Here is a 72089-nt window from a genome sequence, read left to right as displayed (position 1 = left end):
TAAAAAAATTATAAAGTGAGTAAAGATTAGGCTACAGTTCCATCCTTTACTGCCTGGCTTTCTGAATTAGAACATGTTCCACCATTCAATAAGATCATGGCTGATCAATTACCTCCACTCTACCTTCCTGCACTATCCCCAAATCTCTTAATATCCTCAGTATCCAAAATCTTTTGATTTCTGTCTGGAATATATTCAACAACTGAGCATCATCCAGACCTCTCTGCGGTAGATAATTCCAAAGATTCACAAACACTTACTGAAGAAATTTCTCCTCATCTCAGTCCTAAAATGGTTAACCCCTCAATTCTGAGACTATGGCCCCCTAGCTGTAGACTTCCTAGCCAGGGGAAATATCCTCATAGCATCAAGTCCCATAAGAATTTTATAAAAGCAAAAAGAATTTTATGTGTTTCAATGAGATCACCTCTCATTCTTCTACATTATGAAGAGCATAGGCCTAGTCAACTCAATCTCTCCTCATAGTTCAATCCTTTCATTCCAGTAAGCAATCTAGAGAACCTTTGGGCTGCATATTACGGAGGGCGGACAGCTTGCCTCCTGGAAGCAAAGTTGGTTGGAAGTCGACTTGCTCCATGTCAGCCCTGCGGGCGAGCTAAATTACCTGACAGTGGGATTTCCGCCACTCACTGGGAAGGAAGTCCTGCCTTTGGGAGCTGCCGGCTGATTGGAATAGCTGGCAGCTCCAGCAGTCCTGGCAATGCCAAGATCCCATTAGTGGGCGCTACCGGGACTGCAACCATTTCCAAGAAGGCCCAATGAATCCCAGAGTGAGCTAAATCCGGGGTATTGGACAGGGAGGGTTTGGCCAGCTTAGGGAGGGGGGCCGGGTGGGGTGAGGGTGGTGAGTTTTAGAGAACAGATGGGTAAAGGGGAGGTACTACCTTTGGGGGGCTGCTCCCAGTGTGCAAAGGGCACCCTCTGAACATAGTACCCCACCTTTCTTCCCGCCCTCTTAAAAACTTTTCAATGAAACGGCCAGCCCATTCCCATCCGACTACCCACGCCAACCATATTATGGTGTGGGCAGTGTATTATTGGGATCGATTGGCTTGTTAACAAGTTTAAATAACCATTGATTATTTATTTAAATATGGTTGGCAGGCTGCCAATTTCAGCGCCCACCCACCCTACCATGTTAAGGAGTGGTGGGCTAGAAGATGGTGGAGTGGGCATCTGCCCTATTTTACGTGCCACTCCCTGCAGCACCCCACCCACCCCAACCCCACTGTAAACATGCCCAGGATGATGAGGATATTTCCCCAGCTAGTCATAGTCTCAGAATAAGGAGTTAGCCAATTTAGCACTGAAATGAGGAGAAATTTCCTCAGTGAAATGTTTGTGAATCTTTGTTGCACTCCCTTAAGGCAAGTATAATCTTAAGTAAGAAGACCAAAACTGCATACAGCACCAAGGCGTGGTCTCTCCAAGACCCAATCACTCAACTTGCCTATGTTCCTTTGAAACCTGTTTATGCCCTCCTCACAGCTTACTTTCCGCCTAACTTTGTGTTGTCAACAAACTTGGATACATTACACTTAGTCCCCTCATTTAAGTCATTGATATAAATTGTGAATAGTTGAGGCTCAGAAACACTAATCCTTGGGATAGCCTGCCGGTTCAAAACTACAAAACTAAAAATGAGCTATTAATTCCTACTCTCTGTTTTCTATCCATTAACCAATCTTCAATTCAAGCTAATATGCAACCTCCAATCCCATGAGCCCTAACTTGTATAATAACCTCTTGTGTGGCACCTTATCAAATGTTTTTTGAAAATCCAAATAGACCATATACACTGGCTTTCCCTTATCCACCCCTGCTAGTTAAACCTACAAAAACTCGAACAGATTTGTCAAACATGATTTCCCTTTTGATAAGTTTGTCTTGACTCTGCCTAATTACATTAGAATTTTCTAAGTGCCGTGTTACCAAATCCTTAATAATAATTTTAGCATTTCCCCCGCTCCTGATGTCAGGCTAACTGGCCTATGGTTCCCCATTTTCTTTCTTTCTCCTTTCTTGAATAGTGGGGTTATGTTTTTCTTCAATCCATGGGGACTGTTCTAGAATCTAGGGAATTCTGGAAGATCAAACCCTGTGCATCCAATATCCCTGCAACCACCTCTTTTAAAACCCTAGCATGCAGGCTATCAAGTCCAGGGGATTGTTGGCTTTTAGTCCCATCAATTTCTCCAGTACTACTTCTTTGCTAATACTAATTTCTTTAAGTTTCTCATTCTTGCTAGACCAATGATTCTCCACTATTTCCAGAATGTTTCTGTGTCTTCTGCCAGGGCGGCAGATACAAAGGCTGGAATTTTCTGGCTCTGTCACTGTTGGGTGTCATGGTGGGTGGGGGCAACAATAGGCCGAGAAGGCCAAAAATCGGTTTTACACCATTATGAAACCAGTTTGCAATCATGCGCTCCACCCTTCAATGGCGAGCCGCGTTTCCTGCCGCTGCAAGTCAGGGACGTCATTTTTACACATTTGTATCTAATTATAATCCCTGCTCGCTGGAATCAGACCCCCATGAAATATTTACCACCCACGTCGGCATGACTTCAGAATGGCGTGCTTCACGGCTGCCTTTAAAAGGCACCTGGCAACCTGAACTTCGAGGGGAACTCAGAGAAGAGTGCACACAACCTTACGCAGTGCTCGCGAGCATCGTTCATAGGACATCAAGGAAGAGGCACCGTGCATTCAAAGAGGGCACAAGCAAGTTTTTCTCCTTGCTGGTTTTCAGTGCGGTGCCAAGGCAAGGTGGGGGGATGGCAGGGTGCAAGGCAGCACAGACTGAAGGAAATACTAAAGCACATGCCGGACGGGAGGAAGGGGTTGGGTTGGGGTGGGGGGGCGCGGGTGCTGAACGAAGCAACCATGCACTTGGAAAAGATTGTTAAAAGTGAGCATTCTTCTGCAGCTGAGACTGTTCAGCTGCAGCTCCATTGACATGCTTGGAGTTGGGCCTCTGAAGCTTTTCTGGCCACCCAAGCAATGCAAAAGCATGAAAGTGCCACAAAATGTTCCAGAACTTCTCACCCCTTAGCCACAGGCTGCACATTAATGCATGTTTTAGGGGGCAGCAGAGCAATTGGCTGAATGGGCAAGTTGTTCCCCGTCATGATGCTATTACTGTTTATAATATTATTGGAAATTATTTTTTTTAAATAGAGGTTTAGTCTGTGGATGTGTCTGTGCGTTTTATAATTAGGTTAAAGCCAGCTAGTCTGGGTGCTTTGATGTATAATAGTTTTGAGATAGAAACAGAGGTAAAGGTACATTTGCATTTTGTTGAATAGAGCATTCAAGAATGGGAGTGAAATCTTGCACCTAGCTAGGAGACACCAATCAATATTTATATTACTAATAAAATTGGTACTATGAAAGCGGTTTCATTGTTAGAAGAGGTGGAGTTCAAAGGGCCTGATGATACAATGAAAATTTACATTCAAAGAGAAGTGTTGGGCATAACAGAAAGCAGTTTTATGTCTAGAGGCATGTAACATCAAAGCAGCTGTAAGCCTACAACTGTCTGCAAAGGAACCAAAGTTAGAGGAACCTGATTTTGAATTTGTAAGGTGAAAATGCTTAGCCTGGTGTCTGCTTAAAGTCTATGGGTTGTTGTTGCCTTAGTGAAGATTAGTTTGGGATTTTTTAGAAAGTTATGATAGTAGTAATTTGTAGCCAAGTGTATATGTTTAACTTATGTAAATTAATAAATGTCTCACGTAGTTTGATATAAAAACCTCTCGAGAACAGGTGGTCTTATTCTTGAATTTAGCACTGCAACTCACAACATACCACTTGAAAATATAGGTTATGACAGTTGTTTAAAGTTTCCCTCTGGAATTTTAAATAACAGCCTTTACCAACTGCTGTGTCATAACATTCCCCTTGCAAAGGATGGCCATGACGCAGTCACTGGTGGAGATGCAATGTTTTTATTAAGGTTTGGACCAGTATCCATTATGGTTTAAGTTAACAGAGCAACCTTGCAGTACGGGTTAGGAGAATGCTAGCGCCTGAGCTGGGAGCACAGCATGCAGTCTAGTGGCCGAAGCTGCCACCAATCAGTCAAGTGCAGTGGGGTGGAGGTGCATGGGGTTTTGGACAGTCAATGAGCGCACTACACACTGTCCATTCAAGTGGTGGCCAGCTCTCTCCTGCATGCATGAAGGGGCCTTCAGACTTAACCAAGAGAGGTTCTTAGGACACCTATGCTAACACATACGTCTCTCTCTCTGATCCTGCAGGAGGAGAACATCAGGATCATGGAGCCTGGTGATTTAGCAGTTTGCTTCATGGCTTACAGAGGCCAGAGAAGAAGAAGGGCGCAGCGGAGGTGCTTGGCTCGGCAAAGGGAGGAGCAGTTCCCTCAAGATGAAGGCAATCAGGGCTTGCTGCACAAGCAGCTGAAGATCTACATCACTTGTAGGTGCCTAGCTAGACCCAGGGTCTATAGACAGCGCCTGTCATTCCTGCAGATGACTGAGAACCAGTGTCACTGACGACTGCAGCAGAGCAACGGCATAACAAGGCTCATGCTGCGGCCCGGATTTCAGTGGAGCAAACGATAAGCATCTTGAAAATGAGGTTCAAGTGTCTCGACAGGTTCGGTACAGCACTGCAATACAGTCCCTAGAGGGTGTCACACATCATCGTCACTTGCTGCGTGCTCCACAACCTGCCACTGCAATGGAGGGAGGACTTTGCAGAGGAGGAGATGGAGGACCTGCATGTATCTTCTGATGAGGAGGATGTTAAAGGAGATGACGATAATGAGGTCCTTGAAGGTGAAGAGAGGCCATCACTGGCCAGACAAGGCAGGCATGCTCGGGAGGCCTCATAGCCGCAAGATTCGTGGAGGATGATGACGAGATGCAGTGAGGTCAGTCCTGACATCCTCACTTTGCATCTGTGAATGTTTGACTCCTGTGTGGCTGATGGTAGCGCACATACCCTCAATGCTTAGGCTAATGTCATGGAGACACAACGGAGGCCCTAATAGTTGCTAGATTCCATGAGGATGATGACAACATGCAGTGAGGACATTGCCTCTGTGAATGTCTGACTCTTGCTGGCTGAGAGCAGCTCGGTTGCGCTCTGTGGTCAGGGTCATATCATGGAGATGCAGCCGTGAAACTGTAAACGAACCTGATACTTTGTCAGCCTTAAGCACCTGACCCCTTCAGGAGCACAGCGTCACTGGTCACAGATGCTGAAGAGATGGGGGACCAGCCCCGCCCCAAAGGTGCTGAGAGCACAAGGAGAGAATGACTGAACTCTGTGACACCTGCCCATGACATTCTGGCAGCAATACCATAGAAACATAGAAAATAGGAGCAGGGGTAGGCCATTCGGCCCTTTGAGCCTGCTCCGCCATTCATTATGATCATGACTGATCATCCAACTCAATAGCCTGCTCCCGCTTTCTCCCCATATCCTTTGATCCCATTCCTCCCAAGAGCTATATCTAACTCCTTCTTGAAAACATACAATGTTTTGGTCTCAACTACTTTCTGTGGTAGCGAATTCCACAGGCTCACCACTCTCTGGGTGAAGAAATTTCTCCTCATCTCACTCCTAAATGGTCTACCCCGTATCCTCAGACTGTGACCCCTGGTTCTGGACTCCCCCACTATCGGGAACATCCTTCCTGCATCTACCCTGTCTAGTCCTGTTAGAATTTTATAGGTTTCTATGAGATCCCTCCTCATTCTTCTGAACTCCAGCGAATATAATCCTAACCGACTCAATCCCTCCTCATATGTCAGTCCCGCCATCCCAGGAATCAGTCTTCGCTGCACTCCCTCTATAGCAAGAACATCCTTCCTCAGATAAGGAGACCAAAGCTACACACAATATTCCAGGTGTGGTCTCACTAAGGCCCTGTATAATTGCAGGAAGACATCCCTGCTGCTGTACTTGAATCCTCTCGCTATGAAGGCCAACAAACCATTTGTCTTCTTTACCACCTGTTGCACCTGCATGCTTACCTTCAGCGACTGGTGTACGAGGGCACCCAGGTCTCATTGCACATTCCCCTCTCTCAATTTATAGCCATTCAAATAATAATCTGCCTTCCTGTTTTTGCTACCAAAGTGGATAACCTCACATTTATCCACATTATATTGTATCTGCCATGCATTTACCCACATCACACTGAAGCATCTCTGCATCCTCCTTACAGCTAACCCTCCCACCCAGCTTTGTGTCATCTGCAAATTTGGAGATATTATATTTAGTTCCCTCATCTAAATAATTATATATTGTGAATAGCTGGGGTCCCAGCACCCATCCCTGCGGTACCCCACTAGTCACTGCCTGCCATTCGGAAAAAGACCCGTTTATCCCTACTCTTTGTTTCCTGTCTGCCAGTTTTCTATCCATCTCATTACACTACCCCCAATCCCATGCACTTTAATTTTACACACTAATCTCTTATGTGGGACTTTGTCGAAAGCCTTCTGAACGCCCGAATAAACCACATCCACTGGCTCCCACCTCATCAACTCTACGAGTTACATTCTTGAAAAATTCCAGTAGATTTGTCAAGCATGATTTCCCTTTTGTAAATCCATGCTGACTCTGTCCGATTCTGCCACTGTTTTCCAAGTGCTCAGCTATTAAATCTTTTATAATGGACTCTAGAATTTTCCCCACTACCGATGTCAGGCTGACTGGTCTATAATTCCCTGCTTTCTCTCTACCTCCCTTTTTAAATAGTGGGGTTACATTAGCTACCCACCAATCTGTAGGAACTGTTCCAGAGTCTGTAGAATCTCGGAAGATGACCACCAATGCATCCACTACTTCTAGGGCCACTTCCTTAAGTACTCTGGGATGTAGATTATCAGGCCCTGGGGATTTATCGGCCTTCAATGCCATCAATTTCTCGAGCACCATTTCCTTACTAATACTGATTTCTTTCAGTTCCTCCCTCTCACTAAACCCTGTGTTCCCCAACATTTCTGGTATGTTATTTGTGTCCTCCTTTGTGAAGACAGAACCAAAGTATGTATTTAGTTGGTCAGCCAAGTCTTTGTTCCCCATTATAAATTCCCTTGTTTCTGACTGTAAGGGACCTACCTTTGTCTTCAGCAATCTTTTTCTCCTCACATACCTATAGAAACTTTTACAGTCAGTGTTTATGTTCCCCGCAAGCTTACTCTCGTACTCTATTTTCCCCTTCGTAATCAATCCCTTGGTCCTCCTTTGCTGAATTCTAAACTGCTTCCAATCCTCAGGTCTGTTGTTTTTTCTGGACAATTTGTATGCCTCTTCCTTGGATCTAATGCTGTCTTTAATTTCCCTTGTACGGCATGGTTTGGCCGCCTTTCCTATTTTACTTTTGCGCCAGACAGGAATAAACAATTGTTGCAGCTCACCCATGCGCTTTTTGAACGTTTGCCATTGCCTATCCACTGTCATCCCTTTAAGTAACATTTCCCAATCCATCATAGCCAACTCACACCTCATACCATTGTAGTTTCCTTTATTAAGATTCAGGACCCTAGTCTCAGAGTCAACTACGTCACTCTCCATCTTGATGAAGAATTCTATCATATTATGGTCGCTCATCCCCAAGGGGCCTCGCACAACTAGATTCCCAATTATTCCTTTCTCATTACACAATACCCAGTATAGGATGGCCTGTTCTCTAGTTGGTTCCTCAACGTATTGGTCCAGAAAATCATCCCGTATACACTCCAGGAATTCCTCCTCTATGGTATTGTTACTAATTTGATTTGCCCAATCTATATGCAGATTAAAGTAACCCATAATTACAGCTGTTCCTTTATTGCATGCATCTCTAATTTCCTATTTAATGCCATTCCCAACATCACCACTACAGTTTGGGGGTCTATATACAACCCCCACTAATGTTTTTTGTCCCTTTGTGTTTCTCAGCTCTGCCCATACGGATTCCACATCGTCGGAGCTAATATCTTTCCTCACTATTGCATTAATTTCCTCTTTAACCAGCAATGCAACTCCACCGCGTTTTCCTTTTTGTCTGTCCTCCCTTAATACTGAATACCCCTGGATGTTCAGTTCCCATCCCTGGTCCCCCTGCAGCCATGTTTCCATAATCCCAACTATATCATACCTGTTTACATTATTTGTGCAGTTAATTCATCCACTTTATTGTGAATGCTCCTTGTGTTAAGGCACAAAGCCTTAAGGCTTGTCTTTTTAACATTATTTGTCCCATTCCCACTATTTTTCACTGAGGCCCTGTTTGATTCTTGCCCTTGACTTCTCTGCCTATCACTTCTCTTATTCCCCTTTATGTCTTTTGTTCTTGTCCTTGATTCCCCCTCCCCTGACTCCTTGCATAGGTTCCCATCCCCCTGCCATTTTAGTTTAAACCCTCCCCAACAACTCTAGCAAATATTCCCCTGAGGACATCAGTCCTGGTCCTGCCCAGGTGTAACCCGTTCAACTTGTATTGGTCCCACCTCCCTCAGGACTGGTCCCAATGTCCCAGGAATCTGAAACCCTCCCTCTCACACCATTTCTTCAGCCATGTATTCATCCGATATATCCTGCAATTTCTACTCTGACTAGCACTGGTAGGAATCCTGAGATCGCTACCTTTGAGGTCCTACTTTTCAACTTATTTCCTAACTCCCTATATTCTGCTTTTAGGACCTCATCCCCCTTTTCACCTATGTCGTTTGTACCATATGTACCACGATCACTGACTGTTCATCCTCCCCCTTCAGAATGTCCTGTAGCCGCTCTGAGGCGTCCTTGACCCTAGCACCAGGGAGGCAACATACCATCCTGGAGTCTCATTTGCAGCCACAGAAATGCCTATCTATTCCCCTTACAATTGAATGCCCTATAATGATTGCATTCCCACACTTTTTACTCCTCCCCTGTGCAGCAGAGCCAACCGTGGTGCAACAAGTTTGGCTGTTGCTGCTTTCCCCTGAGAGGCCATTCCCCCCAGTATCAAAAGTGGTATATCTGTTTTGCAGGGGAATAGACACAGGAGATTCCTGCCCTGCCTGCCTAGTCCTCTTGCTCTGCTTGGTGGTCACCCATTCCCTTCCTGCCTGTGGACTCTTAGCCTGTGGTATGACCACCTCTCTATATGTGCTATCCACGATGCTCTCCACCTCGCAGATGCTCCACAGTGTCCCCAGTCACCACTCCAGCTCCGAAACCCAGGCTTCCAGGAGCTGCAGCTGGAGACACTTCCTGCACACATGCTGGCCCCGGGCACTGGAAACATTCCCGGCTTCCCACAAAGAGCAGGAGGAGCACACCATGGCATTGAGCTCTCCTGCCATGACACATCCGTTTAAATTAAATTAAACCTTTTGGAAGATACTTAATGTTAAATAATATCAATTACTCTCGGACCCTTCTTCCCTGCTCCTCGTTGTTACAGAATGTACCCCTTACAAATGATGAACCACAAAATAAGAACTTAAGAACTATAAGTGATAAAAGTAATAAATTCTTACCCGACCATACTCACGGTACTCAAAGGATCACCTCACTCCCTCCTCACTGAACTCCCTTAGTCACCTCTGCTCTCCCAGCTCCTTTTCAACTCCCGACTCCCCTCGCGCTTCTCTTCAACTCCCGGCTCCGCTTGTGCTTCTCTTCAACTCCTGGCTCCTCTCGCACTTCTTTTCAACTCCTGGCTCCTCTCGCGCTTCTCTTCAACTCCCGACTCCTCTCGTGGTCCTCTTCAAGCACCATTGAGGTACAGGCATCACTAATTTGTCCAGTGAGTGTGAAGTCAGACAATCACTTTAGTCTGAATGTTGCACACTTCACAGGGAAGAGGCCCTGGACTGAGATGCCAGCCTTTATCTTGTGCGGGAACCAAGGTTTCACATCTGAGAGCCATGAACACTGCTCATCATGACAAGGAGCCATAGGCAAGAAAACATGCCTGGGAGTCTATTTACAATCCTGAACATTAAGTACAGGTGATTAGCACCCATGCTCGGGCTGTGCAACTACATCTTCTTAACCTTCCTAACCCTGCCATTATGTCTTCGTGCTCCCCCACATCCACAGCGGAGGTGGAGGCAGCCTGCTGACTGCTATGTACAGGCATCTTCTGGAGGGACGAGACCTGGAGGGCCCCAGCCTGCTCTCGGGGTCCTGCTGTGTAGCACCCTCCTGGGAATATGGAGCTGGAGCTGCTGGGGACACAGGAAGAGGGGATTTGGATGGACAAGGCACACCTGGAGTCACCTGGGTGGATGGCCCTGGGGTGTGCACCAGCTGATCCTCCACCCTGTGGTTGCCCGAGGGCTTCTGGCTGACTCCTTGATGTGAGATCGAACTGCCCCACATCCCTCATACCATGACACTGTTGGAGGCCAAATATGGCCTCAGAGGTGGAGTGCAGCCCACGCAGCAGTGCAGGACTGATGTCCTGGACCAAGGTCTCCATGGCGGCCACAATCCTACCAGTGTTGACCTTGGTGCATTGGCATGCTGGCACTATCATCTCAGATTGAAGGCGGACAGACTCCTCCATCGTGCCTTGCAATCTGAGGAGTGCAGCAGACATACCTTCCAGATGTTTCCAAGCTTGCCTTTGCAGCTCCAGCAACTGTGACATGACCAAGTCCAGATGCTCCTCATCTGACTTGGACTCAGCAGATTTCTGGCCTCCAGCAGTCCTCTGAGTGCCAGAAAGCTGGGCAGTCCCTGCCACTGCCGCCTGCTGTGGATCAGACAGTTAGGTACGCTCACCAGATTGTGATCCAGAGGCTACTCTAGAACTAGGTCCCATCAAAGTGTATGCCTCTGCAATAGTAGAGGGTGTGGGTGAGCACTGTGATGGATCTTCAATTAGGGTGTCTTCAGATTCTTATTCCAAGGTGTCTTTGGGCTTGAGTTGAGGGCCTGGCTCGTGGGCACCCTCAGCTGCTTCCCAACTGTACCTGTGAAAGCAAGAAGAAATAATTAGTGCACGGCAGGGGACTGCGGAACAGGGGAATTGACTCACAGCATGGTTGGCTGAAGAATGTTGCACTGCTGGATCCTCACTTGATTGAGCATCGCTGACCTCACGGTCAGCACAGCAACAGTCCAGATTGTTGCCGGCCAGCAGGGTGACTCTATTTTCAAAGTCTGTTAGGACCTTGATGTTGGGCATTCCTCCATCAATTTCCAACTTTTGCCTTTTGTTGTGTGCCAGCTTGTCCTGCATGGAGATAGATGGAGAGAGTGTAAGCAGGACACCTGCCTGGCATGTGTAGGTGGTGAGTGTGCCATTGATGGGCTAAGGACATGATCTGCAAGGCAGATGAAAGTGTGTGTGAGAGTGACAGTGACAGAGTCCCTTGGACTGGCAGTAAGTGAGATCCCTGTGGATGTGTGGTGGGTTTGTGAGTGTGTGAGCTGAGAGTGATAAGAAGTGTGACTTGCCCAGGTGGAACGGAGGAGATCATTCATCCTCGTTCAGCAATGGGTGGCGGTCCTCTTTTGCAGGGTTTTGGCACTGACCACTGCTGCCACTGCCTCCCATGCTGGATTGGTCACTTTGCTTGCTGGTCTTCGCGCGAGTAGAGGACTTCATAGCGAGCCTCCACTGCATCCAGTAATCGCTAAATTTGGGGGCAGCATGTTTCCTCCCTTTGGCAGCCATGACTTTGCAGCATTTTCCAATCCCTTAGAGAGAGCTTCTTTTTCCAGGTGCACTCTTTAAATAGGGCGCCTGAAGACCTGAAGTGATGGTGGGACGGGTGAATCAGACGCTGCCCCGCCAGCCATCTGGCGTGTTTCCCAGAATGCAGTATTAATGAGGCGGGACGCGTGGGAATGGGATGATATGCGCGTAAACCTGCCATAGTGGCCACCAGGTAAAACGTCCTTTTTACTGCCTGCTACTGCACGTTTTGCAAATCTGAGACTATTCTGCCCAAATAGTTTATTTTATATTTCTACCAGTTCCTTATTCTCCATTATAATGTTTCCTGTCTCTATCGCTAATGGACCCACGTTTACGTTTGCTAATCACTTTTTTGTGCATACCTGATAGAAACTTTTACAATCTGTTGTTACATCGCTAGCTAGTTTACTCTACCTTATTTCTGATGTACTCTCATACTCTATTTATCAATGGGCCAAATCTTCCGAGTCGTGGCAATCACCCTTCTTTTAACAGTAAGATGGAGTTCTGCATTTCTGTCCTGAACTTCTGAAATGGGCCTCTTTAGAAACACAGAGCATACTTATTCACAGAGTCCTCCTTCGTAGGACAGGATCATCAGGGGAAGCCAAGTCATGCTCCCTTTTTACAGCTCTAGCTTCATTCACTAACACACTGATAAGCTCTGGGACATTTAAATAGCTTCTCACTGTATTAGTCAATGAGTGTGAGTGAGGCATAGATAAGTGGGTAGAGTGGCAGGGTGGTAGATGATAGGGTGGTCTGGGGGGTAGGTGGCAGGGGGTAGGTGGCGGGGGTTCTTGGCAGGGGATTAGGTGGTGGGTGGAAGGGTTGTAGGTGGCAGGGTGGTAAGCAGCAGGGTGGGTAGAATGGCAGGGTGGGTAGGTGCCAGCTGGGTAGGGTGGCAGGGTGGTAGGATGGCAGGATGGTGAGGTTGGGTCAGGTCAGGTCACTGGGAGTTGGAGGGTCAAGGTGGGAGTTGGAGGGTAGGGGGGAGTCAGAGGGTCGGGGATGAGTCAGTGTGTCAGGGGGTTGGAGGGTTGGGTGTGAGTTGGAACATTGGGGGTGGTTGGATGATCTGAGGGACTCAGAGGATTGGGGAAGTCGGAAGGTCAGGGGATAGTCAAAGGGTCAGGGAGCAGTCACAGAGGCGGGGGGGGTCAGAGGGTCGGGGAGAGTCGGAGGGTGTGAAGGGGTCAGAGGGTCAGGGGGAGTCGGAGGGTCAGGGGCAAGCTGGAGGGTTGGGAAGTCGGAGGCTCAGCGGATCGGGGGGTGTCAGAGAGTCAGAGGTTCGGGGCATCAGGAGGTTCATTGGTGGGATGGAGGGGGTCAGAGCTTCAGGGGGTCAGAGTGGGAGTCACGGGGAAGGGATCAACTGTATAGTTACTCAAGAGTTAGACATGGTTTCTCTTGTCTAATATTTGTCAGGTAACTATCAGGTAATTGAGTCAGAACCCTCCGAAGTCACTAACTTTAACTCAGAGTCAGAGACCTTTTTGGAAGGTTCCGGATGTAGAGGAATTGCCCATCGGAAGTTGAAATTCCAAGGCAATTCCCACGGAGTCCTTGAGTTGGGACTTATGAGGTATCCTGTAGCACATATTCCGGGGTACGTCCAATCTCTGAGCATCCGGAGACTGGAAGATCTGGGCCAATTTCTTGGTTATCCTTTGCTGAACTTAAAATCCTCCTAATCACAGGATTGCTACTCTTTTTTGGCAACATTATTAGCCTCTTGCTTTAATCTAATATCATCTATAATGTCTCTTGTTAGCCACAGTTGGGCCACTTTTCCCATAGGATTTTTATTCCTTAAGGGAATGTATATTTATTGCAAAATATGAATTAATTCTTTAAATGTTTGCCATTGTTTATCTACCATCAGAGACAGGAGAAATTATCTAAATGACGAATTGGCAGAGACATTGAATATATATTTTGTGTCCCACTTCACAGTAGAAGACGCAAGTTACATACCAGAATATAGGGTAGCCTAGGAATTATGAGTGAGGCAATTAAGGAAATTAATATCAACAAAGAAGTAACTTAAGGGACTAAAAAATACTACAAATCTCCAGGACCTGATGAAATACACCAAATCTCCAGGAGTCTAAAAGAAATAGCTGCAGAGGTAGTGAATGCTCTGGCTATGATTTTTCAAAATTCTCTTGATTCTGGAATGGTCCCAGCAGATTGGAAGTTAGCAAATATGACACTGCTATTAAAAAAAGGAAGGAGAGAGAAAAACAGGGAACTACATGCCAGTCATCCTGACATTAGTCATCAGGCAAGTGCTAGAATCTATTATTAAGGAAGTTCTAACGATGCACTTAGCAAATAAGACAAAGTCAGCATGGTTTTATGAGAGGGAAATTGTGTTTGACAAATTCATTATAGTTTTTTGAGGACATAAGGTGGATGTAGTGTACCTGGATCTCCATAAGGCATTCAATAAGGGACCACAAAAAAAGGTTAACAGGCAAGATAAGAGCTCTTGGATTTGGGGGTAATATACTAGCATAGATAGAGAAAGCAAAGAGTAGGCCTAAATGGGACATTCTCAAGTTGGCAGGCTGTAACAAGTGGAGTGCCACAGGATCAATGCTGGGGCCTCAACTATTTACAATCTATATTCATGACTTAGACAAAGAGACAGAGAGTAATGTATCTACGTTTGCTGATGATACAAAGCTAGGAGAAAACGTATTCTGGTTCAGTTACGTTTTCGGTCAATGGTAACCCACAGCTTGATTCTGCTCTTAACTCACATCACCACTACTGGAACACTTAGTTAACCTTTCATTACCTCCAGACATGACATCTCTAATGCCTTCTTAAGTTTCACTCTATATAGCACTACATACAATTACGTAGAATGTATGCCACAGAAAGATTCCATTAGGCCCAACTAGGCTGTGATGTTGTTTATACTCCACCTGAGTCTCCTCCCATTCCATTTGCCTCATCTCAACTTTTCACTGTATTTTCTATTCCTTTTCTCTCATGTTCTCATTTTGTTTTCTTTTGAAATAGTTGAGTTTAATCCGGACAAATGTGAGGTAATGCATTTTGGAAGGTCTAATACAGGCAGGAATTATACAGTAAATGGTAGAACCCTTCAGTGCATTGACGGGCAGAGGGATCTGGGTGTACAGGTCCACAGGCCACTGAAAGTGGCAACGCAGGTGGATAAGGTAGTCAGGAAGGCATATGGCATGCTTGCCTTCATTGGCAGGGGTATTGAGTATAAAAGCTGGGAAGTCATGCTGCAGCTGTATAGAACCTTGGTTAGGCCACACTTGGAATATTGCGTGCAATTCTGGTCGCCACATTACCAGAAGGATATGGAGGCATTGGAGAGGGTGCAGAGGAGGTTTACCAGGATGCTGCCTGGAGTGGATGTTATTAACTATGAGGAGAGGTTGGAGAAACTCGGATTGTTCTCACTAGAGCGACAGAGATTGAGGGGCGACTTGATAGAAGTTTACAAAATTATGAGTGGCATGGACAGTGTAGATAGTCAGAAGCTTTTTCCCAGGGTGTCAATTACTAGGGGACATAGATTTAAGGTGAGAGGAGAAAACTATAGAGGAAATGTGCGGGGCAAGTTTTTTACGCAGGGGTTAGTGAGTGTCTGGAATTCGCTGCCAAAGGAGGTGGTGGAAGCAGGTACGATAGTGGTGTTTAAGAGGCAGCTTAACAAATACATGAATAGGATGGGAATAGAGGGATACGGACCCCGGAAGTGCAAAATGTTTTAGTTGACGGGCAATATGATCGGCGCAGGCTTGGAGGGCTGAAGGGCCTGTTCCTGTGCTGTACTTTTCTTTGTTCTTTGTTCTTGTTCTTGAAAGCATCAGATCTATTTGCCTCAAGTTTGGCATCATCAGCAAATTTTATTATTGAGTTACTTGTTCCTAAGTCCAAATCATTAATCTAAATTATAAATAATAGTGGTCCAGCATCAATTTTTATGGAACACTGCTTTCTACTTCCCTCCAATCTGAATAGTTACCCTTTACCCCTTCTCTCCATGTTCTATTTTTTAGCCAATTTGCTATCTATTCAGCACTTTTTGTCCCATGCCTCCACATGTCCTAACCTTTGTCATGAGTCTATCATGTGGCACCTTACTAAAAAGCTTTTGAAAATCCAAGTGTATGGCATCTACTGCATTACACCAACTTGTCTAAAGCTTTGACATTTGAGTACGGTACTGCATGAAGTACTACTCATCCATCACCTCTGTCCTCACCAACCTTCATGAGATCCAAGCTCCTCTAATGCAATGGATTCAAAATGATTGTCTTTGTTTACAAGTCCCTCCATTGCTTCATCCCACCTTACCCATGCAATCTCTTCCAGTCTTGGACACAATCTGGTTTCCTTTGTAATCTGACTTTTCTTGGAAACAACCGTCTCCATGCTCCACCACTGACAGTAGAACTTCATCCCTCTTTGATCTACTCTCTGAAACTTTCTTTATGAACCTCTTCTGCCTTGTTCTTTAAAAGCCCCTCAAAAATTATCTTTTCAATTATATGCCACCTCCTTTAATCATCTCTCTAGCTACTACTCACCCTCTCCTCTTCAAAGTAACATACTAAATGTGCAACATAACTTCAAGTTGTAATTGTTGATTATGTATTTCTCTCTTGTGGTGTTATGCAAAATGAGAGCATCAGCACCTGAGCATGGCAGAAGTCTCATTAAACTATAATTGATGTATTTTAAATTGTTGCTTAAATGTATAGTATCCAAGACACTTTGAAATCCCTCAAAGGGCTGCTAACACTAAGTTACTGCTAATAGCACTCAGAAAATAAAGGCATTTTGATTAATTGGGTTTAAATATATCTAGTATAGTGATAAGAAAGTTACATATACTAAAATCTTTCATTGGCATCAGTTACAAATTGACCAGGGTATTGCAATAGGTGAGACTGTCCTCACATGTGCAATTAAATGCAAAAATCTAGAAATTGCTGTCAATGAATCCCTGCTTCTCCACAGGGTGTGCTATTGAAGTCCTCGCCAGTGAAAATCAATTAGAACTAACTGAATTCACATGAACTTCTACTTCTTACTCAATTATTCTCACTGTAAAAATCTTTGAATAAGTTATGCCTTGTTGAATGAGGTGTAACTGGGTTTTTAATAATGTACTAAGTTATAATTACTGCTTAAAGACGTCGCTGGTCCTGAAAAGCTGATTTTATCTTTGTGGGATTTCAAATGCCATTCCAAAATAAACAAAAATCAACAGATTTTTAAAATAATAAAAATTATTTCTTTCAAATTTGCTCATGATGCTTCAGTTTCTACCTTAATCTCATCCATATGCTCCAATCTTTATTTCACTTCCTGTAAAATTATAAAAAGTGAAAATTAAAACCGTCTTGTTACTTCCTGGTTTGCTGGCTGTGAGAATTCTTCAATGTGATAGGTTGTTTAGCCTACTTGATGACATCACTGATGCTGGACACCACAGATCCCTTATAGCTGGCGCCAGACTGAAATTAAAATTGGGAACGGAGAAATCCATGACACGAAGCTCATTAAATCTTTTTGGGCAGCTTTTTCAAGGACAGTGGTGAGTGCAACACTTTGCCACAGCCCTCAAAATATGGGCCATTATACTTATAAACACAATCTTTCCTGAACAGCAAGAACCAGGCTTTTGCTGTGGGTTATTTTTATATATTAAAAAAATACATCGATGAACAACAGCATTTTGTCCCTGTCCTTCATTCTATAAATTAACAATGCAATAAACAAAAACAATTACAACAGAGAGAGAGAGAGAAAGAGAAGAAAACTGTCCCATAATAGATTACTTTTTCAACAATAAAACTTGATGAGCCAATAACAATTAAAGCAAATCTGAGCTAAATATTATGATGTTTAAAAGAGTTGCCACAGTTGTTCCAACTGAAGAATTTGGATGTTTTCTTTGATCAATTTTTCAATGAGTGTTGCGAATTTTTGCGAATTTGCGAAATTCGCCGTTTACTGACATTTTAGGAAACAAGTTTCCTCTATGAATTTGCTTTCACACTGATCATTAAGCGAGAAGCTATACCATGCAACAGGTGTCCAAGAGATTTCAATGGAATGAAAACAGTGCAGTGAGAAAATAAAGGAGAACCTGAGAAACAACCTCTTGGAAATTCAACTACAAGAAGCCTTGCAGCTTACTGAGAATCCACTGTTTACAAGACCCTCGCTTCAACTAAAAGCATCAATACATCTAAGAAACTACAGGCCTACCATGAAAGAAAGACTGAGACAATTATACATATTGAATGTATTGTTTTTTTCTTCATCTGTATCTAATCTTTGAGTGATAGCATTTGTGAGTCAAATGAGTAAGACATCTCATTTTTAACCTCCACGGCAAGTGTAGGATAGTAAATAACCTTCTTTATTTTAAAACTCACAAAATGGCTAGCTGCGGATTTTTAAAAATTCATTCATGGGATGTGGGCATCATCGCTGGCTAACCCAGCATTTATTGCCCATCCCTAAGTGCTTTTGAGAAGGTGGTAGTGAGCTGGTTCCTGAACCGCTGCAGCCCATGTAGTGTAGGTACACCCACATTGCTGTTAGGAAGGGAGTTCCAGGATTTTGACCCAGTGACAGTGAAGGAACAGTGATATATTTCCAAATCAGGATGGTGAGTGGCTTGGAGGGGAACTTCCAGATGGCGATGTTCCCATGTGTCTGCTGCCCTTGTCCTTCTAGATGGTAGTGGTCGTGGGATTGGAAGGTGCTGTCTAAGGAGGTTGGGTGAGTTCCTGCAGTGCATCTTGCAGATGATGCACACTGCTGCCACAGTGCATTGGTGATGGAGGAAACGAATGTTTGTGGATGGGGTGCCAATCAAGTGGCTTTGCCTTGGATGGTGTGAAACGTCTTGAATGTTGTGGGAGCTGCACTCATTCAGACAAGTGAGAGTGTTCCATCACACTCCTGAATTATGCCTTGTGGGACAGGCCATGGGGTCAGGAGGGGAGTTACCCGCCGCAGGATTCCTAGCCTCTGACCTGCTCTTGTAGCCACAGTATTTGTATGGTTAGTCCAGTTCAGTTTCTGGTCAATGGTAACCCCCAGGATGTTGATAGCGGGGGATTCAGTGATGGTAATGCCATTGAATGTCAAGGGGAGATGGTTAGATTCTCTCTTATTGAAGATGATCATTGCCTAGGCACTTGTGTGGCATGAATGTTACTTGCCACTTGTCAGCCCAAGCCTGGATATTGTCCAGGTTTTGCTACATTTGGATGTGAACTGTTTCAATATCTGAGGAGTCACAAATGGTGCTGAGCATTCATCAGCAAACATCCTCATTTCTGACCTTACAGTGGAAGGAAGGTCATTGATAAAGCAGCTGAAGATGGTTGGGCCGAGGGCACTACCTTGAGGAACTCCTATAGTGATGTCCTGGAACTGAGATGATTGACCTCCAACAACCACAAGCATCTTCTGTTGTGCTAAGGATGATTCCAACCAATGGAGAATTTTCACCGATTCCCATTGACTCCAGTTTTGCTAGGGCGCTTTGATGCCACACTAGATCAAATGCTGCCTTGATGTGAGGGGCAGTCACTCTCACATCACCTTGGGTGTTCAGCTCTTTTGTCCATGTTTTAACCAAGGCTGTAATGAGGTCAGGAACTGAGTGGCCCTGGCAGAACCCAAACTGAACAACAGTGAGCAGGTTATTGCTAAGCAAGTGCCGCTTGATAGCTCTGTTAATGACCCCCTTCCATTACTTCACTGATGATGGAGCATAAACTAATGGGACAGTAATTGGGTTGGATTTGTCCTGAATTTTGTGTGGAGGGCATACCTGGGCAATTTTCCACATTGCCAGGTAGATGCCAATGTTGTAGCTGTATTGGGACAGCTTGGCTAGGGGCACGCGAGTTCTGGAGCACAAGTCTGCAGTACTATTGCCAGAACTTTATCAGGGCCCATAGCCTTTGCAGTATCCAGTGCCTTCAGCTATTTCTTGATATCACGTGTAGTGAACTGAATTGGCTGAAGACTAGCTGGGGATCCCCAGATAGGCCGAGATGGATCATCCACTCGGCACTTCTGACTGAAGATTGATGGTGGTGTAATGGTAATGTCATTAGACTAATAATCCAGATGCTTAGGCTATTGCTGTGGGGACATGGTTTCAAATCCTGCCATAGCAGCTGGTGGAATTTAAATACAATTAACAAAATCTGAAGTTTAAAGTTAGTCTCAGTAATGGTGACCACGAAACTATCATTCTGATCCAACAGAGGGCGCTGGTGAGAAGTGGATGAAGCATGCTGGGAGAAGTCACCACAGCCACCGCGACTCAGGAGGCAATCGAGGAGAAGGACTCTTGAACTCAAAAGGAGGAAGAGCATCCAACAGAGGGTGCTGGTGAGAAGTGACTGAAGCATTGTGGGAGAAGTCACGTTCTCGGCCTTTTGGCTAAGATCAAGTGTTGCAGGGGCGACACCATGGTCCTGCCAAGGCAAGGTCGGGATGGAAGGGCGATAACCAATCGCAATCCAAATCCATACCGTGGGTTACCTATCACCGTCCGAGTCACGGTGAACCACAGCAAAGGAGGATCACCTATGGATCGGGGCTTCTTCACCAGGAGGATCCTGTTGAAGGCGTGCGGCTTCCAAGCTACGGAGATCTTCACCCTGCATGACTCCCGCAAAGGTGGTTACTTTGACGTGACGTTCAAGCGGGTGGCAGACTGCGTCCGGCTCCTGAGGGTGTTCGAGGAGAAGAGAGACCTGCCGGAGATGAAGATCCTGACGGCGGAGCCGCACTTTTCTCTGCCGTTGCAACGGGAACGTGAGGTGATGGTGCATGTGTACAACCCCTTCGTCCCTGTCGCCGACGTGGTCACCTTCCTCACCAGGTACTTCGATAAGGTGGGGAGCGGCACCGAGATTCGAGACGACTTGGGGATCTGGACAGGCAAACGCCTGTTTAAGGTCACGCTAAAGACCGATGGTAAGGGAGCCATTTTCCACCCTCCCTCCAGTTTCGCTATCGGGGGAAACCGGGGCTACCTGGTCTACGCTGGGCAACCCAAGCATTGTCGCTCATGCGGCAAGGCTGGTCATGTGGCGGCCAACTGCAGCGCCTCCCTCTGCAAGATCTGCAAACAGGAAGGGCACCAGACAAAAGACTGCAAACAGGCCAAGTGCTGCAACCTGTGTGGCGAGGCAAGTCACCTCTACAGGACCTGCCCCAAACGCTGCCGTACTTACGCACAGGCAGCCAAAGCCGACCAGGGGGAAGCAGAAGAAATGTTTCGTGTCACTCCAACCACCAAGGCCCCCAGGGAGCTCAACGGGACAAAGGAGGACACAGAGAGAGACAAGGTGGAGAAAGAGGTTGAGGCAACAGAGAGCCAATCAACAGCACTACCCCCTGAAACTCCCAGTCCTCAGGACAGCGAATCAATGGAGGAGGAGGCAGCAGTGGAAAAGCAGCAGGGGGAGTGGCGGACGGTGAAGAACAAGAAAAGTAAGAGGGAGCGAAGAAGAAGCAGAGGCGTTTCCCAGAGAAGCGGCAAGAGGCGTCTCCCATCCGACACGGATGACAAGGGCAGCAGCTCTTCGGATGATGAAGTGCCAGAGCGGCACCGACAGAAGAGGCGGCAAAGCTCCAGGGCGTTGGAGGACGAGACACCCGAGCTCCAGAAAATTGGAGACAACAAGGAGACCAGCGCACCCCAACTTTGCCTGCAACCTGAGGAGGCCAGTGCACCACAGCCCTTGGAATCTGGGAGCAGGGAGGCAATCATCGCACCCCAGCTCCAGGAAGCCGGGAACAGCAATACCCCAGAGGGGGTGAGTTTTGGAGAAGCTTCTCCAGCAAAGGTCATCTCAAAACCCGCTCTCTACGTGAACATCCAGATGCCACTGGAGCAGAACACGGCCAAGGAGATCTACCTCAGCCCATCCAAAGTGAAGGAATTTGAGCTCACTACGGGTATGAAGGAGCAGACTAAAGGTCTGGGACTCTCAGAGACAGTGGGTTTGGTAGGAGAATAAATGCTTTAAAATGGGTTTAAAGATTGTATCCATAAATGTGCGTAGCATTAAATCTACTACGCGATGTGTTGCGACCTTGGACTACCTAGTCAAGGTCAAAGCTGACCTGTTGTTTCTGCAGGAGTGTGCGATACCGCACCTCAGCTCCTACAGGCAATGGTCACGATGGTGGTCCCACGGGCCATCGATCTGGTCGGGCAGAAACGACTCTCGTTCCTCCGGCCTGGGTATTCTGCTGCGGGGAGGCAACTTCACCGTCTCCGAGGTCAAGGAGGTGGTGGGCGGGCGACTCCTCGTAGCAGACGTAATGTACAAGAACGCTCCACTCCGGTTAATTAACGTGTATGGCCCGGCACAAGGGGCTGAGCGGCTGGAGGTTTTTCAGCAGCTCCCACTGCTGCTGGCGACCTCCAGGCCGGTCATTCTGGGCGGGGACTTCAACTGCATCATCGATGCGGCTGGACGATCCGGCAGGGCCGGAAGCAGATTGGACGCTACGTCCAGATCCCTGATGGAAACAATTAAGGGTGCCAAGCTGCACGACGTCTTCAGCAACCCTGCAGACGGAGCGCAGCGTAGATACACCTGGTCGCGGCCAGACGGGTCCATTCGTTCCAGGATAGACTTCCTGTTTGTGTCCCGTGCATTCACAGTCAGATCCACCGAGGTCAAGCCGGTGTTCTTCTCTGACCACTGCCTCCTACTGGCGGACTGCCACTTGGAGAAGGACCTGAGGGTGGGCAGGGGGGCATGGAAGCTAAATGTGCAACTGCTGACCCCAGAGAACATTGAGGAGCTCAAGAGGGATTACAAAGGTTGGAGAACCGTGAAACCCCTCTTTGAGTCCCTGACACACTGGTGGGAAGTGATCAAGGGAAGCATCAAGAGGTTTTTCATCCGCAAAGGCACCCAGAAAGCTAGAAAGGAACAGAGGGAAATGTCCCGACTCCAGAAAAAGATGCAGAATCTGCTCCGGCTGCAGTCGATGGGGGTCGATGTCAAGGAGGAGCTCCAAGAGGTGAAGGGCCAGCAAGCCTCGCACTTTGCCTCGGAGGCCTCCAAGATCATCTTCCGTTCCAGGGTCCGCTCCGTGGAGCAGGATGAGACGTGCTCACGTTTCTTCTTCCAAAAGGTACACAGAGAGCGCTCTGTGATCAGCAGCCTGAAGGAAGAAGACGGCTCAGTAAAGTCATCACGGTCCGACATTCTGAGGATCAGCAAATCCTTTTATGCCGGACTGTATGACGTGAAGCCCACGGACAGCACGGCCTCCCAGTCCTTCCTGTCCTCTATCACGGAGGTCTTAGACCACAGTACGCGGGAGAGCCTAGACAAACCGCTAACTCCTGATGAACTGACTAAGGCCCTTGAGTCCTTCGAGAAGAGTAAAACCCCCGGAAGCGACGGCTTGCCGGCGGAGTTGTATTCGGCTCTGTGGGACTTGATCGGCCCAGACCTGCTAGGGGTGTACGAGAGTATGCTCCTGGCCGGTAGTATGTCAGAATCCATGAGGAAAGGCATCATCACCCTCATCTACAAGCACAAGGGGGAAAGGGAGGAAATTAGAAATTGGCGACCCATTTCACTGTTGAATATGGACTATAAGATTCTGTCCAAGGTCATCGCCAATCGGGTCAAATCAGCTCTGGAATTGGTGATTCACCCTGACCAGACCTGCTCTGTGCCAGGCAGGAAGATCTCTGACAGCCTGGCGCTGCTCAGGGATACGATTGCCTATGTACAGGACAGGGGTGTGGATACCTGCCTCATCAGCTTGGATCAGGAGAAGGCCTTTGACAGAATATCGCACACCTACATGGGGGATGTGCTCTCCAAAATGGGCTTTGGGGAGGGAATTCGAAATTGGATCCAACTGCTCTACACTAACATCAGTAGCGCAGTCTCAATCAATGGGTGGGAAACAGATAGCTTTCCGATTAAATCTGGAGTCAGGCAGGGCTGTCCTCTCTCGCCTGTCCTTTTCGTGTGCTGCATAGAACCCTTTGCCGAGTCCATCAGGAAGGATCCGGGCATAAGAGGAGTGACGATCCCAGGCAGTGGAGGCACTCAGGTAAAAGCCTCCCTGTACATGGACGACGTCGCCGTCTTCTGCTCGGATCCGCTGTCGGTGCGCAGACTGATGCACATCTGCGACCAGTTCGAACTGGCCTCGGGAGCCAAGGTAAATCGTGGGAAGAGCGAGGCCATGTTCTTTGGGAACTGGGCTGACCGATCCTTTGTCCCCTTCACTGTCAGGGCTGACGGCCTGAAGGTGCTGGGGATATGGTTCGGAGGGACCGGGGCACGCGTTAGAAACTGGAAGGAGCGAGTGGCTATGGTGAAAAGGAAACTGGGCATGTGGGAGCGACGCTCCCTCTCCATTGCGGGTAAGAACCTGGTCATCAGGTGTGAGGTACTCTCGCTGTTGCTGTACGTGGCGCAGGTCTGGCCCATTCCAGACTCCTGCGCGATGGCGATCACTCGAGCCATCTTCCGCTTTATCTGGAGGTCGAAAATGGATCGTGTCCGCAGGGACGCGATGTACAAGCCTCTAGATAAAGGGGGAAAAAACGTGCCCAACATCGCCCTCATACTGATGGCCACCTTTGTGTGTGGCTGCATCAAGCGGTGCGTAGACCCTCAGTACGCAAACACCAAGTGTCACTACGTGCTGAGGTTCTACCTGTCCCCGGTGTTGCGAAGGATGGGTCTGGCCACGCTGCCGCGGAACGCTCCAAGTAGTTGGACCGTGCCGTACCACCTGTCCCTGGTGGAAAAATTTATGCAGAAAAACACCTTTGACCACAAGTCCATCAGGCAGTGGTCAGCACGTAACGTCCTAGAGGCCCTGAGGGATAAGGAGAGGGTGGACCCTGTGGGATGGTTCCCCGAGCAGACTGTCAAAGTCATTTGGCAGAATGCCTCATCGCCAGAACTTTCCAACAAGCACCAAGACGTAGCTTGGCTGGTGGTGAGAAAGGCCCTCCCCGTCAGATTCTTCCTACACGCCAGGAAGCTCACCCCCTCTGCACGTTGCCCTCGAGGTGGCTGCGGTGGGGAAGAGACCGTTGTTCACCTCCTTGTGGATTGTGCCTTTGCAAAGAAAGTCTGGAGAGAGATGCAGTGGTTGCTGTCGAGGTTCATCCCGAGCAGTTCTGTGACACAGGACTCTGTGCTCTACGGGCTGTTCCCAGGGACACACACCGAGACAAACATCAACTGCAGCTGGAGGATCATCAACTCGGTGAAAGAGGCGCTTTGGTCTGCCCGAAACTTGTTGGTCTTCCAGCACAAAGAGTTGTCCCCGACCGATTGTTGCGGACTGGCACAATCCAAAGTCCAGGACTACGTGCTGAGGGACGCACTAAAGCTTGGGGCAGCTGCCGCAAAAGCGCAATGGGGAAGGGTCGCTGTCTAAGACCTTTCTACCACAGCGCACCGAGAGACTGGGAACTGTTTAGAGCCCCTCGGGCTGTACAGATCAAAATGAAAGGCTGTAAATGACTGTAATATTGTTTGTACTGATGCACCTGGTGATACATTTTGTAAAAGTTTAACCTGGATTGTACCCTTGTAATGTTGTTTTTGAAATGGTTTTGAATGTGATGGAAGATAATTTATGAATAAAGTATATTTTTACAAAAAAAAAAAAAAAATTGTGGGAGAAGTCACCACAGCCCCGCGACTCAGGAGGGAATCGAGGAGAAGGACTCTTGCACTCAACAGGAGGAAGAGCATCCAACAGAGGGCGCTGGTGAGAAGTGGCTGAAGCATTGTGGGAGAAGTGGGCCCAGGCAGTGGAGGCACTCAGGTCAAAGCCTCCCTGTACATGGACGATGTCGCCGTCTTCTGCTTGGATCCACTGTTGGTGTGCAGACTGATCCACATCTGCAACCAGTTCGAACTGGCCTCGGGAGCCAAGGTAAATCGTGGGAAGAGCGAGGCCATGTTCTTTGGGAACTGGGCTGACCGATCCTTTGTCCCCTTCACCGTCAGGGTGGATGGCCAGAAGGTGCTGGGCATATGGTTCAGAGGGACCGGGGCATGTGTTAGAAACTGGAAGGAGCGAGTGTCTATGGTGAAAAGAAAACTCTCCATTGCGGGTAAGAACCTGGTCATCAGGTGTGAGGCTCTCTCGCTGTTGCTGTACGTGGCGCAGGTCTGGCCCATTCCAGACTCCTGCGCGATGGCGATCACTCGCGCCATCTTTCGCTTTATCTGGAGGTCGAAAATGGATCGTGTCCACAGGGACGCGATGTACAAGCCTCTAGATAAAGGAGGAAAAACGTGCCCAACATCGCCCTCATACTGATGGCCACCTTTGTGTGTGGCTGCATCAAGCTGTGTGTAGACCCTCGGTACACAAACACCAAGTGTCACTACGTACTGAGGTTCTACCTGTCCCCAGTGTTGTGAAGGATGGGTCTGGCCACGCTGCTGTGGAACGCTCCAAGTAGTTGGACCGTGCCGTACCACCTGTCCCTCGTGGAAAAATTTATGCAGAGAAACACCTTTGACCACAAGTCCATCTGGCAGTGGTCAGCATGTAATGTCTTAGAGGCCCTGCGGGAAAAGAAGAGGGTGGATCCTGTGGGATGGTTCCCCGAGCAGACTGTCAAAGTCATTTGGCAGAATGCCTCTTCGCCAGAACTTTCCAACAAGCACCAAGACGTGGCTTGGCTGGTGGTGAGAAAGGCCCTCCCCGTCAGATCCTCCAACACGCCAGGAGTCTCACCCCCTCTGCACATTGCCCTCGAGGTGGCTGTGGTGGGGATGAGACCGTTGTTCACCTCCTTGTGGATTGTGCCTTTGTAAAGAAGGTCTGGAGAGAGATGCAGTGGTTTCTGTCGAGGTTCATCCCAAGCAGTTCTGTGACACAGGACTCTGTGCTCTACGGGCTGTTCCCAGGGACACACACCGAGACAAACATCAACTGCAGCTGGAGGACCATTAACTCTGTGAAAGACGCTCTTTGGTCTGCCCGAAACTTGTTGGTCTTCCAGCGCAAAGAGTTGTCCCTGACCGCGTGTTGCAGATTGGCACATTCCAAAGTCCAGGACTACGTGCTGAGGGACGCACTAAAGCATGGAGCAGCCACCGCAAAGGCGCAATGGGGAAAGGTCACTGTCTAAGACCTTTCTGCCACAATGCACCGAGAGGCTGGGAACTGTTGAGAGCCCCTCGGGCTGTACAGCTCAAAATGAATGTATGCATTGAATACTAATTGTATTATAATTGCATTGAAGCACCTCAGAGTGCTTTGTGTTGATAACTCCAATCCCATTGTCTGATTGTCTGCATTGACCATATTGAAATGATTGTAATAGTCATTGATTGTATTGATGCACCTGGTGATCCATGTGTAAAAGTTGAATCTGATTGTACTTTTGTGATAGTGATTTTGAAATGTTTTGGAATGTTCTTCCAGATATTTTATGAATAAAGTATATTTTTCAAAAAAAAATTCTGGGAGAAGTCACCACAGCCACCGCGACTCAGGAGGGAATCAAGGAGAAGGACTCTTGCACTCAACTGGAGGAAGAGCATCCAACAGAGGACGCTGGTGAGAAGTGACTGAAGCATTCTGGGAGAAGTCACCACAGACACCGCGACTCAGGAGGGAATTGAGGAGGACCCACTGGCAAAGAATGGAGGGAGGAGCACCGGAACGGTGAGTATAAATCTAGCCTATCTCGGGGATTCGTGGCCTTGTCTCCAGGGAGCAGACTCAGAAGGAGGAGCACCGGAGTGGTGACCTCGGGGCACAGAGTAACTGAAGCCAAAACTGAAAAAGTGACATTACAGGAAAGCTGTGACTTGATTGATTGGTACGAAATCTGCACCAAAATTGAAAAAAAAACTGCAACGCTAATTAATAAATTAATTATCTAAGTCAAGATGGCTGGGCAGGTGATGTGCTGTAGCTGTATGATGTGGGAGCTGGCAGATCCCATTGTGAGCCGCAGTGACCACATCTGCAGCAAGGGTTGGTTGCTGGAGGAACTCTGGCTCAGAATTGATGAGCTGGAGTCCGAGCTCCAGACGCTGTGGCACATCCGTTAGGAGGAGAGTTACCTGGATGCTTTGTATCAGGAGGCAGTCACACCCGGTAGATTAAGTACCTCAAGTCCGGTCAGTGGTCAGGGTCAGCAGGGTATGACTGCCAGTGAGGCAGGTAGAGGGATCCTGTGTTCAGGAACGGAGGAGCCTCAGCTCTTGACCTTGTCCAACAGGTACGAGGTACTTGCTCCCTGTGTGGATGAGGAACAGGGCTGTAGGGAGGATGAGCCAGCTGACAACAGCACCGTGGCACAGGAGGCCATTCAAGAGGGGGGAGCAAAAAGACAAGTGGTAGTTGTAGGAGATTCTACAATTAGGGGAATTGATAGCTTCCTTTGTAAGCAAGATCGAGAGTCCCGCATGGTATGTTGCCTGCCCGGTGCCAGGGTGAGGGACATCTCTGACCGGCTTGAAAGGATATTGGAGAGGGAGGGGGAGGATCCAGTTGCTGTGGTCCACGTCGGGACAAATAACATAGGTAAGACTAGGAAAGAGGACCTGTTTGGGGATAATCAGGAACTAGGATCTAAATTAAAGAACAGGTCCTCAAGGGTTATAATCTCCGGATTACTACCTGAGCCACGTGCAAATTGGCATAGGGACGTGAGAATAAGGGAAGTAAACACGTGGCTAAAGGAGTGGTGCGGGAAAGAGGGGTTCCATTTCGTGGGGCACTGGCATCAGTATTGGAACAGGAGGGATCTGTACCATTGGGACGGTCTCCACCTGAACCGATCTGGGACCAATGTTCTAGCGAAAAGGGTAAAAAGGGTGGTCAACAGGACTTTAAACTAGAAAGTGGGTGGGGAGGGAAGGATAAAACTCCTAGAAGTATGACTAATGGGAAACAAAGCAGCAGGTTAGCATGTGGGGGGGTGGATTCAACTTCATGGAAAATTATGAAAAAACTGAAAAGGAGAGCCCAGGAGAGGCTATTAAAGTCCCCAGAACACAAAATAGGGCACAGTGTTTGGAAAGGGCTAGGAATCTAACTTCAAGCACATCAGATAAAGGGACGACAATGAGAAAGGGGACTGATGGTGTTGTATCTGAAAGCACGCACTATATGAAATAAGGTAAATGAGCTTGTGGCGCAGATTGAAATTGGCAGGTATGATGTGGTGGGCATTACGGAGACATGGCTGCAAGGGGATCAGGACTGGGAGCTAAATATCCAAGGATATACATCCTATCGAAAAGATAGGCAGGTTGGCAGAGGGGGTGGGGTTGCTTTGTTAGTAAGAAATGAAATTAAATCGATAGCAAGAAATGATGTAGGGTCAGATGATGTAGAATCTGTGTGGGTAGAGTTGAGGAACCGCAAAGGTAAAAAAACCATAATGGGAGTTATGTACAGGCCTCCGAACAGTAGTCAGGATGTGGGGCACAAGATACACCAGGAGATAAAAAAGGTGTGTAAGAAAGGCAAGGTTACAGTGATCATGGGGGATTTCAATATGCAGGTAGACTGGGAAAATCAAGTTGGTAGTGGATCCCAAGAAAAGGAATTTGTGGAATGTCTACGAGATGGCTTTTTGGAGCAGCTTGTGGTAGAGCCCACGAGGGAACAGGCAATTCTAGATTTAGTGATGTGTAATGAGGCAGATTTCATAAGGGAGCTTAAGGTGAAGGAACCCTTAGGAGGAAGTGACCATAATATGATAGAATTTACCCTCCAATTTGAGAGGAAAAAGCTGGAATCAGATGTAACGGTATTACAGTTGAATAAAGGCAACTACAGAGGCATGAGGGAGGAGCTGGCCAGAATTGACTGGGAGATGAGCCTAGCGGGAAAGACAGTGGAACAGCAATGGCAGGAGTTTCTGGGAGTAATTTGGGAGACATGGCAAAAATTCATCCCTAGGAAGAAGAAGCATACTAAAGGGAGGACGAGGCAACCATGGCTAACAAGGGAAGTCAGGGACAGCATAAAAGCTAAAGAGAAAGCATACAATGCGGCGAAGAGCAGTTGGAAACCAGGGGATTGGGAAGCCTACAAAGACCAACAGAGGACAACTAAAAAAGAACTAAGGAGGGAGAAGATTAAATATGAGGGTAAACTAGCCAGTAATATAAAAGAAGACTGCAAGAGTTTTTTTAGATATATAAAGGGTAAGAGAGAGGCAAAAGTGGACATTGGGCCGCTGGAAAATGACGCTCGAGAAGTAGTAGTGGGGAACAAAGAAATAGCGGAGGAACTGAATAGGTACTTTGCGTCAGTCTTCACAGTGGAAGACACAAGTGACATCCCCAAAGTTCAAGAGAGTCGGGGGGCAGAGGTGAGTATGGTGGCCATTACCAAGGAGAAGGTGCTAGGAAAACTGAAAGGTCTAAAGGTGGATAAATCACCTGGACCAGATGGATTACACCCCAGAGTTCTGAAGGAGATAGCTGAAGAGATAATGGAGCCGTTAGTGGTGTTCTTTCAGGAATCATTCGAGTCAGGGAGGGTCCCAGAGAACTGGAAAATCGCTAATGTAACCCCCCCTGTTTAAGAAGGAAGTGAGGCAAAAGACGAAAATTACAGGCCAATTAGCCTGACCTCGGTGGTTGGTAAGATTTTAGAGTATCATTATTAAGTATGAGATTTCAGAATACTTGGAAGTGCATGGTAAAATCGGGCAAAGTCAGCATGGTTTCATCAATGGGAGGTCATGCCTGACAAATCTGTTAGAATTCTTTGAGGAGGTAACGAGTAGGTTAGACATAGGAGAGCCAATGGACATTATCTACTTGGACTTCCAGAAGGCCTTTGACAAGGTGCCGCACAGGAGGCTGCTCAGTAAGATAAGAGCCCATGGTGTTGGAGGCAAGGTACTAGCATGGATAGAAGATTGGCTGTCTGGCAGGAGGCAGAGAGTGGGGATAAGGGGGTCCTTCTCAGGATGACGGCCGGTGACTAGTGGAGTTCTGCAGGCGTCAGTGTTGGGACCACAACTTTTCACTTTATACATTAATGATCTAGATGAAGGAACTGAGGGCATCCTGGTGAAGTTTGCAGGTGATACAAAGATAGGTGGAGGGACAGGTAGTATTGAGGAAGCGGGGAGGCTGCAGAAGGATTTGGACAGCTTAGGAGAATGGGCAAAGAAGTGGCAGATGGAATACAATGTGGGGAAGTGTGAGGTCATGCACTTTGGTAGGAAGAATAGAGGCATAGGCTATTTTCTAAATGGGAAGAGAATTCAGAAATCTGGAGTGCAAAGGGACTTGGGGGTCCAAGTCCAGGATTCTCTTAAGGTTAACTTGCAGGTTGAGTAGGTAGTTAGGAAGGCAAATGCATTGTTGGCATTTATTTTGAGAGGACTAGAATATAAAAGCAGGGATGTGATGCTGAGGCTTTATAAGGCTCTGGTCAGACCGCACTTAGAATATTGTGAGCAATTTTGGGCCCCGTATCTCAGGAAGGATGTTCTGGCCCTGGAGAGGGTCCAGAGGAGGTTCACGAGAATGATCCCAGGAATGAAAGGCTTAACATATAAGGAACGTTTGAGGACTCTGGGTCTATACTCCATGGAGATTAGAAGGATGAGGGGGGATCTGATTGAAACTTACAGAATACTGAAAGGCCTGGATAGAGTGGACGTGAGGAAGATGTTTTCATTAGTAGGAGAGACTAGGACCTGAGGGCACAGCCTCAGAGTAAAAGGAAGACCTTTTAGAACAGAGATGAGGAGAAACTTCTTTAGCCAGAGAGTGGTGAATCTATGGAATTCATTGCCACAGAAGGCTGTGGAGGCCAGGTCATTGAGTGTATTTAAGACCGAGATAGATAGGTTCTTGATTGGTATGGGGATCAAAGGTTATGGGGAGAAGGCGGGAGAATGGGGTTGAGAAACTTATCAACCATGATTGAATGGCGGAGCAGACTCAATGGGCCGAATGGCCTAATTTCTGCTCCTATATCTTATGGTCTTATGGTCATTTGATGGCACTTCCACGCCTCTGTGTTGCTTGAGTGGGCAGATAAGCGAGAGGCCCGACACCAAGAATGTCAAAGTGGCTGTACCTAAACTGTCTCAGGTTTGGAAGAATGCTCCCTTGATACAAGGTTTCCCTCATGCGTGGCCGCTTCCCTCACCACCCCCCCACATGTGCTTCTGCACTACCTTCAGACCGTGCTGCCTTGCTCCTCATCCACCTCGTCCCAGCCGCAGTGTGCCCTTGCCTGGGAGCGCACTGTCAGCTAACCTGGAAAAAGCGACTTGCCTGTGCCCTCGCCTGAATGCGCAGTGCCTCTTTCTTGATGTTGAACGGGGGACCCTCGCGAGGACTGCGCAACATTGGTGTCCACTCACCTCCGAGTTCCCCTCAAAGTTCAGCTAGCCAGGTGCATGCCTTTTAAATGCTGTTGTGAATCACGTTGTTCTGAAGTCACGTTGATGTGGGAGGTAAATTTGACACGAGGGGATGATTCCGGTGGGCATGCAAGATGATGCCATGCAAGTGCACTGAAATTACGTTCCCGATGTTGGACAGCGGGAAAGGTGGCCCGCCATTGGCGGGTGGAACGGATGATGGCCAACTGATTTCACGACGATGTGAAATCGATTTTTTGGCCTTCCTGCCATACTTTCCCCTCCTGCCCGCCATGATGCCTGCCACCACAGGGGTGGAAAATTCCGGCCAATACCTTTTAAGACAAATTGCACTTGTGAAAGGCACAAGGGAAAAAAGTGCAGCTAATATAGAATTCTCCACAAAACTATCACAGGATCAGGTTCAAAACTTCAATCTGCCTGAACCCCTCTGTTTGATTTCCAAGGCCACTGGTGATAAGATGCAGGGGGAGAACTCAAACACCTCACTGGAGTCTAAAAATAATACACCCCACATATTACCCTAGAAAAATGAATCCCCAGTGGACCAGAGTCTAAATTATGAGACTTCTAGGCTGTGGAAACAGCCATGAAAGAGTTAAGAGCTTTGCAGTCATCACAACAAAGCAGTAAGGATAATTTGCATATTATAAGCTTCCAAACAAAATCCAGCTGGTTGAAACCTGACCCCTCCCTAGGAGCCAACATGGAGTCCGAACTTTCCTCACCTGCTAACTACATTGAGAATAATATGTCTAGTAGGGTCATCATTCCAAAAATTTTGTTTACCGATATTAATAAATAATCTCCACATAAAATGTAACTGGTATTTGTAAGAGGGAACGCAACTGAGAAACTGTAGCAGTCCCAGATTCAAACTCTCAGAACGGCTTGCTGCTGGGATTGTTTAGAGTGGGACAACGACTCTGAGGATATAAATACACACATCTCAGATACAAAATCATATTGATCATGGACAATAAGAAAACACATAAATTTTGTGCATGACATCAGACACAGTTAAATGAAGTCAGTATTGTTTGCAGGGAATACGCTGTGTGCTTGCCTTCTGCTGTAGGCATGTAACACCAGTATCAAATGTGTTTGGAAATATTACAACTAATTCAACCACACTCATTTATAATTTACTCAATCGCCCATATTTGGCTTGCGTAGTCAACTCTAGAAAAAGTACACAAGTCCAGTCTTCTGGTAATGCACTCAGTCTTATAAGAATTCTGCAACACCATCTATTTCTTCTTTTGAAATCTATTTGTCTTGGCCTTTATTGCAAGGAGGTTGGAGAAGAAAAGTAGGGAAGCCTTGTTACAATTGTACAGAGTATTAGTGCATCTAGAATACAGTACGGCACATGATTTTGGTCTCCTTACTTGAGGATGGATATACTTGAAGTGGAGGCAGTTGACAGAACTTTCACTGGATTGATTCCTGGGATGAAGAGGTTGCCTTATGATGAAAGATTGAGCAGGTTGAGCCTACTGGAGTTTAGAAGAATAAGAGATGATCTTATTGAAATGCATAAGATTCGGAGGGGGCATGGCAAAGTGGATGCTGAGAGGATGAGCAGTATTTAATCCAGTTGACAGGGGTGAGAGCCCAGGATCAACAAGGGATCCAGGCCTCAGGTCACAGGTGAGTGAGGGTGGGATGGGAGTCGCAGGAGGGGTTTGGTAGCAAGGCAGGGGGGTTGGCTCTCAGCAGCCCTTTACTGATCAGGCTCTGAGTGCCTTTGAATGAAGGACACTCCCCCCCACATCCGACACAGGAGCTCACAGGCAAACACGACACAGTTTGCTTTTCATGTCCCCTACATGGCAACTCCATACCCGCTGATGGTTGAATACAGTGGCAGTGGGATGAGGAGTTAGCATTAATTGGCCACTTAAGGACTCAGTTAGTGGCAGGGTGGGAAGGCCATCCATGACCCTTCCTGCCCCAGACTTAATCAAGGCAGAGGCAGAGGCAGAAAGGCAACAGGGTCATTACCTAGCAACCCCCGCCCGATTAAATAAACTCTCCTGCCTCCAAACTCGCCTCAGGCGAGGGCATTAAATTCCACCCATTGTTTTCCCATGTGGGGGAATCTAGAGTTAAGGTACAAAGTTTCAGACTAAGGCATCTCCTCTTTAAGACTGACATCAGGAGGAATTTCTTCTCACAGAGTCATTAATCTTTGGTATTCGCTACCCAGCAAAGCAGTGGAGCCTGGGTCATTGAATATATTCCAGGCTGAGTTGGACAATTTTTTTTTATCAACAAAGTAGTCAAGGGTTATGGTGGCAGGCAGCAAAGTGAAGTTGAGGCCATGATCAGATCAGCCATGATATTATCGAATTGTGGAGTAGGCTCAAAGGGCTGAATGGCCGACTGTTCTTATTTTGTATGACTTTATGTTCTTATATTAGCATTATTCTCTTAGCCCATTTCACTGATGAACTGAGACGGTAGTGCTGTAAGTGTATCATTAAACGTCTATTAAAACAAAGCTGGTACAATGTGTAATTTTATTGAGCAGACTATTTCAAATTACATTAGCTCTTCAGACGAAATGGGGATATCCAGCAGCATTCAAGTAGAATTAATTATAGATACTTCCTTTAGTAGTAGCAGAAAATAAATAAATAAATAAATGCTTTACTTTTGAAAATACTATGGGCAGAACTTTGCTTCTGTCGGGTGGGTGTGGCAGGTGGGCCCAGGAGCAGCCGCCCGTGATCTGGTCCCGACATGGATTTCATGCTGACTGGCCAATTACCGGCCAGCCAGCGTGATCCTTGCGCTATAGTATTCAGCGCTGCCGGGGTGGGGACAGGAGGAGTGCGAGTGCAGAAGTGTGCACGTGCGCGGGGATGCGCACAGTAAGAGCTGCCTCAGGGAGCTGAAGAATTTTGAAAATAAAAAATAAAGAAATTAAAAATGTTAATAACATCCCCTCATGTGACTCATGAGCAGTGACATGTTAGAAATTAGTTTGAAAATTTTCTATCTTTTTTTAATCACTGAAAGAAACCTCATCCCGCCCTTGGATCAGGTTTCGCAAAAAGTCCAAAGGCCACTTGGCCTTTTCGCCTGCCTACCAACCATAAGGCTGGATGGGCAGTGAAAAATGTCATTTAATTAGAACTTTAATGGCCTTAATATAGGCCTGTTAATTGGCGGGCGCGCTGTTGACTCCTGTATGTGCCCGCCAACTAAAATATCGCGCGAGTGCGCGATCGCGTCGGAACGCCCGCCCAAAGTCATTGCGTGTCATTTTACACTCGTTCGGGTTGGGCGCGTGCCCGCCCAGCATGCACAATACTCTGCCCTTTATTTATTTTGCATTTCAATAAATGTTAATTTGTAAATAATGTTCATCCAAATTGGCCCCTAGCAAAGCACAAGCTGCTTTACAAAACAACATGAACCCCATAAATGAATGTTCTGTTATTACTGACAGAGGAAAATATAATCTGATCCATTCACATAAAAAATGAAGTTAAAAATACATTTTTCTGCATCTGATTACCTGTTTTTATTTTGTAGATGACACCAAAGGTTAATTCTGTCAGAATGTGTCCCGAAACAAAATTTTCAAGAGGGTTAGTAAATGTCTTCAGTATTGCCAAGCTTTAACAGTCTATGAAATGCTTGTTGAAAATGTGAGCGAACATGTTCAAAAGAGCTTCAAAGGGAAATGAGAGGATATGCTTTAGGGACTTGATAATGCAAATTAACCATGATTATGCACATAAAACATTGATTTTATTCTATTTTTAAAAATTCCTTTTGGGTATCCTACTTCATGCGTGAGGGATATCAGCATTATGCCTGGAATCACAGAATTGTTACAGCACAGATGGAGGCCATTCGGCCCATCGTGTCTGCACTAGCTCTCTGAATGAGCAATTAACCTAGTGTTATTCCCACGCCTTCTCCCCGTAACTCTGCATATTCTTCCCCTTCAGATGATAATCTAATTCCCTCTTAAATGTCTCAATTGACCCTGCCTCCACCACGCTCTCAGGCTTTGCATTCCAGATCCTAACTACTTGCTGCATGAAAATGTTTCTTCGCATGTCTCCATTGCTTCTTTTACCAATTACCTCAAATCTGTGCCCTCGTTCTCGATTCTTTCACCAATGGAAACAGTTTTTCCCAAAAGCATACATAAAGATGCTTCTGTGCTTGCAGCATCATCTCAGCAAGATTATTTTTGTGGAGCCAGAGAAGCATTCCTGCTCTTACTGGCCACACAAAAATAATTCTAATTGTACCACTCATTAAACTAGCCAACGTAAGCATACCGCACTATACCCAATTGACTTGCAAAATGGCAGTCGAAAACCCATGTATATCATAGGAAACACTAACTGGACCCCAGTGAAATTTGCCTTATAATGGGCAGAAGGGGGCTCTGCACCTTATGAGGCATGCCAAGAAATCCTAGAAATAGCAGAGACCAGCACAGTGCAGTATGGTTCCTGCTCTTTCTCCAGTGGGTTCTGCTTAGGGTTTCCAGTTGTGATTAAATGTATTCTGGAGGTTTCATCCAGAACATGACTTGCCCCGATGCACCAGCCATTAGTCGGCAAACACATCCATTTTTGTGACACACTGTCTTAACATGCCAATCAGAAAGCAATAAGACTCATTACCTAATCGGATGATGTTCAATTGTCATCCAAACCGCCTTTTTTTCTCCTGTTTTCAATATTTTTATATCTGATAAAGAGAAATGCCCTGATGATTTTTCTCCAGGATTGCACACAGCAGTGCCTGGAGATTGATCATCAATTCCTGAAGACTCCTGGGCAATCCTGGAGGTTGACAACCCTGATTCTGCTGGTCACCTGCTTTCAACACCTATAAATTTAAAACTCTGCTAGCCAGAGATAGACAAATAGCTCAGTGTATCCTTGGTATACAAGAGTTAAGCTTCTGAGTAAAGTCATCAAAAGGAGAAAGGAATACTAAAATGGAAGACAGAGTTTAATTTGCATTTCTTTACCTCTCATTGTCCCCGCAACTTGGACTTTTTCATATATCTTTCCCTTCGCTTGCAATTTCCTGCTTGCTTTTAAGCAAGCGTCAGGTCATTCAAATTATTGGGCGGAATTTTCCCAGAATTGCACTAAGTGCGGTAGCAGGTAGGTAAAATGGAGTCCTACCCACCGACGAAAATGGCGGGTTTTAACACCATATATTCCCGAGGCCGCCTCATTATTTATGCACTCCCGGGAAACACGCCATTTCCATGGTGGTCAGGCTCTCATTCGCCTGCTCGCCATCACCCCACTGTTGCATCACACCAGTCGTCATTTTTAAAAGGCAGCCTCCAGCAAAGCACTTATCACCACCAGCTCATCACCACTGTCCGGGAGACATGGCCAGCAAAAACAAAAAGACTGCAGCCCCCTGCTTCAACGATGGGTCCCTCGAATGACCGCTGGATGCCGTGGAGGCCCGATGTGATTTGGTCTACCCCCGCTCTGGCTGCAGGATGGGTAGCAATGTCACCAACCCAGCTTGGGGGGCGGTGGGAGCGGTGGTCAGCGCGAACGCCTTGCAGAGGAGGACAGCCACCCAGTGCCGCAAAAGGATGAATAATCTCCTCTGTTCCGCCGGGGTAAGTCACTCTTTTCATCACTCCCAACTCACATACTCACAAATCCATCACACATTCACAGGGCCCTCACTCACTGCCAGTGCAAAGGACATCATCATTCACTCTTCCACACACACTGTCATTGTCCTCATCCCGTCCATGGGACCACTCATCACCCACACAGGCCGGGCATCCTTATCAACTGGCCTGACAGGCGTCCTGATACACTCTCCCCATCTCTATCCCTGCAGGACAAACTGGCTCACAACAGGAGGGAAAGGTCGCAGACAGGTGAAGGGATGCTGGAAATCAAATTTCTGACAGAATTCGAAAACAGAGCCATCCAGCTGCCCGGAGATGACCGGGACCGGTCCTGTGCTGACGGTGAGGTCGGTGCTGCTCTACCAAGTGAGGATCCAGCAGTGCAACATCCATCAGACAACCATGCAGTGAGTGATGTGTCCTCTTTCACAGGGCACTGCCATGCACTAATTATCTTCCCTTGCTTTCGTAGGCACATCTGCCAAATAGCCGACAGAGTTCATAACCCAGGGCCTCCAATCAAGCTCCGAAGAAACCTCTGAAGAGAAATATGAAGGCACCCTCCCTGAAGTCCCATCACAGCGCTCACCCACACCCTCCAACAGTGCAATGACACACACCTCGGTGGGACCATGCTTTAGAGTAGCCTCGGGATCACAATCTAGTGAGTACATCACACTGTCTGATCCACAGCAGGCAGAGGCAGGGACTTCCCAGAGCCCTGGCACTGGGAGGACTGTTGGGGGCCAGAACTTTGCTGAGTTCGAGTCAGATGATGAGCCTCTGGATTCGGTCATGTCACAGTTGCTGGAGCTGCAAAGGCGAGCTCGGGAACATCAGGAAGGGATGTCCGCTGCACTCCTCAGATTGCAAGGCATGATGGAGGAGTCTGTCCATCTTCAGTCTGAGGTGATAGCACCGGCATTGCAATGTACCGAGGTCAACACTGGCAGGATGGCGGCCGCCATAGGGAGGAGGATCAGCAGGTGCACGTTCCGGGGCCATTCACCCAGGTGACTCTGGGAGTGACCGGCCCATCCGAATCCTATCTTCCTGTGACCTCCGCAGATCCAGCTTCACGGGCCAAGGAGGGTGCCACTGCCACACAACAGGACCCCGAAAGCAGGCTGGGGCCCTTCAAGTCTTGGCCTCCATAGGACGCCCGCCAAAGTCATCACAGACAGGGTGTCACAGGCAGCAGGCTGCCTCCACTTCTGCCGTGGATGTCGGGGAGCACCAAGACGTAGTGGCAGGGTTAGGAAAGTTAGGTAAAAGTAGTTGCACAGCCTGGGCACAGGTGTTGATCACTTGTACATACTGTTCATTATTGTCAATAAGCTCCTAAGAATGTCACCCTGCCTATGGCTCCTTGTTCTGATCAGCAGTGTTCTTGTCACTCAGATGTGAAAACTTTCTGCTCAAGGTAAAAGGCAGGTGTCTCAGTCCAGGGCCTCTTCTCTGTGCTCTGTGCAGCCTTCAGACCACAGTAATGGTCCAGCCTCACACTCTCTGGAAACATTACTGATGCCTGAACCTCGGCGCTGCTGGTCATTGCTGCCAGAATGTAGTGGGCAGATGTCACAGAGTTCTCTCATACTCTCCGTGTGCTCTCAGCACCTTTAAGGTGGGGCTGGCCCCCATCACACCAACATCTGCAACCAGTGATGGTGTGCACCTGCTCCTGAAGGGCTGAGGTGCTGAAGGCAGACACAGCATCAGATGCGTCTAAAGTTTTACGGCTGCGTCTCTGAGGTGGCCCTGATCATGGAGTGCACGCGAGCTGCCCTCGGCCAGACAGGAGTCAGACATTCTCAGAGGCTATGTGAAGATCTATGGAGTGTCCTCACTGTATGTCGTCATCATCCTCCTGCGATCGAGAGACTATTAGGCCTCCACTGCAACTCCATGACAGGAGCATTCTCACAGAGGGTTTTGGCACTGTGATAAGCCAGACCGGAGTCAAGCATTCACAACTGCAATGTGAGGATCTATGGAGGCACCTCACTGCATGTTGTCATCATGCTCCACAAATCTGGCAGCTATGAAGGCCTCCTGAGCATGTCTGCCTTGTCTAGCCAGTGCGAGAGCCTCATCCCCATCGTCGTCACCACTGAGAACCCCCTCACCCTCATCCCCATTGGAGGAGACATGCAGCTCCCCCTTAGCCAGCTCCTCTTCCCGTTGCAGCGCCAAGTTGTAAAGGGTGCAGCAGACGACGACGATGCATGACATCCTCTGCGGACTGTATTGCAGGGCTCCACCAGACCAGTCCAGGCACTAGAACCGCATCTTCAGCATCCTGATGGTCTGCTCCACCAAGTTGCGAGCTGCTACGAGTCTCATTATAGCGTCGCTCTGCTGCAGTCTGAGGCCGCCGCACGGGTGTTATCAGCCACAGCCTCTGCGGGTAGCCCTCGTCCCCAAGAAGCCAACCCTACAGCCGCTGTGGAAGACTGCAGGGATCTGCAAGTGACTCAGAATTCAGGCATTGTGCACATTCCCTGGAAACCGTGAGCATACCTGCAGGATACATTTCTGGTGGTCGCATACCAGCTGCACATTCAGTAAGCTGAAGCCCTTGTGGTTGATCAAGTCCACTGAGTGTAGCAATGGAGATCTGGGTGCCACATGAGTGCAATCGCACCCTGCACCTGTGGGAATCCCGAAATCAGGGCGAATCCAATGGCCCTTGTATCCTGGCTGTCCCGGTCCTGGGCGAAATGCATAAAGTTGTGCGCCATGGGGAAGTTAGCATCCATGACCTCATGGATACATTTGTGGGTGGCAGATTGTGAAATCCTACAGAGGTCACCTGTGGAGCCCTGAAAGGAGCCACTGGCATAGAAATTGAGTGCCGCAGTCACTTTCACATCCACTGGCAGTGGATGCCCTCCATGTCCCCTTGGTGCCAAGTCCTGCCGTAAGTGGCAGATGCGAGCCACCAGGTCCCCAGACATGCGCAGTCATCGGTGACACTGGTTCTCAGCCATCTGCAGGAATGGCATGCGGCATCTATCGACCAGATAGGCGCCAACCAGCTACGGCTCGCTGTCGCTCCTGGGCAGCGTGTGCGGGAGCTCCTGCTGCCCCTTCTTCATGAGGTTGATGCTCCTGCCTTTGCGCGTCCAGGTGCCTCAGTCGCTCTCTCCTCCATTTTCTATGGTCTCTGAAGGCCATCAGGCATACAGCTAGGTCAGCAGAATCCATGATCCTGACGTGGTCCTCCTGCAACATGAAAGAGAGAGAGACATGGTTATCATGACTGTACTTAGCATCTTTCCTGCCCTGTGTGACCACCCTTAATGCTTCCCGGAGAGTGCTGGTCACCCCTTGGATGGCCAAAGATGAGTGCGCTCCATGACTGCCCTGTCAACCTGCGACATGGAGGGCACTGATCCAAACCAGGATGCTGAGATTGCAAGGGGCTGTGAGCGCCTCCAGCAGTGACTGTTACATGGCCAGTGTTGGCGAGGAGATTGTACATGTGTGCAGTCCAACTCCTCCGCGGTCCAATAGTGGTGGCGAGCTCAAAGTCTGTGCCAGGGGTGTGTGTGTTTGGTGGGGGGGGCGGTAAAGGTATGGAGTGCTTGGTGGCCCTTTGGTGACCATGTTGCTAGCATGGGTGGGCAGTCTAGAAGCTTGACCCCATTCATATCACTGTGGTCGTGCCTGATCTGACTTAGGTGCAGAGGGATGGTCAGTTTATACAGGTGTCCCTAATGCGTGACCACTTCCCTCGCTTACCCTGCCCCCCCACCTCGATTGCCTGTGCGCGGGAGGCAGCACCAGGGCAGCACTTCACTGCCCCCTCCCCACCCCCCATCCAGCAGTCACCTCCGAGGCTGGACAACACTTGCCCCTGGACACCATCCCCACATCTCAGCAGTCATCTCCAGGGCCGGCCATCAGTTTGCCCCACCCGCCGGTGCCCGAGGCCTGTAAACAATGGGCGAGTGTGGAGAACGCTGCTGCTCACTCATCTCAGTTCCCCCAAAGTGAAGGCCGCCAAGTGCACATTGCCTGCGTGCTGTTGTGAAACACGTCGGTGCGCTTTCCCGACGTGGATGGATGATACAGCAGGGTTCCAAGAGCCTGGCGGGCTGGCCTTTTAATTATATGCTAATGTATTACAACTAGTTCCCCGCCCACTGTGGCGGGATATGCAGCCCACCATTGGTAGGCTGAGTGGACGATCACGAACTGCCTTCACGCCGTCGTGAAGCAGGTCGCGCCATACTTTTCGTGCGTGCCGCCTATCACGCCTGCCGCCAGCGAGCTCAGAAAATTCCACCCATTAACTTGTTTTTTCGTTACAAATTTGTTTCTTTGCTGTTGTTATCCCTCCTGTTGTTTTCTGGTTCGGCCTAAGGGTTTATCTTTTGATTTTCAATTTCTACTTAAACATTAACTTGTCTTTCTTTTTTATCAGATGCTAACTGACCTGCTGTGTATTTCGAGCACTTCTATTTTTGACCCGTTTGTAATCCTTCTGATCTTTGTGGTCTTTATCATCACTTCTTGGCAAGGTTTAAATTCTACTGAATGTTCAGCAGGGGACTGTGGCGTAAGCATTAGAATGCAGAATATTTGGCCAAAACAAGCTTTGTTTCGTGAAATAATAGATTAATATCTGGTTAGTCTGGCAAACAATAGGGTGCCAAAGGAATTTAATAGAATTAGATAAATTGAGTGTGAAATATTGATGAAAAATGTGTTTTAGGATTAATGTAGACAACCGAGAATAATGAATGCCTGCATCTGGCCTGATATGCAATGTATGCAAAATCAGTTCATGCTGCTGGTAAATAAAGATTTGAAGCAGCCACATGGAAGATTCACTTAGACATCTTCCTCACATTCAGGAAAATAATTTGATGGAAATGTCATTTTCTGAAGTAATTTTTTTACAAATCAAACACTTCATAATATTATTAAATAATTTTACTATTTTATAATTAATCAAATATTTATTAAATGATTGCACTAAGCTTTGGTAGAAAGGTTTTTGTGCATTTTTATGTTAACAGGTTGGGTAATAATTTCATGGCTTACAGCATTACATCAAATGGTCATCTGCAGACTAGATCATAATCAATTTCTGTTTGTTCACAAATTGACTTTTAACCACAGTGTGTTCACTCCTAATGTACAGAATCTGCAAGCAAAACATTCATGGAATGGAAAATGCCTTATTAATAAGGTAAGAATGTTCCTGACCATTTGGTCTACAATGAGAGCCATATCGCCATTAGAAATATCATTGAGCAACAATGTCAGCACATAAATGTGTTCTCATTGAAAACGGCTCTGTATTTTCTGCTTCTTCCAAAGCATTTCTATGATGTAAGCAAAAGTCACCTTAAAAATTGACAAGTTCTTTTGGGACAAACTCCCCTTAAATTGAGCTGAGACCAGTGTTACGGTGTTATGGTGAATTAAATAACTAGGGTGATAGACAGGTCTTTAAACAAAGAAAGGGAGGGAGTGTTCATGTAAGGTTAATCTATAAGTCTGAAGAGAAAGTCAAGTCTGAAGATCAGTATAGTGGTATGGGTAAAATCAAGCAGTATGTCAGAAAAGGAGAGAGCACACAAAATTCAGCTTTGTAATGTCCGTTCTTTCAACACTCTGGATGTCATTATGTCTCCAAAATGCGGTGCATGGTATGTATGCAATCTTCTGGTGCTAGCATCGCTGGATGCCATTTTGGCGATAGTATTAACGTGTGCAAGGAGTGTCCACCAACGCAGATAGATCATGACCTCAGTCAGCATGTAACGCTAATTTGATGCCAGTGTTGTCATTTTGGAGTTAAACATGCCAGCTAACTCCCTCTCATAACCTCACACAGCTGAATATGTGTTCGGCAACAGCAAGGACTACCCACCAGTCCTTTAAAGTGATCATCAACTACTTCCAAGTTAGTTGTGGATTGATTTCTACTGGCTCTTGCTGTAATTCTAGAACTGTTTGGTGGTTTCCAGAGTTGCTCAAAATTACTAAAATCTACAGGGAGCGGTGTGGCTTGTGCTGAAGGACTTGTCCTGACTTCAAGGATTCTGCACAAATCACTTGCTCCCAAATATGAAGTTTTCATCTCCCTTGAATTGTAGCATGTCAAGAAAAATAAGCAGAGATGACACAGAGCAGGATAAGCTGCTGGAAGAGGGAGGAGAAGGAAGGAAATAAGCACTTTCAGCTAGAAGCCGTATCCATTCAAGTGTTCTGGGAGCACTGCTCCTACTTGAACTTTAGCAAGGAACAGTGTGTTAGATGTATCTGCTTCACTAATGAATTCCTCACTGAAATCTGCCACCTACTACAGCTACAACTGCAACCTCAGAGCAGGATGAAGACAACATTGCTAGTTGCTGTGAAGGTGACCATGGCAATTGACTTTATTGCACCTGGCTCCTTCCAGGTGATATTTGCAGCACCTTCCAGTTTGTTGTCCACTATTTCATAAGGCAGGTCACTGAGGCTCTGTACTCCAAGAGAGCTCAATACATATAATTTTTTTCTTGCTAGAGAGAAGCTGGAGTGAGCACGAGGATTTCAGACTTCCTCATGGTGCAGGGTGCCATTGCTTGCACACAGATCATTTTGTGGGCACCACATGAAAGGGATTCTACTTTCTCAGTGGCCAGCTGGTGTGTGGATATAAGAAGCATATGATGCAGGTCAATGCCCAGTATCCAGGTAGCAGTCAATATGCCTTCATTCTGCGACAGACAACTTTGCCATCTGCACTTGAGCTGTGACAAGCCAGATGGTGGCTTCTGGGCAACAAGGGCTATCCTTTGACAATATTGCTCATAACCCCAGTGCACAATCCACACACATGTGGACAGGTTGCAAATAACAAAAGCATGCTGCTACACAAAATATGATAAAGCACCCTCTGGGGTGCTTAAACAACACTTCTGCCTGCAGTCTGGACTGCTCTGAAGGAGACCTACATTATTTTGCATTAGTAGTTGGCAGAGCACATGTCAAGACTTGTGGTAGTCTGCTGCATGCTGCACAACTTCACCATCATGAGGGCATAGCCATCTATGTGGCAAACAGCTGAGGAAGGGGAGGAGGTGGAAGGTAGAAGGCATCCAACACAGCCTCTTTCTGGCCAGGCTGTCCATGATCGACTTATCCAATGGCGATATCAGTAAATACAACAATTCCCCATTCACCAACAATCCCACACACCTTACCTTCCCTCTGTTACTATCCTTCAGTGTCCGCTTAGCCACAATACAAGAATAAAAGGCAGCACATATTAAATATTGCTGAAAAAAGAGAAATGCTGTTGAAGCTTGCACTCATCAGGACGGACACAAGATTACCAATGCCTCTACCAATCAGAGTCCACTTGCCAACCAATTAGCCTGGTTTGAATTTTAAAAACAGCTTGGCAGTTAACTGTTCCCTGGCGCATTCTCCATGGCAACGCTTCTACCAATCAGATTCCACTTACCAACCGATTAGCATTCTCTTCCCATGCAGTATAAATTGTTGTTCCCTTTACAGTTGGTAATCTTGCATCTGTCCTGATGAGTGCAAGGCAAAAAGCTTCAATAGCATGTGTGTTTTTTCAGTAACACTCAGGCTCTGTACTACCAAATGACTACGTAATAAATAATTCCAAACCAAACTTAAAAATAAAACCAAACATCGACTAAGTGCCCTTGTGCATTGCCTTAGTGTCAGTTTTCCACCTGCCTTTTCCTGTTTTAGTGCTCCAGTGCAGTACTACCCCAGTGGCTGCAGCATGGCTGATGGAGGCTGCAAAATTTCAGTGGGGAGACCACAGATGGTTTTACAGGATGATCTTGAATATCTCTAGTCTTAGAAAGCCTAGCTTTAATTGGGATGCACCTTCCTGGTATGAGCAGTAGCGGTTTGGCCATGCTGGCTGACAGGCAACAACAAGGGCACTGGCAGAGTGGCATTGGTGGGAGGATTAATGCTATCATGGACCTTGAACAACAGTCCCTCATATTTGTCTTTGCTGTGAGTGGCCGGTTTGTTAAATTGTGCGTGCATTTAAGATTGGTATGCGGCCCGACATGCTCACATCTTAAAGGAAACATTGATTTAATGTGGCCTGTTTGTTCTCTGCATGGTACGTTCCAGATTGCAATGCAGCCATGCATCTATGCAGCCTGGAGGTAAAGCTGACCCTGAGAAAAGACAGCAGATTTGCACTTGACAGAGGCACTGCCACTAGGTGCACACCTCAGTAACCCTAGCAATCTGTGGCAGGACAGATTGCTAAACTCCTGTGACACCCATGGGCAAGACCCTTTGAATCCTGGTACCCAGAGCTCTGATGGCAGCAGTCTGAGCTTGCATGGTAGAAAGCTGAGATTGCATGACTTCAGTCAGAGGTTTCACTGCAAAACTCAGACATTGGGTGTCTTCAGTTTGTGCTGTAATAGAAGCTGAGACATCGGCAATATTTTTTCTATTATTTCATGGGATGTGAGCATCGCTGGCAAGGCCAACATTTGTTGCCCATCCCCAATTACCTTTGAGTAGGTAGTCGTGAGCCCCCTTTTTGAACAGCTGCAGTCAATCTAGTGCAGGTACACCCAGAGTGCTGTAAGGAAGGGAATTCCAGGTTTTTGATTCAGCGACAGTGTAGATAGGTCAGGATGGTTTGTGGATTGGAGGGGAGACTGCAGGTGGTGGTGTCCCCATGCTGCTCTGTCCTTTTGGGCGGAGGGTGCTGTCGAAGGAGGCTTGGAGAATTGCTGCAGTGCATCTTGTATATGATACACACTGCTGTCACTGTGCACCAGTGATGGAGGAGTGAATATCTATGGTGATGGATGGGGTAGCGGGCAAGCAGTCTGCTCAGTGCTGGATAGTGTTGAGCTTCTTGAGAGCGGTTGTAGTTGTACTCATCCAGGCAAGCGAGAATATTTCATCATATTCCTGACTTGTGCCTTGTGGATGGAGGACAGGTGTAGGGGAGTCAGGAGGCGAGTTACTCATTGCAGAATTCTCAGCTTCTGACATGGTCTTGCAAAGCCATGTGCCAAGGGAACTATATCACCAATCTTTCACTGTCATTGGGTTAAAATCCTGGAACCCCCTACCTAACAGCACTGTGGATGTACCTACACATCAACTGCAGTGGGTCAAGAAGGCAGCCCACCACCACCTTCTCAAGGGCAATTAGGGATGGGCAATAAATGCTGGCCCAGTGAGCGACGCCCATATTCTGTGAATGAATAAATAAAAAGTTGGTGCTAGACTCTTCCATGCAAATTAGCATGCAGAACTAAGTTTGTGTGCTGCCTGAATCGGAAGCAGTGGGCATGGGTTAAATAGGTATTGTGATGCATGCACTCACTTTTGGGCCTGTCCAATTTTGTTGCCAGAGCTTAACAATGGTAATAGGACATTAGCGACTAAGGCCACATCAGGGAAAAACCATAAAAAGTTAAAATTAACAGTGATATATATGAATACATGAAACATTCATAACAAAGTAGATGAATTAATGGCACAAATATAGATTAAGTGGGTTTGATCAATAGCTATGGGGCAGAATTCTCCCCATGCCCCCGTCAGCAGGATCAATGGCGGGCAGGGGGAGGGAGAATTTGGCAGGAGATCCAAAAATTGGTTTTATGCTGGTGGGAAATGACAGCAGGATCTTCCCATGCTGCCCACCATGGTGGATCGGGAATCCCGCTAGAGGCCAGTGTGAAAGCGATTTGCTAATAGGATGCAAATGAAGGCCCGACCAGAATCTTCCCCCCACCATAGCTGATCCTCCACGACGCCAGCAGGAAATACGTCGGTCCAAAACATGTCTGGACCAGCGTGGCGTGCAAAACTTCAATTTACGGATATCTAAGGAGATGATGATGGAGATCTGCAGCTACCGGAACCTGGAGGAACACGTGCATCGCATGGTGGGTGGAGCCTCATCCACATGGCTCCTCTACAAAGCAGCTTTAGGAAGCTGGAGGTCTCCAAGCAGCAGATTCGACTTCGCTGAGGCTTCAGACTTTCAGGGGCTTCGCTAAGGCCTCGGACCATCTTCCAGGGACTTCGACATGGGGGATGGGATTCTCAAGCTGTGGGATGGAAGGCAGCGTGAGGTACTGATGGGTGGCGAAGGATGGGGGTGGGGAGGAATGTCCAGGTCTGAAGTGGGGGAGGGTACTGAATGTCCAGGTGAATGTGCTCATAGGGAGGGGTCGTTGGAGTCAACTGTTGACTCTTGGGGAGTGAACTCAGGGTGGCCTTTATATGAGGGAATGGTTAAGATTACAGGGGCAGAGGGAGCCAATAGGGTGGGAACGTGAGGTTCGACGGTATTAGGTCAATAAGGAGGTGCGAGGGTTGTTAGTGGGGACACAGAGATAGACATGGACACAGGTGTTGGGCAGGAGGAAGTCGGGAAGGTCAATGTAAATGGGGCTGGGGTGCTCTGGAAGGAAGGGAACGTGCACATTCACCTGGGCATTCTGGAAAAGGGTTTGGGCTGCAGGGTGACAGTGGGGAGATCGAAGGTGATGCTATGGGGGTCAATGGAAACAAGTGAAAGGGCCTGGGTGACTTGGGGGGGGGGGGGGGGGAGTGTTGGTGGCGGGGAAATGTTGGGGGAGCTCACGAAGTAAGTGACAATAGCAATGCTGGTCAAATCGAAAGTGAGTAGAGCCTCCTGTTGGACGGCATAAGTGCTGCATGGGAGTTGGGTCAGTGCGTGAACAGAGATGCAGGTCATCTCAGCTGGACAACTGAATGTGAACCACAGCAGGCAGTATTGAATATGCTAGAGACCAGTGAGATGAGTTTGGCAGATGAAGGCTAAGCATGCGCAGGAGAGTGCTTGCATAAAGCTCTGAAATGCTTTGCCACAGAACCTTCTCCCTGCCGATTCACTTGTGGGGTTGGCTACGTGCAGGAGAACTGCTTGGGTGGGGGCTCACAAAGCCTTTAGAAGGACACTGAAAGAAAACATATGATACTATGCAGTGAAAGTGAATCTATTTGCAGACATTTAATTTGTGACAATTATTGTGTTCACCTGTGTATCCACCTGACACCAGACTCCCAAAGCAACTGCTCTACTCTGAAGTCAGTCGTGGGAGCAGACTCCCAGGAGGGCAGCAGAAATGCTTTAGCGATGTCCTCCATGCATCCCTGAAGAGGTCAAAACATCCCCACCGACTTAGGGGAATCCCCTGGCCTGTGACCAAACAAAAGAGAGAAGGTTCATTCAGGAAGGCAACCCAATACATCAAGAGGCTTCGCCTGGAATGTGTAAGGTCAAAGGTGAGGGGTTGAAGAAAATGCACAAACCTCCAAAAAAGTCATCTACCTGACCCTTCAAGCACCCCTGCACACGACAGAGTCTGCAGATCACACTTTAAACTTATCAGCCATCTCAGAACTTTCAAACTGAGTAGAAGCAAGTTATCCTTGATCCTGAAGGGCTGCCTAATGCAGGTTGAAAAGAAAGTGAGGAAATGTGAAACCATTCAATTTGGTAGGAAGAATGGAAAGCAGATTTATTTTAAAGGTAAGATACTAGTAAATGTTGGGATTCAAAGGGATTTGGGTATCCTTGAACACAAATCACAGAAAACTAACATGTAGGTAAAGGAAGGCTAATGGTTACAGTAAAGGAGTATTTCTGTGATTACAGAAGACTTTGATGAGACTACACTTTGAGTACTGTGTACAGTTCTGGCCTTCATACCTAATGAAGGATATTCTTGACTTAGGGTGTAATGATGGTTCACTAGGTTTATTCCTGGAAGTAAGGACTGTCCTACATGGAGCGATTGAGTAGAATAGGTCTATATTCTCTGGAGTTTAGAAGAATGAGCGGTGATTGCACTGAACTGTATAAAATTCTCAGAGTAGATGCCTAAGAGTCTGTATCTCCTAGCTAGAATCTAGACTAGGTGCCATATACTCAGGATAAGTGGTTGGCCATTTTGAACTGAGATGAGGAGAAAATTCTTCACTTAGAGGATTGTGAATCTTTGAAATACTCTACCCCTGAAGGTTGTGGATACTGTTATTGAGTATATTTAACATTGAAAAATATAGATTTTTGGACACAAAGGGAATCAGGGATATGGAGATACTGCAGGCCAAGTAGAATTGATGTAAACATTCAGCAATAATCTTAATGAATGGTGTTGTAGGCTTGAGGGGCTGTAATACGAAACATAACAAGTAGGACCAGGGGTCAGCCATTTGGCTTACTCCCTATTTCCTTTGTTCTTAAGTTCCAAGTTGCAAGTTCTTAAACATGTCGTGCCTGATATGAACAAATTAGGGTTTAATTTAACTTTTAAGTGTCAAAAAAATATATAATTGGCTTATCTACTTACCTCGCTTGTTTATGTTCATTTATGCCCATTTTATGGTCAGCCATATTCTATTGAGATTGAGAGAATACTTGCCCATGAAATCATTATTATAAATTTCCTGCAGCTGTAGCAGCCCCATCTCAGCCTTAAAAAGAATAATATTAAAGGAGCTGTGCGAAAATGAGGTTACAGGAGAGAATGTGAGCACTAGGGACCAAATAGTCTTCTCTAATCTTTATCAACCAATGAAAGCTATCCTTTGAGTCAAGTTTAGGGAATGATTCAGAAATGTTGGTGCTAAACCAAGTTCCGAATAATGTGTTCTGTGATGAATGCCGTTTTTGCGATATCTCAATTTGGTTCGGGACAGACTCTACTGATTGGTTTTGACATGTGAAGTCCAGATTGTCTCTGATGAAGATTCCCCATTCAGAGTTGTCAGCTTCATGCAGGATCAGAGTCCGGGGAAATGAAGGAGAGATGAGATCTTTTAAGAGTGAATTTGACACAGGAGCCTTAAGCATTGGAGGGGGAATCTGGATGTAGTTACGGGCTAAATGCCAGCAGATTATAGTATTTCTAGTAATTATAGATAGCAATAGGTGTGACATCCTACTAGTCTATCAGTTACTTAGAGATTACTGGTTAGTTGTTTTCTTACATTTGGTTAGAATGGGAAGCTGGGTTATCGCTTATTTGTTATCAGTGCAATTTCAGAGTTACTATTAGTTACTGGTGCAATCAACATTCCTCCCATCTCTGGTACCCCACCTGCGAATCACTCCCCCACCGTCAGTTTCCCTTCTTTACTTTTCGCAAATGGCCTTCTGGTTCACAGAACTTCGCTCACAACAGTTGCTGATGCAAAAACGCAAGCAGGAGATACTTAACTCCAGAGGACTCAACTTTGCTAAAGTATGCGCAACAAAAACTTGTATTTATATAACATCTTTCAGGTAGTAAAATGTCACAAGGCATTTTACAGGAGCGTCATCAAACAAAACTTGACACTAAGCCACATATGGAGATATTGTGGCAGAGGACCAAAGTTTTGGTCAAAAGGGTAGGTTTTAAGAAGAGTCTTAAAGGAGGGAAGAGAGGTAGGGAGATAGAGTGTTTTAGGGAGGGAATTGTAGAGATTAAGGCATAGGCAACTGATGGCACCACCACCAATTGTGGAATGATTAAAAATCAGGGTTGTGTAAGAAGCCAGAATTGAAGAGGATTGCAGATACCTTAAAGGTCTGGAGGAGTCTACAGAGGGGGTTACAGAAATAGGGAGGGCAAGGTCATGGAGGGGTTTGAAAACAAGGATGAGAATTTTAAAATCTAGGTTTTTCTTAACTGGGAGCCAATGAAGGTCAGGGAGCACAGGGGTGATGCGTGAATGGGAATTGATACGAGTTAGGATATGGGCAGCAGAGTTTTAGAAGAGCTTAAGTTTACAAAGGGTGGAAGATGGTAGAAGATGGGACACCAACCAGGATTGTGTTTAAATAGTTAAGTTTAATGGTGACAAAAGCATGCATGAGGGTTTCAGCAACAGATGAGCCAAGGCAGGGGCAGAGTCAGGTGATGTTACGGAAGTGGTCAGAAGTTCTGAGGGTAAAATATGACACCAATGTTGCGAACAGTCTGATTCAGTTTAAGAGAATTGTCAGAGACAGATGGAATGGGTGGTTAAGGAGCAGAGCTTGTGGTAAAGATAGAAAACAGTAGCTTCTATCTTCCCAGTGTTTAATTGAAGGCAATGGCTGCCTATCCAGTACCAGATGTCAGATAAGAGGTCGGACAAGTAAGAGACAGTGGTGGGTTGGGAGAGTTGGTGGTGTGATAGAGCTGGGTGTTCTTATCATTTCCAGGTGCTCAGATGTCACGTTAAATGAGAGCAGACCAGTTGGCTTCAATGACAGGTTCCATCACAATAACGTTGGCCTCGAGCCAGTCAGCATTTTTCCATTCTTGTTTCCCATATGTTGAGAGTGCAGTATTGTAGGTAGTGCCTCAAAGTATATTCCATTTCACTTCTGCACTGTGTTGGAATGCTGGAGAATGCCTGCTCAATCGAGTCATGGAACTGCTGTTTTTTTTATCTGGATAGACAGCATGTTGATACACCTTCTGCAGTTACATGGGAAGGTCAACCCCCTCCCAAGGCACCTTCCCATGCAACCGCAGAAGGTGCAATACCTGCCCCTTTACTTCCCCCCTCCTAACCGTCCAAGAGCCCAAACACTCCTTTCAAGTGAAGCAGCACTTCACTTGCACTTCCCTCAATTTAGTTACTGCGTTCGCTGCTCCCAATGCGGTCTCCTCTACACTGGAGACACCAAACGCAGACTGGGTGACCGCTTTGCGGAACACCTTCGGTCTGTCTGCAAGCATGACCCAGACCTCCATGTCGCTTGCCAATTCAACACACCATCCTGCTCTCATGCCCACATGTCTGTCCTTGGCCTGCTGCAATGTTCCACTGAAGCTCAACGCAAACTGAAGGAACAGCACCTCATCTTACGACTAGGCACTTTACAGCCTGCCGGACTTAACATTGAGTTCAACAATTTCAGATCATGAACTCTCTCCTCCATTCCCACCCCCTTTCCGATCCCCCTTTTTCCAATAATTTATATTTTTCAATATATTTTTCTTTTCCCGCCTATTTCCATTATTTTTAAATATATTTCCATCCATTGTTTCATCTCCACCTTTTAGCCCATTTTGATCCCTTTCCCCCCCCCCACCCCACCCCACCCCCACTAGGGCTATCAGTCACTTGCTCGTCCTGCTTTCTACCCTTAATGTCACCATTAGCACATTTCTTAGCTAATAGCACCACCGTCAATACCCCTTTGACCATGACATCTTTGGCAATCTCTTCTTATGCCTCCACCTATCCCTCTATCCAGCTCTACCAGTCCCACCCCTCTCAACCAGCTTATATTTCATCTCATTTCTACATTCCCTCAGTTCTGATGAAGTCATACGGACTCGAAGCGTTAACTGTATTCCTCTCCGCAGATGCTGTCAGACCTGCTGAGTTTTTCCAGCTATTTTTATTTTTGTTCCTTATCAGAGAGTTGCTCTATGCTGACAGTGTCACACTAGTATTCCATACCAAGGAATACATTTAGTGGCAAATGGACAGACTCTCTCATGCCTGTAAAGAGTTGGTTTGACTCTCAGCATCAGGAAGGCAAATGTCATGGTCCAGGATTTTGTCTTGCTGCCATTTATCAGCATTGACAATGTGACACTGCAAGTTGTTGATAGCTTCACATATCTAGGCTTCAGAATCATCAGCAATCTGTCACGTGATGCTGAAATCAACACACACATCCCAAGTGTTGTAAGGATTTGTTCTGTAGAGTTCACAAAGAGGTTTGTAAGGTTGAACAGTAGTGTTTATTGGTAACACATAATTATTCACATATACACAAGGTATAGCCTACGCTACGAGCGAACTCCGCTTACTTCTATACAGACCTCTGCACACTCAGACTGACCCAGGTCCTTTGTCATGTGACCCTTTACATCACACTATAGGTGGTACTGTTCTCTAGTCCCACATTAACCCTTACTATGGCAGACACCCATGTACAAGACCTCCCCGAGTCTTTACCCAACACCTTAAAAAAAGTGCTACCCCTTCTCCCCCTCTCAAGTCTCTGACTTTATAAATTCTGATGGTCCGGAGGCTTGACAAATTTTCCCTATCTTGTCCTGGTCACATGTGGAACACTGGCAGGCTCAGTTGCTTTGGTCAAGCGTTGATGGCTTGGAGTTGAAATCGTTGTATTGTGTGTTTCTGGCACTTGGTCGTCCCCATCTAATTCGCTTTTTGCACTCCTTAGAGTTCAACTTTTCTTTATCAACAATCCATCTGCTTTGTTCGGACACCAAAGGCCTGCCCTGTTCCTTCCAGGGGCAGTGCTCAATCCGTTCCTTCATAGTATGAACCTAGGTTTTCTTTTTCCATGGGGTCCACTGTGATCTTTCTGGGAGTTGACGGTGTATCTCCATTCTGTTTGAATGCTCCTCATCCATGAGCAACACTGGCACCCCTGCTTAAGAGAGAAAAGGATAGTGTTGGATGATGTACAAAATCTTAACTATTTGCTTATCACTGGAGTGGTCCTTCGATCATGTCTATCACCAGAAGTCAGATTCCTCCAGGGCCATAGATTGGTGTGTCTGTCACTCATAGCCAGAGGTCTTTCAGCCATTGTTCCATATCCAAGAGGGCCATAACACTGACTCCCGTATCTAATTTGAAATTGGTGAGGCAACCATTTACAGAGATGTCAGCATTCCAAAAGGTGAACCCAGGATCCTTGATCTCACCCAAGGAGCATGGTTGAACTTTGTCCTGGTGTGGTACCTCAATCTCATGGGCTGTTTTGGGATCCTCCGCACTTCTTGACGTCTTAGACTTGCACAGCTTTCCAAAGTGTCCCAGGTTGCAGTTGAAATACTGCACAGAGATTGCTGGACATTGCTTTCACCAGTGTGATCTTTTGGCTTCATAGCGTTGACATGGTCTTCCACCATCATGTGCTCTGTTTGGGATTGTCTTCCTTGGCCTGGAGTCTCCCTGTCCTTTTACTGCTTTATGAGCTGGACAGTTGGTGTTTCTTTATACCATGGCTTAACCTCACTACGTAGAATGGACTGGTGTTGTTGACAAATTTCAGACTGCCTATTTGGATGGCTTTTTCTAGTGTCAGCTCTTCTTTTGTCTGTAGTATGTCCGAAAGGGTATTGTCATCCACTCCAACTGCTATTTGGTCTCATATAAGCTCTGACTTAAGGTCGCTGTAGTCACAGCCTTCAGCCAATCTGTATAATTAGTTTATGAAAGAATCAACAGGTTCTCCAGGCTGTTGGATTCACTTGTTGAGCATTGCTAGCTCTAAAATTTTATTACTTCTTAAAGTAGGTATTGAAGGATTTCAGAACCTATTGAAACTTATCTGAAGATTCATTTATTCCTTGCCTCACAATTATGTCATTGGCTATTCGACCTACTGAGTACAGTAGTGTATTCACTTGTCCAGCCTCTGTCTTCTTATCAAATCCCGAAGCTATCATGCATCTTGAAAATCCTTTTTGCCAAAGCCCCCAATTCTGCCCTTGTATCAGCCCAAATTGATCTGGTAGGGTTGATTTATTATCCATGATTGCTTTTCAGCTCAGGGGAATATAACTTTAAATGCTGTTTCACTTTTAAAGATGGCTCCACTAGAAACCATTTTGTCAATGCTTCTTCCGCATTTATCAAGTTCTAGCGGCGATCGCAGATTTGACCTCAAAAGGGATCATTTTCTTGCATGAAATATTTTTTTTTAAATCAAAGATTCGGGTCCTTTAGAACATTTTAGGGAAATTAAAAAGGTGATTCCCGAAGCTCGGCCGCCACATGGCATGGCCAGTCTCAGAACTCGGGTTGGCTGCGGTGATTAACGAAATAGACTGCTCTGACTGATTCAAAAGCAGAAAATGCTGGAAAAGCTCAGCAGGTCTACCAGCATCTGCGGAGAGAAAAAGAAAATTAATGTTTCGAGTCTGTATGACTATTCTTCAGAGCTCGGACTGATGAATGGCCTGAAGACTGGTTCAGCCAGGGAACTGAATTTTTGTTCACCCTTGCTAGGTCCTTTGATTCTGCAATCGATGGGAATTCACAATGGACTGCCACGTGCTCTGGTGGAGCCCTTTAGGTGCACAATGGATTTTTCTTCGACCCTTCAGCCTACATGTCTGCAGCAGAGCTTCTTTTTAGGCGGTCTCCAGCTGTGTTTTCAACTCAGGTGCACTGCAATCAGGTCAGGATGGTGTATTTTTTTCAAGCTGCAGGATCCTTCACCAGCTTCTTTGGTCCTGGGTTTGTTCAAGAGCTACTACCATGTTGTAAAGGTGTTTGTTCAGCAGGTCTCATGAAGAGGTTCAGAGGCCTGTAAGGTTGAATAGTAGTGTTTATTGATAATTCATAACTATTCACATATATACAAGGTATAGCCCGGACTATTACTTAACTGCAAGTTTACTTCCATACAGGTCTCTGCATACTTTTAGACTGACTCAGATCCCTTGTCATGTGTCCCTTTACATCACACTGAACAGTACTGTCTTCCATTCCCACATTAACCCTTGCTATGTCAAATACCCTGAAACTACAGCAAGCTGTTTTGTCCAAGTAAAAGAGTAAGGAATAACATCAACCTGACCGAGCACACCAAACCAATAGTCCAGCAAGCTTCAGTGCACTTCTCTGCGGCGAGACCTGGACAACATATGCTAGGCAGGAAGAAAGAAGACTGAACAGATTCCACTTTTGCTGTCTCAGACCATTGGTGGAATAGGGGTGGCTGGGCTTGATGACCATCCATTCATTAAGAGATATAAAAGAATTAAGTTCCTGTATGGGAAACTGGAAATCATTCAATTGCAAAACTAGGTCCCTCACAGCATTCCACATATCATATACTTTACTTACAGTCTGCCTTCTCAACTCCTTTGATGCTCCATACGGACCCCACTCAACTCTCTGCACGCTGCTTCCCACCAAACACACATATCCACCCAATACCCCTGCCCCCATTCACATACCCAACAGTCCTTGACACACTCATTCAGCAACCCCTCTTCCCAACCACCTGCCACCACTCCCCGCCCCCTCATTCAGCAGCCTATCTCCCCTCACCGTATCCCTGCCTGAGACAGGCTCAGGAACCCCACAAAGACTTGGGCTCTGGCCTACCCCCACCATGGGCCTGCCAGACCCTCCCATAACTCAGGTTGCACCACTCTGCCTATCTTTCTTCCCTCTCTGACCCAAGCCCAGGCCTACTAAACTACATGAAGACTCACGTTTCACTGCTTCTCTCCTCCTGCAAATACAGCAGTGACTTCCTTGCCAGAGTGGGGTTCCTAAGCCACTAGGTGATGCTTAATACATAGTTGGGCTACCACGGTGCAAACCATCATCTTACAAGAAGGCTACCACAGTGATCAGACATCATGCGGTAAGTGATCAACTCACTAGGAATGCTTCCAACTAAACTTCTCTTCCAGGAATGCCTACCTCGAAGAAGTACTGCTCTCCTCTCCGACAGGATTTCCGTTCACTTCTCTCCCAACTAAACGTGGGGACTCCTGACCAAGGAAACGAAAACACAGTTTTTCCATTACCAAGATGGCCGGTGTCCAATAGCAGCTAAAAGTCACGTGCCTACTCTTCGCACGTGCTTATTTATTTATATTGACACAGGCCCAGCTAAAGGAGAGCAGCTAATTGGTGCGTACGGGAGAGGGGCGGAGTGAAACTTCGGGCATGCTCAGTGAGGGGCGAAACCTTGGAGCATGCTCAGTGCGGAGCGAGCCTTGGGGCATGCTCAGTGCGGAGCGGACCTTGGAGCATGCTCAGTGCGGAGTGAGCCTTGTCGCATGCTCAGTGCGGTGCGAGCCTTGGGGCATGCTCAGTGCGGAGCGGACCTTGGAGCATGCTCAGTGGAGTAGAGGACCTGGAGTGAGAGCGGACTGTGGGCGCTTGGTGGCGGTCCGCTGACGGCAGGCGTTTGCGGCGGGAGATTCGGGATGAGTGAGGCGCAGAGCGAGAGCGGTCAGAACAGCGAGGAGCTGAATCTGTCCCCTCGCAGTGTCAGCCACCAGGAGCTGACCACGGTGGCCATGGACGCGGCTTGTTCCGAAAGTAACCAGGTGGGAGGAGGTGAAGCGCCGGAGGCTCCTGACAGCAGAGAGAGCCCAGGGGAGGCTAACGGGGAGGGGGAAGAGGACGAAGAAGACAACGAGGAGGAGGAGGAGGAGGAAGAGGAGGAGGAGGAAGACGATGAAGAAGAGGAGGAAAGCGGCCACAGCGAGATGGTGACCAGGAAATGTGTGTACGAGGGATGCACGGAAACCACCAACCAGGTGGCTAAACCCAGGAAACCCTGGATGTGCAAAAAACACCGCAACAAAACTTACAAGGACAAGTACAAGAAGAGGAAGAGCGTCCAGGCCATGGTCAACATAAACAAGAGCGATGTGAGCATAAACGGTAGCTGCTGGGATAACAATTATATTTGTTTTCATTTCCACTCTCTGGTGTTCTCTTGAAAAGTGTCTGGCGTTCTTGCTGGGGTACAATCCCTTGGGCAATGCCTCCTTACCCTCCTTGTGTGTTTTTTGTTGTTGTTGACAGGGTATTTGCTGGAAGTATCAGTCTACTTTTGACATTTAGATGTTAACTTTGCTCGTTTCCTAAATCATAAAATGGTTACAGCACTGAAGGATTTGACCGCCATCCCAGCTCTCTGCAAAAGCAACTCGTCTAGTTCTCCACTTTCTCCTATGTAGTCTTGCTAAATTTTTCTCTTCAGATAATTATTCAGTTTCTTTTGGAAGCCACCATTGAATCTGCTTCACCACACTCTCAGGTAGTGCATTCCAGACCCTAAGCACTTGTCGCATAAAATAAGTTTTTCCTCATGTTGCCCTGGGGACTTTTACCATTCATCTTTAAATCGGTGTCCACTGATTTCAACCATTCTGCCAATGGAAACAATTACTCCCTATCTACCCTGTTCGGACCCCTCATGATTTTGAACACCTCCATCAAATCTTCTCTCAATCTTCCCTTCTTTAAGGAGAACAGTCCCAGCTTGTCCTATCTATCTACGTAACTGAAGTACCTCATTCCTGGAACCATTCTCATAAATCTTTTCTGCACCCTCTCTAATGCTTTCTTTCATTCTTTCTAAAGTGTGGTGCCCAGAATTGGAGACACTACTCCAGTTAAGGCTCAACCAGTGTTTTGTAGCGGTTCACCATAACCTCCTTGCTTTTATACTCAATGCCTCTATTTATAAAACCAATGATCCCAAATGCTTTTAAAACACTTTCTCAACCTGCCCTGCCACCTTCAACCATTTGAGCACATATACCCCTAGGTCCTTTTGTTCCTGCACCCTTTTGGAATTGTACCCTTTATTTTATATTGCCTCTCCTTTACCTACCAAAATGTATAACTTCCCACCTCTCTGTATTAAATTTTCTTTGCCAAGTGTCCATCCATTCCACCAGCCTGTCCATGTCTTCTTGAAGTCTATCACTTACATCCTTACAGTTAACAATACTTCCAAGTTTTGTGTCAGTTGCAAATTTTGAACTTGTGCTGTGCACACCCAAGTCTAGATCATTTGTATATACTAAACAAAAAAGCAGTGATCTCCTCGGAGACTCCGCTATATACTTTCCTCCAAACTGATAAACAACCATTCCCTGCAACTCTCTTTCTTCTCCTCAAATTTGCTATCTGTGCTGCCACTGTCCCTTTTATTCCATGGACTTTAGCATAGCTGACAAGCTTGTTAATGTGGCACTTCATCAACTGCCTTTGGGATATCCATATACACCCACGTCAACCTCATCAAAAAAACTGTTGAGTTGGTAAAACAACTTTTCCCTTAACAAATCCGTGCTGGCTTTGCATAATTTATTCATATTTTTCTAAATGACTGTTCAATTTGTCGAAGGTTACCATTTCTAAAAGCATTTCTACCATTAAGATTAAACTGTCTGCATTTGCTGGACTTATCCTTGCATCCTTTTTTGAATATGGGTGTAACATTTGCCACTCTCCAGTCCTTTGGCACCACCCCTGTATCTAAGCAGGATTGGAAAATTACTTGTCCTACTTGTCCCACACCCCCTTAAACCAGCTTATATTTCACCTCTCTTCTATTTTTACTTAGTTCTGTTGAAGGGTCATTCGGACTCGAAACGTTAACTGTGTTCCTCTCCGCAGATGCTGCCAGACTTGCTGAGTTTTTCCAGGTATTTTTGTTGTTGTTTTGGAAAATTATGGCCATTGTCTCTGCAATTTCCACATTTGATTCTCTCGGTATCATTCGTGGCATCTGATCCAGTCCTGGTGACAGCAGTTGTAAGTACAGCCAGTCTTTTTAATATCACCTCTTTATTGATTTTAGCCCATCAAGTGTCTCAGCTTCCTCCTCCTTTCCTATTACTTTGGCAACATCTTCCCCCCACTCCTCCGAATTGCTCTATGTCCTTTTCCATTAGCTAACATAACATTCTATTGCTATGATCACTATTTCCTTAATGTTCTCCTACTGACACTTGGTCCACTGCATTCCCTAGAATGAGATCCAGCAATGCCACCTTCCTGTTTGGATTAGAAACATTCGGCCAAATCTTCCAAGGAGTGGCAATCAATGTCGTATTGCCACTCTGCTCTTATTTACTTACCTTGCTCAAGAGCTCCACATTTCTCACCATAAACTGGGCCTCTGCAGAAATATACAGCACACCTGCTCTGCGAGTCCTCCTTCGTAGTGCAGGATTTCAGGCAAAGTCAAGCCACGCCCCCATTTTTACAGCACGAGCCGCTGTATTCTGGTAAGCTTAAATTTGCCAAGGTGGTTGAGGGGCTAGGGTGGCAGGTGGGTGGGTCAGGTGCTAGGGTGGCACGTGGATCGGTGAGTGAGGGAGTAGGGAAAGCCGGATGTCAGGTGATTGGGAAGTAGTTAGGGCCGTGGGGTGTATTTGGGGTTTTGGGGGAGGTTGTTCCGGGGGAGGGTGGGAATAGTCATGGGGGCTGTTGGCGGGGGCAGGGTGTTAAGGGAGTAGTTCGAGGGTGAATGGTCAGGTGGGGTGTGGGGTGGGGGAGCAGGGGGGATAGTTGTGGAATCCAATGAGGGGTTGGGTGGGAGCGTCAGTAATATAGTTACCCAGGAGTTAGAACTGGTTTTAATAATTATTCTAACTTTTTCTGGGTAACTATTCTGGTAAGCGAGCCGGAACATTTGAAAGTCTCTGACTCTAACCCAGAGTTTCGGGGTGTTCTGGATGCTGGGGAATTGCCCATCGGAAGTCCAAACTTATCAGGCTGTTCCTGCAAAATCCTTGTGTTGAGACTTCTGAGAGGTTTCTGCAGCGCACCTTCTGGGATATGACCATCCAGAGACCAGAAGATCTGGGCCATTACCTAGACAATTCTTCTGGATGCACTTAATAAATTCTTTCCCCTCCCCCCCGCCCTTCGCGCTATTACTATCCCGGTCTATGTCAGGGTAATAAAAGTCCCCCTTTCCCTCTTTATAACTATAGTATTTGCACTTCACTAATTTTCTTGCACGTTTGTTGCTCTGTACCTTTTCCACTAGTTGGTGTCCTATAGAATACACCCAGTAGTGTATGGTACCTCTATTGTTTTTTAGTTCCAACCAAATGGATTCTATCCTTGACTCCTATTGGACATCTTTCTCCAGCACCATAATATTCTCCTTAATCAATACTGCCACCCCTCCTCTTTTCTTTCCTTCCCTATCTTTCCCAGACACCTCGTATACAGGAATATTTAGTACCCACTCCTTGAGCCAGGTCTCTCTTATCGCCACAATATCCTATTTTCATGTGGCTATTTGTGCCTGCAGCTATACCTTATTTACTGTGCTGCATGCATTCACATACGTGCACAGTATTTAGATCATAGTGCATTCCATCTACCCTGACCACACCTAATAACATATTATTTCTAACTCTGGTGCTATCTGTCCCAATTTTTATGCACCTTGTTTTTCCCCCTCTCATGTTACCTCCATTTTGCAGAAAGCCTCATCTTCAAACTCTACCTCAGCACACGATCTACTGAAGGAGGACTGTACTCCCAGATGCCACCTTGCTGGCGAGATGTTAAAAGTAAAGCCTTTTAAAAGTGAATGCAAAAAGATCCTGTAGCATTAATTAAAAAAGAAAAGAGGTTTTACTGACCGATATTCTTACCTGAACTATTCCCAGGAAATTTGCTATTTGCTAATTAGCTGCTGTGGTTGCTTATTTTAAACTTGTCCTTGGGATGTGGGTGACACTGGCAGAAGTGCTTCAGTTTTTTTCTTACCATAACCCAGAAACTTTAATGGTTCCTTTAATCTTGTACCTGCCCACAAATTACCAGTCTTATTGAATTCATGTTTTTTGCGATAGTAGGCTTTGAACTCCTGATCACTAGACTACCTAAATTACCTCAAGTAATTTATTGGCTGTAAAGTGCCTTTAGACTGCCTGACTAATGAAATGCATTTATGTAGTGCCCATATATTGCTAATTCTTTCTTTATGATGTTTGCCTGTTATCCATGTGCGCTAAAGCTGCTGGGTAATAATCAAGAATAAAAATGATCATGTCCTTTGTTCCTCTCAGCTCAGGATTGCTGGGTTAGCTGTTGTGCATCAATACTGCCCTTTACTCTGGACAGACCATGAATTGAACCTAGTCTGGATGGCTTAGTAATACATTGTGATACATTCATCATTGAGACATTAGGTGATGTGAATAACTTTGAATCAAAAATGTATAACAAAATACATAAATATATAAGCATCAATGTAACTTAAAACAATCTTGCAAGTAATCAGCTTGGATTTCTTTATTTTCCTGTCCTACCTTCAAATTATAATTTATATTTGATAGCTTTTGTTTTTTACAGAACAGCTTTTTTGAATGTTGCATTCTAATAATCCAGCAACTTTCATGGTCACTGTATCTTGTACCAGTCCACAAATAACCAGATTTATTGAATTCAATTTTTTGCCAACTCTTCAGCCCAACATCAATTGTGAAGGAAAATTTCGGGCAGTCGTAGTTTTTTTTAAAAAGTCAGTGGGCCAGATTCTGCTGTCAAAATAATGGTGAGGCTAATGGCACTTGCTATTATTTATGTCTAAATAATAAACACCTTCAGGTGAGGAGCAGACGTGTGGTTAAATATGAATAGCCAAAAGTTCCTATCCGAGTTGTGGGGCTCTGCCTTTTGCTTTGTGTAAATGGCGTTTCACGGTCTGCCAAGCCACTGACATGCATTGAATGTCATGAATTTGTTTTCTTTCGGAGGCGCTATCTTTTACCTGAGACAGTAAACCAAGGCCATCTTGATTGGTTGTAAAAGATCCCATGGCACTACTTCAAAGAAGAGCTGTGGAGTTCTCCTGTGTGCTGGCCAATATTTATCTCTCAACCAAATCACTCAAAAAAAGAACCTAATCATTATTGTGATGCCGAATGAGACCTCGTATGGAAATTAGCCACACTGATCCTATTATCACAGAAGTACTTAATTATCTATAAAGCATTTTGGGACATCCTGAATCATGTTTGTTTGTTATTTGCATGGTAGATATGAACTAAACTCACTGCCGATATGTTGGGCCAGCACTGTGGGTGTACCTACACCACGTGGACTGCAGCAGTTCAAGAAGGCAGTTCACCACCACCACCTCAAGGACAATTAGGGATGGGCAATAAATGTTGGCCCAGCCAGCGAAGCCCACATCCCGTGAATGAATTTAAAAAATTATGTGTAATTACACTTTTAATGGCTTATGAAGTGTTAATGACCACTATCCTTAATGACCACAACATTTCTGGCACTAAAACTTAACTTAGTAAGTGTGGAGCCTTGGTCTTTCAAGTTTTAATTGTTGAATGTTTTTTTTAAAAAAAATACCTCTCTTTATTTCTCTTTCTGCACCTGATTTGAATTTGCTGATTCTAACTTGCAGTCCCTCTTTGGTCCTTATGTTGTTAACTTCACAATCCTTCAAAGTAGTTAAGGGATGCTGTCGCTTGCTCTGTTCATTCAGATCCCAAATGCCCTCTTCTAGAGAGTGCCACACCATTTCCATCTCTCACTTCCAGCAACTTGCAGTGCAAAATATCACGGTGGCTAAATGGGGAAGTTTAATACTGGGTGCTGTTTGTTGACTGTAAAGCACTTAGTTATTTGTTCTGGTTCCTCCACAGGATGACGCAGATGAAAGACCTACATCTGCCACTAAACAGCGTTTGAGCTGTATGATAGTGCATCAAGCAAGTCGTAAAGCAAGTCTCCTTGAGCAAGTGTTAAACCAAAAGAGATTGGTGAGTGTTTATGATCCCTAAATTTCACACATGTGGTGCCCAGTTAACCAGCCATTCTTATGATACTTGCATTCATCTCCATCATTAATGGCTGTGTCTGCTGCAATCATGCCCATGTATTGAAGCAGTTGTGTGCCACTTTAATATTCCTATATTTAATGCTGTAAGAGGGGAATTATTTGAATCTTTTATTTTGAGGAAAATGCATTTTTTTTATTGCATATCTTCGTTAAGCCACTCTATTCAAACATTGCCAAATTTCCTGTTTTCAATTTCTGGAACAGATATTTTTAATTAGGGCCTATGTAAACCACAGTTGGTGATCTGATCTATTGTAGTTGGGTTATCCTAGTCTAAGAGCCCAAACTAAAGAATATTCATCACAACACCTTACCTGCTGATGTCTTTTTTTTATTAGTATTTTGGATCCAGACTTTCAAACTGTGATTTTTTGACAATTTAAATTCAAAATGGAATTGACGTGATCTCATGGCAACTCATTATTCTCCAGCTGGGCAGGATGGTTGAATTTCCACTTGGGTTCTCCTGCTTGTCTGCTTTAACTTCAGCAGAAGAGCCACAGAAACCCCAGATAAATGGCTGACTTGCACACACTCACTTTTCAAAAGGGGCCCTTGGATAGCCTATTCTAATTGGATGAATAAGCATGGCATTGGGTACCCAGAAAGAAATCAGCATCACAAATGCCTCTTCAATCTGGGGAAGACACCATGAGTAAAACAGTCTGAAGAAGCTAAATTAAGATTTCACTGTCTTGTTTAATTTTTGTGGTATAAATCTGCTGGTCTCAGAAGGCCTTGAGAGCACTGGTGGGTGACAAAATGCTCCCTCTAGGGCCATCTAGGTATGGACAAGTTAGTGGAAGAGTCAAGCAACTGGAGCAGTACTCCTCACAGATGCCACACATTCTGGACCTGCAGTTGTTTCTTTTGGTGAGGCCAGGAGTAGACCCCGCACTGATCCTATAAGAAAATCCATAGAGCCGCCTGGTCCAGTCTCTGGACCTTTTCAAATTTAATTCAGACATTCAGTTCGTGTGCTTATTGCCATACACTATGTTGCTATAATTTTTTGTTGTAGCATTAACCAACCAATATCAGAATTGACAATTGGGGAGGGACACATCCCAAATATCAAGTGCATTAACTGTGGTTTACAGGATGATATTTTAGTGCTGCAATTTCCTGGACGTATTCCATTTAAGGAGAAAAACTCTAGTTTTCAAACTGAAGTAAGTGCAATGATTTTTAAACATCAGAAAATATCTGGTTAAAAATCACAATTGTAAGTGAAGAGCAGTTTGGTTAGCTGTTTCTTTTTTTCCCCCCTTCCTGATGCGAAAGTTTGACTGGGAACAAAGCACTACTACCGTACTTGTGGTATCACTTCTAATGCAGACTGGGGGTGGAGCATGTCGACTGTATGAAATGTGCAGACTTAGCATTATGGGCTGCACCTTTGCTGAGCTTTACAATAAAGGATTTGGTCACCTCAGTTTTTTTGATGTATACTACCTGCCTCTTATTGATGCATCTAAGGGGAGACTGGCTAGGTATGTGAGGGAGAAAGAAATATAAAGTTATGTTGGGGAGTGAGATGCCGTAAGGTGGGAGGAGGTTTGTGTGAGGCGTGAAACACCACAGGCCTGGTGAGCTGAGTGGCTTGTGCTGTAAATTCTTTAATATATTATGCACAGTACTGGGCGAAAAATACTGTTCTAAATGCTTTGGATAGTTTATCCAGGAAATATCTTTTCAAATGTGAAAACTGTCCTAATAACATTGGTCAGATAGCAAAGAGATGACTTGTGAAGAAGTGACATTTTTGCAACTGGGTCCCAACATAGTTTTTGATTGTTCTTTTTGAAGAAAATGTAATTTTAACGTGAAAGCCGGAACTCCTAGTGGAGAACCAAACTTGAAGAGTGCAATCAGAGATGTGGCTGCAACGCTAATGTTTATTTTCCAATCTGTGCTGCCCAAGCTTGGCTTCCTGTTGTGAACATGGGAGTACTGAATTTGCCTTTTTGTTGTGAAATACTGTTTGAGACATTTTCATTAGAAAAGCTCTACAAAGAATTGTTAAAACCTTAGATGGTGTGTAAATAATTCCATTGCAACAAAGTGTTTTGTTAAAATAGGATTTGATCAGTAATGCCATTACATTTATTTTTAGTCATTATTGAGAAGTCCAGAAGTTGTGCAGTTTCTACAACAGCAGCAACGATTGCTGAGCAACCAGGCCCTCGCTCAAAGGCAGCAGTTTCAAGAAACACCAATGTGATGCTTTCTTTTCAAAGTGGGTCGGTAACATACAGAAGCTTGATGCTGATTAAACTTCAGTAAGTCACTCTTATATAGAGTTTTTACATTTAAGCTGTATTACCTCGTAAAAGTGAGAACAGTGTTTTCCAACACACAGTTTTTTAAAAAGATTGTGAACTAAGGGACGTAATTGTGATATGCTCAGCTTCTGTTTCTGTTCTGTGAAACACTTTGGAATGCTTTCTGTGTTAAAGGTATCATATACATTTCAGCATTTTAGATACTTTGAAAATTCCTGACCTGCTGTTTTTTTCCCTTAATATTGTGCTGTTGAGGGTGAGAGATGGTGGTATAAAATGGAACAGTTCCCTATTGTAGGACCCAGTGTCAACACCGAACATTTCCAGATTAGATAGAGGGTGACTGTGTGTAAAGTAAAGTTCCCTTGACCTGGCACCAACAGTGTGCTTCAGGCTAAACAAAAACTGTCGTTTCCACGGTGCTTTACATCTGAGGAAGCATTGTATTGGAGGGGAAAAAGTAGTGGATGCTGAACAAATGAGAACGAGAAGGGGTTGGGGGGGAGGTGGTGGGGTGCAAATAGAATTTAAAAGCATAGCATAGTTGGTCAAATTTTTATAGGACTTCTGGAAATTGGGAGGGTGAGGAAGGATTTAGGGAAGAAATATCAAAACGTATTGGCTGAAACTGCCTGTTGGACAGAGATTGGCCACAGGATGCCCTTAGAGTTGGTAAGGATATGGTGATTCTAGTGCTTCAGAAAACACTGATTATTTTGTGTTTTAAAGCATATTGCAAAATTTGATCAGATTCCTGCTGTGTTCAAGCTCACTGGGAATTTAGGTTTTGACTGTCCAAAATGCAAAATCCTAAGGTAACCTTAAATCAAGGAGACTTTTGTCCAATCAAGGTTCCTATTTTTATTAAAAAGGGGCAAGTTGGCTGCCGGCAACAGACGAATAATTGTAATACAGAGATGCCTAGTGGGAGCAAAAAAGCTCTGCAGGAGCTATAACTTTTCTTTAGGTTCTTCCTCTTCTGCTTTCGCATAGCTAGCCTGCCAATATGTTAAAAGAAACAAGTATAAATGGAAACCATAGACAATTGTAGAGATGCAAGTAGGATTTTTAATTCCCAAATGCTTTACAGGTATTAAACACTGCAGTAAAATGTTACACTCATTCAGTTTGAAGTCAGACATGGTTAGAGCAGAGGGCTTTTGAGTTTCTAGCTATGTATATTTACTAGATTTTTAAATGTATTAATGTGTGATTTCTGTTGCGTATCTAAAAGGTGAATTTTATTAGCAAATGTGTTAAGTCTTATCTTTAACAATATTTTGTAACAAGTTGATTTTCAAATAAATTATGGTTGTGTAGCCTTTCATGTTTGGTTTTTTTTTGTTCCCTTCAAATGAATAAGTGTCATCAGTTTAAACTTGCCACTGATTATTTTGATGAACAGTCAACTTGCTTGATAATCTATAAATCTAAAGTTCCACTCAGCCAGTCAAACCTGGGAAGATTCATTGTTTTTCCAGACCTTAAGGCAGCCTAAGTGGTTAACTTAAAAACGTAAGACACAAAAATGTTTTGGATTGGGGGAGAGTGGATTTTAGGAAAATAAGGCAGGATCTGGCCAAGGTAGACTGGGAACAACTACTTGTGGGGAAATCTACAGAAGAGCAGTGGGGGGTGTTCAAAAAGGAAATGGGGAGGGTACAGGCTCAACATGTTCCCTCTAGGGTGATGGGAAGGAATAACAAGCCCAGAGAACCATGGATGACCAGAGATATTCGGGATACAATGAGAAGGGAAAGAGAGGCTTTTTAGCAGGTACAAGGGGAGCAAATCAGCAGAGGCATGAGTGGAGTACAGAAAGTACAGGGTGGAGCTTAAGAAAGCAATTAGGAGAGCAAAGAGGGGATACGAGAAAGCTCTGGCTGTTAAAAGTAGGGAAAATCCCAAGATATTCTATAAGTATATCAATGGGAAGAGGATAACCAGCGAAAGAGTAGGGCCCAAGGGGACAATCTATGGGTGGAGCCAGAGGACATCGGTAGAGTGTTGAACAAATACTTCACATCCGTCTTCACCCAAGAGAATGAGGATGAAGGTATGGAACTTGGGGAGAGAGACTGCGAGGTTCTTGAGCAAATTGATATAGGGAGTGACAAGGTATTGGAGGTGTTGGCAGGCTTAAAAATGGACAAATCTCCAGGTCCGGATGATTTGTGTCCCAGACTGCTGAGGGAAGCAAGGGAGGAGATTGCAGGGGCTCTGACCCAAATTTTTAATTCCTCTCTGGCCAAGGGGGAGGTGCCAGAGAACTAGAGAACAGCTAATGTGATTCCACTATTTAAGAAGGGTTGTAGAGATAAGCCAGGGAACTACAGACCAGTGAGTCTCACGTCAGTGGTAGGGAAACTATTGGAGAAAATTTTGAAGGGGAGAATCTATCTCCACTTGGAGAGGCAAGGTTTGATCAGGGATAGTCAGCATGGCTTTGTCAGAGGGAGGTCATGCCTATCAAATTTGATTGAATTTTTTGAGGGGGTGACCAAGTGTGTAGATGAGGGTAGTGTAGTTGATGTAGTTTATATGGATTTCAGCAAAGCCTTTGACAAGGTCCCATGGGAGACTTATAAAAAAGGTAAATGCACATGGGATACAGGATAATTTGATAAGGTGGATTCAAAATTGGCTTAGTTGTAGGAGACAGAGGGTGATGATAGAAGGCTGCTTTAGTGACTGGAAGGCGTACCACATGGATCTGTGCTGGGTCCCCTATTATTTGTCATTTATATAAACGACACAGATGACTATGTGGGGGGTAGGATTAGTAAGTTTGCGGATGACACAGATTGGCCGGGTGGTTAACAGTGAGGTTGAGTGTCTTGGACTACAGGAAGATATAGACGGGATGGTCAAATGGGCAGATAAGTGGCAGATGGAATTTAACCCTGAAAAGTGTGAGGTGACACACTTTGGAAGGAGTAATTTGACAAGGAAGTATTCAATGAACGGCATGACACTAGGAAGTTCTGAGGAATAAAGGGACCTTGGCGTGTGTGTCCATAGATCTCTGAAGGCAGAGGGGCATGTTAGTGGGGTGGTGAAAAAGGCATATGAGACACTTGCCTTTATCAATCGAGGCATAGATTACAAAAGTAGGGAGGTCATGTTGGAGTTGTATAGAACCTTGGTGAGGCCACAGCTGGAGTACTGTGTGCAGTTCTGGTCGCCACATTATAGGAAGGATGTGATTGCACTGGAGTGGGTGCAGAGGAGATTCACCAGGATTTTTCCTGGAATGAAACATTTAAGTTATGAAGAGAGGTTGGAGAGACTTGGGTTGTTTTCGTTGGAGCAGAGAAGACTTGAGGGGCGACCTGATCGAGGTGCACAAGATTATGGGTGGCATGGACAGGATGGATAGGGAGCAGCTGTTCTCCTTAGTTGAAGGGTCAGTCACAAGGGGACACAAGTTCAAGGTGAGGGGCAGAAGGTTTAGGGGGGATGTAAGGAAAAACCTTTTTACGCAGAGGCTGGTGACGGTCTGGAATGCGCTGCCTGGGAGGGTGGTGGAGGCGGGTTGCCTCACATCCTTTAAAAAGTACCTGGATGAGCACTTGGCACGTCATAACATTCAAGTTATGGGCCAAGTGCTGGTAAATGGGATTACATAGGTAGGTCTGGTGTTTCTCACGTGTTGGTGCAGACTTGATGGGCCGAAGAGCCTCTTCTGCACTGAGATTTTGTGATTCATCCATTAAAGCAAATTTAAAGGGCATCACCATCATGCTTGTTCAAAGTAAGACATAAGCTGCAATGTTTTTCAATTTGAGTCTACTTTTTCCCCATTTCTTGAATCCCAAGGGTACTAGAAACCCTCCAATAATCCACCCAAGTCTTCACTTGAGTCTGTACGATTCTACCATGGATGCCATCACCAAGCTTGATTTGGATGTAAATGTAGGGGAATGATCAAGAGGGGATTATAATTTGCTATCATGCTTAGTTATTATGGAAGAAATCAAAGAGCAATTTCAGGTGTCCGCGCATGTACGGTTAAATGTGGAAAGCCAGAAGTTGCTGCTCAAGTTCCTCTGCTCCTCCACAAGCCCTGCTATGCTGATACCTCACCAAGGGACTCAGCACCAAAATGTATGAAGGATCTAAAACATACCAGATGACTCAAAAATTGGCTGCATGGTTGATAGTGAGGAGGACTATTGTAGACTGCAGGAAGATATCAATGGACTGGTCAGGTGGGCAAAAAAGGTGGCAAAAGTCCAGAAAATGTGAGGTGATGCAGTTGGGGAAAAGGAATGCACAATAAATACTGGTGGTGTAGACAAAGTGAAGGACCCTGGAATGAATGTCCACAGATCCCTGAAGGTAGCAGGATAGGTTGAGAAGGTGGTTAAGAAGGCATATGGAATCCTTTCATTTATTAGCTGAGGCATAGAATATGAGAGCAGGGAAGTTATGCTAGAATTATATAAAACATTAATTAGGCCACAACTTGTGTACTGTGTGCAGTTCTGGTCACCTTATTACAGAAAGATGTAATTGTATTAGGGAGGGTACAGAGGAGATTTACAAGTATGTTGCCAGGACTGGAAAATTGCAGCAATGAGGAAAGATTGGATCGGCTGGGTTTGTTCTCCTTTAAACAGAGGTGGGGAGATTTTGATTGAGATGTACGAAATTGAGGGGCCTGGATAGAGTGGATGGGAAAGGCCTACTTAGTTTAGCAGAAAAATCAGTGACTGAGGGTATAGATTTAAAGTGATTGGTAGAAGGATTAGAGGGGAGATGGGGAAAACATTTTTTCACCCGAGGGTGGTAGGGGTCAATGCCTGAAAGGGTAGTAGAGGCAGAAACCCTCAGCTCATTTAAATGGTGTCTGGATATGCACCTCAAGTGCCATAACCTGCAGGGCTACGGACCAAATACTGGAAAGTGGGTTTAGGCTGGATGGCTTGTTTGTCGTCTGCCGCAAACATGATGGATCAAGTGGCCTCTTCCTGTGCAGTAAGCATTCTGTGATTCTATAAGCTCAATCCTGTCTTAAGCTGTAGTATCTGGATAGGATTTAGCAGTGGAAAGCTGTCTCCATGTTTGTTCCCTTTCTAACCCATGAAAATTAGAACCAATAGTATTGCCCTGGTATCTTAATGTAGTAAACTAGTTTGATAAACTTGGGAAATTTCAGTTCTGTACAATTTAGAACATCAAGATTACCCGCTTAGCCATTGGATCAATTTTTCAGAGAATTTTGGAGGCAATTATTTTTAATCTTCAATTCTAAAACCCATTTTTCCTTTGCTTACTTTTAGAAGGTGGGAGCAACGCCAGCAGCTATAATTCCATTCTGCTCCTTTTGAAGAATTCAAGCCCAGATCTTTCCACTGCTGCACTGAATAATCTGTTATTGCTAAATTGCAGTAAATCAGTATATGCAAATTTTGAATCTCGCTGCAGGAAGACATTTTAACACTATTCAAAAGTTAATTTGGATGTTTTAAAATCAAGTTTTTTTCCTCCAGATAGGATTGAGATTGGAAAAACATTGTTCCAGCAATTGGAGGTGGTTATAGAAACCACATTACAAAATGCTGTACTTAATGCCACACAGAAAATTAAAGGAAATTCAGTTCTGACAAGTGCAAAATCTAATTTGTACATGTTTGTATTTGCTATGGACTATTTTTCAATGACGTGTG

The 72089-nt window shown here is 45.9% G+C and overlaps 1 protein-coding gene and 1 long non-coding RNA gene across 4 annotated transcripts; one reads left to right on the top strand and one right to left on the bottom strand.

Moving 5' to 3' along the window:
- Positions 1-53493: 53493 nt before the first annotated feature.
- On the bottom strand, positions 53494-57305 carry LOC144682698 (uncharacterized). Its single transcript, XR_013577086.1, has 2 exons — positions 57154-57305; positions 53494-56065 (listed from the first exon to the last, which is right to left on the bottom strand). It is a non-coding gene; the product is annotated as an uncharacterized LOC144682698 (long non-coding RNA).
- A 283-nt stretch (positions 57306-57588) lies between these two features.
- On the top strand, positions 57589-71814 carry rfxap (regulatory factor X-associated protein). 3 transcript variants are annotated; one of them, XR_013577085.1, is made up of 4 exons: positions 57589-58170; positions 63936-64052; positions 66249-66414; positions 71703-71814. XR_013577085.1 is itself a non-coding variant. In XM_078545306.1 (3 exons), exons 1-3 carry the CDS (start codon positions 57708-57710, stop codon positions 66354-66356), a joined length of 675 nt encoding a protein of 224 aa, XP_078401432.1. In that variant the 5' UTR covers positions 57597-57707; the 3' UTR covers positions 66357-67739. The 3 variants fall into 3 exon arrangements, 1 of the variants encoding a protein (XP_078401432.1); XR_013577084.1 differs by having other exon boundaries at positions 57597-58157; XM_078545306.1 differs by lacking the exon at positions 71703-71814 and having other exon boundaries at positions 57597-58157; positions 66249-67739.
- The last annotated feature ends 275 nt before the right edge of the window (positions 71815-72089 follow it).

The sequence above is a fragment of the Cetorhinus maximus genome, chromosome 7 (assembly GCF_964194155.1).
Source record: "Cetorhinus maximus chromosome 7, sCetMax3.hap1.1, whole genome shotgun sequence".
In the NCBI taxonomy this organism is placed as follows: Eukaryota; Metazoa; Chordata; class Chondrichthyes; order Lamniformes; family Cetorhinidae; genus Cetorhinus; species Cetorhinus maximus.
This window is presented reverse-complemented; position numbering and strand designations above follow the sequence as displayed.

Coding starts and splice junctions, on each gene's coding strand:
- rfxap (XM_078545306.1), top strand. CDS start 57,708: ATGAGTGAGGCGCAGAGCGAGAGCGGTCAGAACAGCGAGGAGCTGAAT. Junction 58,158..63,935: donor TCAACATAAACAAGAGCGAT/GTGAGCATAAAC, acceptor GTTCCTCCACAG/GATGACGCAGATGAAAGACC. Junction 64,053..66,248: donor TGTTAAACCAAAAGAGATTG/GTGAGTGTTTAT, acceptor ATTTATTTTTAG/TCATTATTGAGAAGTCCAGA.